Genomic DNA, 67543 nt, shown 5'->3' with positions numbered 1-67543 from the left:
AACCAAAACGACCGCTATTAATATTATTTATAGCTAGCTTTAATAGTATAATACCTGTTAAATAATTCGTTTTTAGTAAAACGTCAAAAAAATAAAGTTTAGAAAATATTCCTACCTCAAAAAGAACTATTTTCGGTAGGAGATCATCAGATTACCAAGCTCCCATGTGGGAACTACTTAAAAATTAAAATAAAAAAGGTTAGGGTTTTGATTCTTAAAAATGTAGAATTTTAAGATCATTCAAAATTCTGACGTAAAAAACATCAGGCTTCGACAACAATAATAAAATTCGCGGCTATTTAATATTGTTTACCCCTAATATCAGATTGGCTTACGGTAAAAGCTGTATTTCTTCTCGTAATTTTTTTAAATCCTATTTTAATTACTGTAAATAACAGTAAATTTTAAATTGGTGTTGGCATACTTTGTTAACATGTTATACATTTATTAAATAATAATAAGACAACTAGTAAATTTTTATGAGGAATTCTTTAAATACTAAATTGCAATGAGATAAAACTACTTCTTCTACCTAGTTGCAACAATTAAAAGAAATTTTTTTCTTTAAATTGCGTTTTTAAAGTTATTAATTCTAAACAGCCTGTGCTCAATATCACTGAGAGGTAATAGGTTTTAAAAATGCCCTACTCAAATTTTTCTAAATGTTCCAGAGCATTAAAAATATTGTAACAATATTGGAATAACGTAAACTGATATTACTGATAACGTAAGCTGATATTGGGAGACGGTTTACCATAAGAAAAGGCTAATCAGTTTCATGTAAGAGTTACAGAACATCGCTTATATTACGAGTAATACAAAATAATAATTTTTATTTATGAGTACATCAATTCATCCCGATGTAAAGATAGTAACATTAGATTTTCTTATTAGAATTATTAAAACAAGAACAGTCTTTACACTATAATTTTTAGAATTAATTAATGATTCCTAACTTAAATGGTTATAACTTGAAAAAATTGTTAATAAACAATAGTAGTTTGAAAAATACTCAATCTGAACCAGGAATAATTACAAACAAAATTAGTTACAAGAAAGATAATTAGGGTACTTTGGAGCCGGGTTTTAGATGTGGGCTTACATGGATATAAAAATAAGTGAGGTTGAAAAGTAAATAGAGAGATACACAGGCCAACGATGAAAAACTCTTAAATGAATTCGTCTAATTCTTATAATATTTAGTGTGTTGAACCCAAATATAACAATCAAAAAGCCGTATCATATATTTTAACATTCGACTATTTTTTAACATTTCTCACTCAATATTTAAAAAAATGAAATTTTTAGAGTCAAAGGTATTTTATTATAATTTTATTATTAGATATTTGAAACTGTAAAAATTGGTTTATATCCAGATGGTACTGGTCAGATTGATGTAAACCTCATGACGATTCTTTCTTTTCCTGTTTAACCTCCGGGAATTACCGTTCAGGTATTACTTCAGAGGATGAATGAGGATGATATGTATGAGTGTAAATGAAGTGTAGTCTTGTACAGTCTCAGTTCGACCATTCCTGAGATGTGTGGTTAATTGAAACCCAACCAATAAAGAACACCGGTATCCAGATCTATTATTCAAATCCGTATAAAAGTAACTGCCTTCACTAGGACTTGAACGCTGGAACTCTCGACTTACAAATCAGCTGATTTGGGAAGACGCGTTCACCTCTAGACCAACCCGGTGGGTTAATACTCATGGACTGCGAACTATTTACAGCTGTTTTTTTGTTACAGTCAACTTAATCTCGCCTTTCTACCTTTTAGTGCACGTATTTACTACAATGGCTATTCGGGATTGTAAGAACTTACCTAACAATTTTTGTTATATTTGTGGTGAATTTGAGATTAAAAAAAAATCAAAGGAACATTACAGAATTCATTAAAAAAACGTACTTCTCATACTTTGGAACTAAAATCTTGGGCACCACATAAGTTATGCTATGTGAATGTGTTAAAGATTTTAGAAAATGTTTGAAAACGGAGAAATAAGCCTTTAGATTTTCTTTTCCAGTGATATGTATAGAGCCAATAAACCATTCTAGACATTGTTACTTTTCTCGTGTTTATATTACTGGTTACAACTCAAAGGACAAAAAGTAATAAGATACCCTTACCCTCCGTCTGCCATCCGGCCAGTAGGCCATGATCCTGATCATCCTGTCCCTAAACCACCAGAGATTTTTGATGATGCTATCCTGGATATGGAACATCATTAGTGATACTCAGTGTGATGCAGATGATGAGATTCAAGGTACTACAGAAAATTTTGAACTTGAAGTTGTTTACTCAAACAGAGCAAAATGATTTGGATAGGGATTTGGACTTAACGAGGGAAAAAGGTGAACTTCTTGGCTCCAGACTCGAAGAAAAGAATTTGTTTGCAGCAGGAACAAACATTTACGTATGTAGGAGAAGAGAGCAAACATTTTCTGAATTTTTCAAACAAGAAGGTGATTTAGTATACTGCTCTGACATTGCCGGTTTGATGTATGAATTCGAAATTGAATACAGAAAGGAGGAATGGAAGCTGTTTGTAGATTTTTAAAAAATAGTTTGAAGGCTGTTCTATTACACAATGAAAACACTTTTAGGCATCTTTGCCTGTTGCTCATTATGTGCTTATGAAGGAAAGCTATGAAAATCTTGATATAGTTTTAAATAAACTAAACTATTCCGCTCTTGGTTGGATGATGTGTGGCTATTTGAAAGTGTCATGCATGCTCTTTGGCAAGCAAAGCAGTTTTACCAAATTCCCATGTTTCTTATGTGAATGGGACAATAACGCAAGGGATCAGTACTGGTCCAGAAAAACATGGCTTGCAAGAAAATCTTTAAAGCCTGGAGAGGAGAATATTCTGCGCAAGAACCTTTTGGATCCGGAAAACATTTTGGTGCCACTTCTACACATAAAATTAAGCCTAATGAAACAGTTTGTGAAGAAGGCCTTACCCAAAGATGGACAGTGTTTAGGGAGAAATTTCCTCATCTATCAGAAGTTAAATTAAAAGAAGGCGTGTTCGTTGGACTTGAAATTCGAAAAATGATGTTCGATACCAAATTTGAATTAAAAATGACTTTAAATGAAAGTCTTTTAAATGCTTGGGTATCATTCAAGCAGGTTGTTACCAATTTCTTGGACAAAAAAATAAAAACAAACATTATATTTCTATTGTAACCAACATGTTGGAAAAGTTCAAAGAGTTAGAATGTTTAATGAGCCTGAAGATTAACTTTTTGAACAGTCACCTTGATTTTTCCCAGACAATTTGGGTAATGTCAGTGAAGAGCAAGGTTAACGTTTTCAACAAGATATCAAAGTGATGGAAAGACAGTATTAGGGTCACTGGAATATCAATATGATGGGAGACTACTGTTGGTCACTTCATCGAGAGGTTCAGCAAGCGACGCACGGAAGAAAAAGCTATAGCAGAAACTTTAAAGAGGAGGGAAAGGAAATGTAAACCAATGGACACATAAAGCTTATCTAAAAAAGAATTATTTTCATTTTTATACTTTTTTTGTTTGTTTCTGATTTAAAACCCCCTAAGGCAACCAGTCCGTCATCAGGACACGCCGACTTCTGTGTAGCCAGCCCATCCCTCAGCTGGAGAGCTGCCCTTCCCATCCCTAGCCTACGAAGTACCAGGTGTGCGTTTCGCACATCTGGTGTTTATCCCATGAGTCCCATCCTCTCACACCTTGAGGATCCCCCATACTGTCATCGAGTAGCTCCGACCCCCCACTCATGCATGTGGGTGGATCAGAACACCCTAGGCATGACCTCTCTAGCCTAGACGTCGTCCCAGGCTTAATTATTTTAGTAGATCCCCTCACCATAAGACTACACAACAGTCAGCCTGCATCCCACACGTTGTACTCTGACTCCTTCATCCGCAGGATCACAGCAGCTATTCCCGCAACTCTTCTTTGGGTACGGGAATAGTTTTAAGTGTTGTTTATACTTAAATATAAGCTTTATTCATATTGCAACAGTAATTTTTTTTATTCCTATCCTATTTTCCCTTAAATAGTTTATAACAAAATCACGTGAAAAAACTGAGGTCAGAAATGGGTTCAGCACCAAAACAAAACAAGAATCAGCTATTAACGTTAAAACGTTAGCAAATAAACATTATAATACATTACATTTTTGAATGTAAGGATAGTTACATTATAATTTCTTATAAGTTATTAAAAAATAACATATCAGCTTTTACTTCATAGTTTTTAGAATTAATAACTCGTGACATAATAGTTATTTTTACTTGAAAAACGATTAAAAACAATAGTAATTTGAGAAATTCTCAAGCTGAGCTAAGAGAAATTTGAAACAAAAACCCCTTTCGGCACGCCGGAAGGCGGAGATAGATTTCACTGGTGCTAAAGGGATGAAGGGGATAAAAAAGATTTCCACCTTAAAATTAAGAAAAACTTCAAATTTACTCAGTACGACAATGGTTGCATGTGAAAAACGTTTAACATGTTTAGCATACGACAAGCCCCCATCTTCCTACAATTCCAGCAACATTTTGGTCATCCCTTGCCGTTAATGTTTAGAGGACTAACTATCACTTTAAACCGATTCGATACTGTGCCTATTAAGGGAGGTATGATTTTTTTGTCTTCGAAACCCCATTTTTTCCATCCCCTGGGCTAATGGTTTTATTTTGAGTTTTATTCAAAAATCTTTACTTAGATTCGTTGTAGGCCCTTATCCAAAGAATAGTAGGAACTTTAAACGAGTTAGATATTTTACTTAATAGGAAAGTTATAACTTTTTTTCCGATAAAGCCCTCCCATTTCCACCCCCGCGGTCCGATTTTTCCCATTAACGAAATCAACCGACATTTTGGGTCGTAGTATTTAATGTAAAAATTTTAAAGTGATTCGCAGAAAATTACGGCAGTTATCGTGTCCACAAGAAAGTAGAAAGTGAAAGAAAAAATATATATATATAAATTTATATGTGTAAACTTTTGAACTGATGGTGGTTTTAGGGTCTGGGGGATGTGAAACGCGATGTCGAAATTTTCAGGAAGTCGAATCATGGTACCCATTACAATAGATAACTTTCGTATGAAATCTACCTAAAATTAGTTATAAGGAAGATAATTAGAATATTGGAGCCGGATTTTAGATGTGGCACTTACATGGGTATAGAAGTAAGTTGGGTTGATAAGTAATTAGAAAGAATGTTTTTTTCTTATTTTATCTATGAATTTTTGAAAGTAAATTTCAGTTATGAAAAAAGTTGCATTGAACAGCAAAAACGGTAATTGGAAAATAGAATAGGACTGCCTTTAATTTTTTTTATGGTCATTATCAAACAACTTATTAAAATTTAAACTCACCATTAATTTAAATAAACTCACTAATATACGCTACTTATACATTACTAATATAAAATTATATCTGTTTTTATCCGATTACGGCAAGAAAAAGATAACGATAATTTGGCTAGATTTGTGTTCATTAGATCTATGATTTATGATTCTAAATTAGATCTATGAATATTTCTATAAATATTGTTATTCAATTATAATTTATGTTTTTATTATTATTATTATACATAATTACTACAAAATTGTATTATAAGTTAAATTTTTTTGCACATCATACTTGAAAACTGTTTTAATAATTTCCAATTTTAAAAAAGTAGTAAAAAAATCATTATTTTTTAAATTCAGTTATAATCCGTTATATTAATTTAACCCAAAGTTAGAATATTATTTTTTTAAATAAATTCAGTAAAACACGTTGAAATTTTAATTTAGAAAGTAGTAGACGGACTTGCACGAATGTAGATTGAACAAGCGTGTTGAGTTTATTAATACACATAGGTGTAAAAATAACAGTAACGTTTTAAAAAAATATACAAAATTAAAATAAAAGAGTAGTGACATGTATAAGAAAATAAAAGAAAAAAACCGTTTATTTTTTGTCGAGTTTTAAGTTATTGTATTTTAAAAACAATAAAACGGGGTTAAGTTATAAGAAAATGAACTACATAAATAATACAAATAGATAACAGTTTTACTCGTTTGCAACTTGTGCCTGATACAATATTTATTTTTTATTCAATTGTTTTATACGTTCCTAGGCTTCAGATTTACATATTTAATAATACGTATTTAATTAATCAACAATACATAAAGCATTCTACAACATTTTAATGAGTTAAACATAAGTGTAGATTATTGTAAGTAAATTCTTTACATTTACGTATATCATTATACAGTAATTTGTAAAAAAAAAATAATAAAATAAAGTAAAATGGTGATTCAAAAGTTAAAGAAGAGTAAAAAAAAAATCAAACGTTAAATTCATTACGAACTTAATCCATACGGTATGCGCACAGCTCCTGCGTGATCATCCAGGCACTCTTGTGGCCAAATTAGGATAGTCCAAGCGGCGTCCCCGAGAGGCTACTGACGAACAATGACTCCGAAGAGTCCCCGCCGCCCACCCATCGAGGCTGGCCACCCACTGCTACCCGGAAAAAGCTTCTAAACTTCAGTTATATTCATATATATCATTCTCATTCATCCTCTGAAGTAACACCTTACGGTGGTTCCGGAGGCTAAATAGAAAAAGAAAGAAAGAAAGTTCTTTAGATATCAAAACGTCAAGATTCGGTGAAAACCGCATATGCCCATATTGGACCTATTACAATACTTCTCTTCTAGAGCTATAGCTCTGTTATGAACGCTATCTAGACGTGAAAGTAATAATAATAATGAACAAATTATAACTATTTAAAATCAGTATACCACCTTAATGAAATTAAACATTATTATTTCTTATTTAATAAAAAGGTAAAATGAATAAAGATATAATAATATAAGATAAAAAATGAAGCTAGGATAAAAATTAACAAAAGTGAAACCAGGAAGAAAAAGAAGAAAATAAAAAATAAAAAAAGGAATAAAACAGAAATGCAATTTATCAATTGAACAATAGTTTATAGTTCGTCTACTAGGTTACAGTGAATACACCTCTCTTACATTTAAATCACGAAGATTTTTTACCACAACACTTAAAGATACATGCATGAGTGTGGTTTTTTAAATAGCTATTATTATATGTACTGTATTAAATAATAATTTATTACACTCTTGACAATACGAAATAAATATAACATAGCACGAGAAATAAAAAGCCGATCTCCGTAGAGGAGTGGTAGCATCTTGGTCTTTCATCTGGAGGTCCCAGGATCGAATCCCGGTCTGCCATGGCATTTTTCATACGCTGTAAATTTCCATTTGAGTTAAATGACCACATCAGCGATATCCGTACATCTCATGAAAAAAACATAAAAAACTTAGCTGTTCAAGAAACCCATCAAATTTATGGTATAGAACTTAACACTTTTATAAAAAATCCCCCGTCGCATCTTCGTCCGCGATGTATGCGTATAAAACTTCAAAAATTGGAAATGATTTTTTAGTATTTATGTGTGAGCTGTTGCTGTTAGAGTTATAACTATTCACAAATTACAGGATATCCGGCCTCCGAGGCGCAAGTGGTATCGTCACGACCTTTCATCTGGAGGTCCCGGGTTCGAATCCCGGTCAGGCATGGCATTTTCACACAAGCTACAAATTATTCGTCTCATCCTGTGAAGCAATACCTAACAGTGGTACCGGAGGTTAAACAAAAAAAAAAAAAAAATTACAGGATAAAATAAGATGTTTAGATAAAAAGGATGTGTTGCCAAAATCAAATTTTTAATGACATTAGAAGGAAATCGAAATTGATATGAATTACACTGCATCCAGCTAAGAAAAGTCGAGAAGTTTCATAACTGCTTTTTTTGGCTTTTTTTTTATATACATTAAAGAAGTTATATATTTTTCCAACCAGTTTTTCCAGCTACTGCCGAATCTGGGTATGTTTGTATAGGCAAAGGGAATTACTCTTATCGGGTTGCCAGGCCTGACGTAGCTGCAGACGTAGTGCGATGTTAAATGTACCGGTAAACATGTAGCCTGTAATAAACTCAAATCGACCATTCTTGAGAAGTCTGGTTAATTGAAACCCATCCACCGTCAAAGAACACCGATATCCAAAGTCTAGCATTCAAATCCTTATAAAATGCAAATGCCTTTACAAGGACTCGAACCTTAGAACTCTCGACTCCGAAAATCAGCTGATTGTACGATAAGAGTTTAACCTCTAGACTAACCCGCCAGGTTATTAATCATGTTATGTATTTAAATTTTTTTCAAATTCTGATAGTCAATTTCAGGGTGATAATCAAAAGCCGATTTGTAACCTTCTCAAAAGTTGAACTCGATTTTGAGCAGAGCGTATACGTTATTCTTCAAGTCTCTGAGACACTTGGCATAGTTCACGTTGTTTATACCATAAATTCTAGTACAGTACTACTTTATTCGCTTAAGTATGAGTTCTCGTGGTCATTAGACAATGAAATTAAATTTAATAAAACATAAAATAACAACTATCTAAAGTCGGTATAAATATCAAAATTGAATATTCTTCATATCGTAAAAAACTATTAAATACGTAAATAGTTGACGTTCCCTTTAATTTTATTTTCAAATTAATTTGTTTTTTATGTATATTACAATAATATTATAAATTGATCTTTTGTAGACGATAATAAATTTAGTAAATCATATCATAACTTTATATAGAAGTCGATATTTACATAGACAACAATCTATATAGATAACGACGTTAAATTTAGTAAAAGCAGTTTTAGGTTATTTATTTTTTACGTTTTTTATTTTCTTGTACGAAGTAAAGGAAGTATTGCGATCGTGAAAAATTTCAGTTTTAAAATTTCAACGGAAATATCTATTTTGACGATCCTTGAATCCATTTTGACTAGTTTCGGTGTGACGTCTGTACGTATCTCGCATACCTCAAAACACGATTAGCCGTAGGAAGTTGAAATTTTGGATTTAGAATTGTTGTAACATCTAATTGTGCACCTCGCTTTTTCATTGCAATCGACTGGACCGAAAGTGTCCCGAAAAACCTAAAATCCAATTTGAATTTTGGAATTTTTCTTAACAGCAGTAACAAGCTCTTGTTGAGAGCTTTTCAACGATATATAAAATGGTACTTATTTTCATTGGTTCCAGAGTTACAGCCAAATAAAATTTTAATTAATGAAATATTTTGATCTTGCAAGGGAAGGCCCATCGGTTCGAATCAGACTACATCTCTTTTTCTTGTGACTGAAAAAGACCCTCACAAAAATAACATATATACTGAGGCACACTGCCCGATCTTTAATAAATTGTAAAAAATTCTTATTTTAGTTCATTACTCCTCTGATATTGTCGGACAATATTCTCCCTAAGTCCGAATTTATCATAATTTCGTTTATTTGTTTTTTGTTGTCAGTCGTTTAATCGTTCTTTGGTTTGATATAATTCTTCTGATCTTAATTTGTGTACACGTTCTCTAGTTTTCAAGTTTTCTCTCTCTTTATATTCATCATCCTCTCTTAACTTTTTTATTCTTTCTTTGGTTTTAACATTTTCTTCCTCTTCATACTCATCCTGTCGTTTTTTTTTTAGATATATTCATTCATGTATTCTATTTTTTAGATTTTTTCTATTTCATTTTATTATTCACCAAATAATGCAGTAATAAAAACTGAATATTTTACACCGTAAGGTCGAAATTAACATTTGTAACCAGTATACAAGAGTACACCAAACGGAATAGTTTAATTATTATTAACTTTTATTTATACGACACACCAGAAATCTGAAACTGTTCTTAATCAGCGATTCACGAAGATAAGAATAATACTGATCTAGTAATACGAGTAATAAAGGGACTTTTACTCAATCCTAATATTTCATGTAAGATTGATGAATTAATAATTGTATAAATATTTCAGCTATTGTAAAACTAATATTTCAGCTATTGTGTAACTGTCCACTTTTATTAAAGAATTAGAGGATCGTATCTCACTTTCAATTAAGTTTAAATGAACTGCAGCAAAAAATGTGTATATGTAATTTAATACGCGTTCAAGGAAATCATGTGGTGTCCACATGAGATTTTTTCTATTAAGAAAACAGTTTGAATTTCGTTTTATCCAAATATTTATTGTTACATTGTCAAAAAATGATAAAAAATTAGCTGTGGAAAAAACAAAAAAACTTATTAATTAATTTTACTTTTAATTTTATTTTGGTGCACTACATTGACACCATAATTTTTCATATAACTGGTTGCTTGTTTACTATCTCGTAAAAAAAAAACGAAAAGAAATAATTATAACAACAGACGGTCTGTGGGTTATTTCTGGATATTAAGTTAAATAAAGTAACGTAATTTTTTTTTATTGTTGAATGTTATTATCGTAAGTATTATAAACGTTCTCGGTAATAACGTATTATAATTATTATATAACGGTAACATAATAGAAGATTTACTTTTACTAAAATTATTATTCTTTATTTTTATTTTTTTATTATAATACTACTAATACAAGAACAGTTTTGTTTCCCAAAATATTTTTGTGAATATTTATGTATTTTTTACTGGATTTTCCATAGTATTGTACTCAACTAAATAAGTGTAAGCCGAAATAAAAAAAATGTAATTAATAAGGAAACACTGCCGGCTTCTGTGGTACAAGTGGTACGTCTTGGCCTTTCATCCGAAAGTCCCGGGTTCGAATCCCTGTCAGGCATGGCATTTTTTACAGGCTAAAAAACTGTCATTTCATCTCATTCTCTGAAGTAATACCTAACGGTGGTCCCTGAACTACCTGATATCACTTCTTCAGAGTTTTACACCATCAATCTTTAAATTTAGCTCAAATATTTTAATGTATGTGGTATTGATCATTTTAATTTTTTTTTTAATTCGTTATGAGGGAGGTATATCGCGAAAAAAACCAATTTTGATTTTTTTAGTGGCATTTTAGAAAAAATCGAATATACGTTTTTTGTTGTTGTTGCTTTAAATATTTTTCAAAATTTTTTTCAAAGTTTATTCCAGATATGAGGCAAACTCTATTCAGAAATAAAATTGAATATATACAGGTAGAATTAAACTTTGGAATTTTAGATAGTTTTATACAGTTTCATCTTATTAAACCTCAACTTTCAACGACTAATATACAAAGTCAAAAATCAACAAGTTTTAAAACTGTTAGAAATTAAAAAACACGACACTAAAAAAAAAAATATGATGTTCGGCCAGTGCAGATGGTTCATTACACGATAGTTTAATGTAGAAGTGCAAAGCCCCTAAATTTTGGACCATTGCCATTAGATCCGTGAGGGCTTTATGCCAATATGACTGAGTCCCTCGAATATTCTGCAGTACAAGGTGAACTTTGAAAAAATAATGTTTAAGGTATTTAAATATATATATATATATATATATATAACCTATGACACTCCCGGTTACGTAAGGATTCCAACGCGGAGTATACATCTAAAGCGGTTCAGCCGTTGATCTGATACGGTGGAACAAACATACATACATACACCCTAGATTCTTTACACTTCACTTTGGGAAGTCGTGTATAAATAGCGAAAACTACCTGTCCTTCTTTTTTAATTCTGTCCATAATTACTCCCGTGAATGCTGTGTATATAAAAAATGTTAGAATTTTGACTTTTCTCTTTAATTACATTTTTAATACGGCATGATTTCTAAGATAAAAATGACCCTGGATCAAGGAAATTAAGATCGAACCCAAATTCTCTTTTAGTAATATTTTGATCTTTTTGCAATTGCATTCTAAATGTTGTATAATTAAATCATTAATATTTTATAAACGTATTGATTTGAAATAAAAATCTGTCAGATGAAAAGCCGGGAAATTTATGCAATCTTTTGATAGCGTTTTATATTTAACAGTACATATTATCTTTAAAACTTTAGTTAAATTAGATTGTTAATTTCGATTAGGCTTAAGATGAACATATAGTCATTAGTTGAACTCCTAACAACTGAAACACAACAGTCACTAAAGAATTTTTTTTTAATTAGAAATTCATTCAATATTATCCCGCTACAATAATATTCCACGGATTAGGACAAATTTTATTATTTATTTATTTGATAATGAAAAATTATAAAACAATAATCACTGATTTTCCTAAAATTTCTAATCCTTTTTTGAAAATTTACTAATTAATTTTTGGTAATATTAAAAGGAATATAATTCTTAAAAGGTTACTACTACTTAATTTAAACTTTTTTAATTGAACTAAATCTTGTTCAGTCATTTCATGAATTTCATTAAAAATTTTATCCTCATAAAATATCATTTATTATTATTTCTTTTCTTCAACAAAATAAATAAAATTAAATAGAACACTCTTTCATTGCCGGTGAGCTTGCATCATTTATCTAAAGTACAAGAAAGTCTATATCAGACAAAAAGGTAGGTTAGTCGGCGGATTCGTCAACACATTCCTTCTCTCATATCCCAAAACATCCTGCGCCACAATGTATGAACTAGCAACTATGTATACCTCTCTTGACAAAAGCTATTTTCTTTTTAAGTGAATGAAGTATATAAAATAAAATAAATGAAAAATTAATGGATAAAATTAAAGATGTGGATAACGAATCCTTAATTAATTAAGAATTACATAACATATAAAATTTTAATAAAGTTAATACTTATTAATTACACTAGCATTCTATTAATATAATCTTTTTTTTTTTTTAATTTTTGACGTGAAATCTTATGAGTTGTTTCAAGGGTATAATTGTATTCACTAAATTTCAATAAATAATGGTAAGATTTGATTAGGAAATCTATACATTAAATTTTACAGAAATAGTTTGTATATTATACGCAATTTAATTATGATTTGCAAACCTTTATAATAATCCTCTGACAAACTGCGATAATACAAACTGATAATACAAATTTTTGACAAACTTAGAACGCTCATAATTCACCGATTCAATTCCCATTTTAATCTAATTTATCTAATATTACATATTACGAGTCATACAAATACGTCGAATGTAATCGTTTAACATATTACGAGTTTAACGGGTGCAAAGTGAAATTTTTCTTTTTTTTCTTTCATGAACCACAAAATACTATTGGCATACGGATTTTTACAATTTTTGTAGTTTGCACTAAACAGCAGTTCTCTATTACAGGAGTCAAGGATTGCAATTTGATCAATGTACATCCGAAACTTCGGTGCATTTATCATCAGATAACTGGAATCCTTACGTTGTTTAAAAGCGGGAGATAGCTGCCGTAATATAAATTTATTAAAATCCTATGTTGTATAATATTATTATATAATTAGGTAAATATATATGAAACAAAGAGAAAAGAAAATTAAGTCCATATGCCACTGAGAATTCAAAACTCAATAAAGTTACATTAGAATCACATTACAGTCGATCGAAAGGAATAGTAATCACCTTTGTATTACATCATATAATATCTTATCAAATTTACTATTAAAAAAAATAATAAACACCAATAGATGGAGCACTAACAAAGTCTTCAGGCAGTAAGTTTCTCAGATTAACCACTCTTATAGAGGAGAAATTCTGCTTTACGAATATATTTTTATGATATCTTTCCATAGTAAGCTCAAAACTGTAGTCTGATTGTCAAAATTCCTTTTAAAGAATGGAATTAAAATTGAATAGTGTCCATTTAAAATCTTGAATGTTTCAATGAGATATCCACGACAAAGTTGAAATTTCAAAATTTACATAAATGTAAATTTATGTCGAGTTTATGTTATTTTCCAATAATTTTTGTATTTAAGCGAATGCAATTGCTCGCATAAAAGCGCTCAACACACACATACACACACACACACACACACACACACACACACACACACACACACACACACACACACACACACACACAAAGGATCGTAGGAATAGTAGTATGTCATTAGTATTTAAGTTTTATACTAGAGTGAAGTTGAAAGCAGTTAAGAAGTCTGCCAAGAAAAGTTGTAACTCTTTCCTGGCATTGATTATTTATTCTTAAATACTGGAAAAATAATTATATGTGGAAAAGGTTATCTAAGATTTATTTTTTGGGTTGTTGGGTTGGGGGTAATTTATGTTGAAGTTTTTTGTAAAGATATACGTTTAATTATATGTTATATTATATGTTTAAATAAACCAAAAGAAGTTTTAAAAATGCCGGTATTTTCTAGTTTTTTCTGCTCCCCTATCTCCAAAATCACTTTTCAAGAAAATTTTCTTAATTTTTCTACGTTTACTATGTAAAATGAAAGAGAAAAAAAATTTCACTAAAAAAAAGTACAACCAATAAAAAGTTACCTAAGATTTCTTTTTTGTGAGTAGCGAAGGGTGAAATATAATGAAATTTTATTGCAATATTATTATTATTAAAAGTTTATTATTTAAACTTTTAATAATATTAAAAATTTTATTAAACCAATAAAAGCCTTGAAAAATTCAAAAAGTCGATATTTTTAAACTTGGATCGGTTCCCTCCCATCAATATTGCCACCAAAATATCTTTTTGAGTCACTTGCATTACTGTTATATCTAGGAAGACTTTAAAAGAATTCATTTAAAAAATATGCAATTAATTAAAAGATAGCTTTTTTCAATTTTGGGAAAGGGGAGAATTTTGGGGAATTTTTTTTTTAAAATAATAAGATAATAACCTCAGTATATGCGTGCATATACTTGTGTTAATATAAAAAAGTGGGGTTATGTTTGCAAAATTTTTAGAAAATTGACTCCAAAATCCCCCCCCGGGCAGATATTGACCCCAAAATTTTCTCAAAAAATGTCCCCTTATATATGAGTCTCTGTACAAAATTTTTAACTCAGTCAAAACTAATTCAAACACGCCAACGAATGTACATAAGTACGTAGATACTTGTTTTTATTTTTGGAGAGTCCCTGACTCATGAAAAGTCGGGAAATGGAAAAAAGACCCATTCCTCATTTTTTGACTAATTACCATACTTTCCTTATTGCACAGCTCTAGAACTATAATGCTAGGAAAGTAAAAATCTATCTTTGGTTTCCCTTCATAATTTTAGAAAAAAACTGCAGAGGCGTACCGTAGGCACGCCCTCCGGGCGGGTGGGGTCTCGTAATGGCATTCAAAATATTGGAGGTGTCCAAAATTTATTACCTTTAGTGTGAAAATATATATTTTTTTTTGAATGGTGAAAGTTGACATAACAAGTAGTTAAATTAGAAATTTAACTCTAGAGATTAATAGTAACGAATCGGGATTTTCCGCTAGTGATCGGTACATTCCGGTGCCTACTTTTTGGTTATAGTTCATTATTTTATTAAGAAAAACAACCCCACACTAAATAAAATAATATATTAATAATATAAGAAGTATACACCTGACCACCACGAGACATGTACTAACGAATCAGGATTTTCCGCTTGCGATCAGTACATTCCGGTCCTAAGGTAAGAGGGAAGGACACACAGACAGACACACATACAAATGTCCTTTAGTAGGGTAGGATATTTGAATAATTAAATGAATGTAGATTATTAATTGAATTAATATAAAATCTATTAAGAAATAAAATATAAATAAACAAATTGTTTAACAACAATAATTATGCATATAGACAATTAATATAATCCTAAGAAATTTATTTAATTTTTGAATGACTAAAAATTAATTTTTGAAAAAAATTTTTAAATACTTATAAATGATGTACGTACACATATGGTGATCAAAACAAGAAAGTTAAAATTCAGTAGAGCATTAAATTTTATGGTTAACGAACCACAGTTTATTCTGACACATTAAAACAAAAGACGACAAAAAAGTAAAACAGTTTTAAAAATTAAAAGTTTAACTATCATGATATTTTGACACAGTTAAAGTAATATGAATCATCAAAATTTAATATAATATATTATAAGGTAGAAAGTAATTTGTTTTCAATCCAAATAAAGTAGTTTTTACTTTCTACTATAATTTGCACGGAATAAAAATTTCATTACGCGTTGTTATCATTAAGTAAATAACATTATGATAGATATTTTATGACAATATAAACTTCGATTTAATTATAAGTAATATCTGTTAATTATTTTCTTCTTTTTTTCTTTCAATCTGGCCTCTTAAGGATCACGTTTACATATGTCAGACTTATTTATTTTCCAAAAACTCGGGTGGGACTGTGTAGGGGCGCACGGCCGTTGGTTCAACGTGAAACGTTACAGACCTTGGATGAAGTTCCCCCGAGCTACAGACTGACCAACTTGGATTGACCAAATGGATTGTTTTCAAATACCGTTTTGAAGCGCTTGTCTGCTGTACACCAGTGGCCCTTTTTTTTTTTTTTTTTTTTTTTCTCCCAGCTCCCCTGGGCCGGACCGACTTGTTGGTATTACGCCGCCCAGGGGAGTGTCTTTAAACTCAAATAGGCCTCCCCACCTACCGGCTATATACCGGCAAGGCAGGTCGGCCTACCGGTTAGCTCTTTTTGAGAGTTCTTTATCAATATTGGCCCCTTGGGGACCCAAAAGGGCAATACTAATACACCACGCCAGACCCAGTTCGCCGCGACGCGGTACCGGGTCCCTTCAGTATTCAGTGTGCTCTTGCCTGACTGTTACCCGTGGAGTCCTTGGTGGCTCATCAGTGCCAACACACCGCAGCATGCTGGACCTCACCAGCAAGGCTGTCCACCCAGTCCTATTCTAGCCAACACCTTGTCTTCTCTCATCGGAGTATTTCTGTAGAACAACTTGTATAACAAAACTAGCAAAATTATTCCAGTTTGACTCGCTTCTTAGCATGTAGTCTATTGTTGTCTCTGGAGTTATACCTGTGAGTGCCTTACTATGTCTAAGTGTGTCCCACCTATTGCACTCAAAAAAGGTGTGCTCAGCATCATCTATCTCGTTGCAGTAGTTGCAAATTGGCTCTTCTCTCTTGCCTATTTTGTGCAGGTAGTTATTGAAGGAACCATGTCCTGTAAAAAACTGCGATAGCTGATGATCAACCTCACCAAATCTTCTCGACAACCATGGCTTGATGTTGGGGATGAGGGTTCTCGTCCATCGACCCACAGCTTCCTGCGACCATCTTTCCTGCCAGATATTATAAACGGCATCCCTGACCTCTTGTTCTGGCTTGCCTTGTGCCCTCTCCACCCTCTTTTTTGCGATTAGGTCAATTGGAGGTGTACCCGATAACACGCACAGGGCGGCATAGGACACTGTCCTGTATGCGGACACAACACCTAGGAGCACACACCTGTGCGACACCAGTGGTCCTGCGTCGCATCAATTCGACTGATGTTGATATCCATCAGCCCGGGACGTTTCGACATGGGTGTTATCTTCACTCGTTATATCCATTAGTACGGGTACAGCAGCAGTACTCACGCCGTCAGCGTCGTTCACTGAGCGCGCCGTGCCAGCTTTGCGACGCTCCCGAAACAGTGTTGCTCGCTCGGCACCGGACATTAGGGTATCTGTGCGTGGCCCAATAACCTCCCCTTTCTAACGATATGTAATTTATATTCCCGGCTGGTTTATGTACGGGCTGAGGCTGACATATTGAATTTTTATACTTTTTTACATGTTTATTTTAATTTTTTATACGTAAATATTGTCCAAAATACACTTATTATTATTTAAATCGATCTATCTCGACAAATTCTAAACACAAACACACGAATCACCGTGCTATCACGTGTAAGTCGTGAGCTACACTAATTGGAAATGAGCGAGAGCGCCAGTTTTGGCCGATCTTCGCTGTGCCCCTCCCCACAACCCGCTCGCCAGTGACGCAAAGTCCTATCGGCGAGCTGACCGTGTAAGTTATAAAATGTTACCGCATTTACGTTTCTGAGACTAATAGTTAGGGAGTTATTAAGGTAGGACGATATAGACCTTTTCGTTACGCTACAAATTCACGAAACCGTATGTTTCGGTGTGATTTTAAAGATATTTCACGTCAAAACTCTTCATCCTTTTACTCAGCTTTCTTTTCATCTCATCACTCCATTTACGATTTTGTTTTTTTCTTCTGTTTCCTGAAAAGTGATTCATCTCCTTTTTCTCAGAAAAGTTTGTCTTCAGAATTCTGCTTTTTGATATAATTGATTGATAATGATTTTGATTATCAAATCCTTTTCTGCTTCTCTAAACTATTTTTTTACATACTTTTCGTAAAAAGTACGGAAGTATTTTCGATCGCATGAGAAGTGAGGAGTGAAAATGAATTTTCGTTACATTTTGATATATGACGAGTATAAAAATATGATTCATGTATAAAATTCTGTGCTCGAAGATTTCTATAACTACTATATCCATTTCATAAAAATTTAGATAAACTGTAGAATTTTGTCTGAAGTTATGCATGTAAGAATTCGATGAAGATTGGTTGAGTTGTTCTTGAATTACGCTCAATTCAAGATAGAAAAGAATTTGAGGTTATGTTGATCGTGTAGAGATGTAGTTTTCATACGCGCTTATGCAGCGAATCACAGAGGTGGGTGAGAGAGTTGAAACTTGATGCTTGTATGTGTATGATCTACAAGTTAATCGAACATATAGTGTGTTGTACTCTGAAAAACAGCGCGTTTTTGACTGCGAAATAGTGAGAGCGTCGGAAACGAAAAGTCGGTCTTCCTGCGCAGTTCTGCGCAAGAGTATTTTTCTTTTTCTTTTTCAGAAAAAGATTAAAAACTTATTTATTTAATACGTTCCCACTCAGTATGTACTGATGTACATAAAAGATAATCTTCCTTCTTTCACTGTATGTTTTATATTTCAATTTTTTTTTTTAATTTCCTCTGTTTTTCTTAATTAAAAATATTGTTTTCATATTTTGGAACGTGTCTTTCTTAAAATTCGGTTTTTTTGTGATTTCTTTTTCTGAAATTTTTGTAAACTCTCTGACCCATATAGAACTTCTAGAGTGATTAATTTCTTTAATGTCTCAATTTTGCATTTTTGGAAAGGGATTTCTTGTTGTATATCATTTTCAGTTCTCTTTAATCCACGTTTCCTCGGGTTGGGCCTTCTACAAAATTTCTCCACCTGCCTCTATCCATGAACCATCTCTCTTTCAATACTCTCATCACATCTCCTCTTTTGCGCACTCCCTCCATCAGCCTGTTTATTCATTTCATTCTTGGTCTTCCACCTGTTTTCTCTGCATGCATCATCCTGTTTGGCATTCTTTCCTCATCTATCCTTTCAATACGTTCAAACAACCTGAGCTTTTATCTTCCAATTGATTTAGCAAACTTCCCAGTTTCAATTTCTAACCCCTTTCTCCTTAACCTATCCCTTCTTTTCTTTCCTAGCATGCTTCTCTTGAATTTTATTTTTGCTTCCTGTACTCGACTCTCCATCGTTCTTCCTGTCCAGGTATTTGCCGCACAGTTAAGAATTGGTACAAAGTATGCTTTGTACATTACTTTCTTACATTGCAAAGGTACCTTCTAGTTCCAGACCAGATATTTTACACTCTGATAAAATCCGCTTGCCTTCTGTACTCTTGTACATATTTCTTTAACCTTTCTTCCATCATCAGAAAAAACTGGTCCCGGATAAGTAAACTCTTTTACCCTTTTTATTTTACTACCATTCATAGTTATGAATGGTAGAATGTATATATCCTTTGTTTTATAAATTAAAATTTACATATCTATATATTTATTTACATAGTATTATATCCTTTTTTAAATGATATGCTATTTCCATCTTTGTACTCTAGCATTCATCCCTATTTTTTTAAAAGACATTTAACTTTAAAAGACAATGTAAAAAAGGATGGTGCGTTAGTGTTTTTGTTTGTTTGTTTGTTGTATGTGTTCACATTTTTACTCCCTTGAATGAAGTAAAGAAAGTATTGTGATCGCGAAAAATTTCGGTTATCAGATTTCTAGAAATATCCATTTTGACTAGTTTCGGCATGACATATGTATGTATGTACGTATGTATCTCGCATAACTAAAAAACGATTAGCTGTAGGATGTTGAAATTTTGGATTTAGGACTGTTGTAACATCTATTTTTGCACTTCCCCTTTTGATTGCAATAGACTGAATCAAAATTGTCCAAAACGCCCAAAATCCAAAAACAAATTGAATTTTGGACTTTTTCATAACTGCAATAATAAGCCCTCATTGAGAGCTTTTCAACGATTACCATAAGTGGTTTTTATTTTCATTGGTTCCAGAGTTATACGAATAAAATTTTAATTAACGAAATATTTTGATCTTACTAGGGAAGGCACATCGGTTCGAATCAGTCGTCATTTCTACGTTTTTTTTTTATTTTAATTTAAAATTGTTAAATTAAAATATATTATATTAACATGATTTTATTTGTAATTTTTGTTTAATTTTATTTACATTAAAGTTAACTACATGCGACTGAAAATAAACCTTCACAAGAGCAACATATACACTGAGGCATACATGCCCGATATTTAATAAATTGCAAAAAATTCTTCTCTTTTAGTATTGATTTATTAATAATTTAACCTCTGATTGTAAAAACAAATTTACGATAAATAATAATTCAATAATAATAATAATAATAATAATAAATGAAAAAATATCAGAAGTTATTAATGAAATAAAATTTTATGTACTTTTAAAAATGTGCATATGTAATTTAATAGGCGTACAAGGAAATTGTGTGGTGCCCACATCAAATTATTCTTGCTATAATTTTCAGGACGTATACTTAAATAGCAAATTTGATTTTAATCATATAGAAAAACCTTTTTATATATTTTTCTAAGTATATTTTCCTTCAGCTGAGAGTAAAAAAAAGGTTCTTAATTTTAAGCCATAAAATGAAATTACATTAGTCGCTTAATATAAAGAAAATATTTCATTTAATTCAATATTTAAATTAAAAAATTAAATTAATGTATTTTAAATTAAATAAATAAAAAGCAAGGATTTATTTTCATCTTGACGCAGTATTTCTAGAAACCAAAAAACAAGGAAAACCGAAGAAAGAGAATAAAGTACAAAAAAAAAAGAATGAATTCGATGAAAATTGTTACATCCTGTAACATAAGCCTACATTTGTATTAGAAACCTTGATAAGAAAACAGAAATAGTGCAAACAGATCAGAAAACCGTGAAACTAGCATGTATTATAAAATAAAACGTTTTAATAACAAAATTATTCTTGTACTTGAATAATTTATTAAATCAACAACCTCTGAACATTTCCTTTCATTCACAATTAAACAGCAGTTGTCTTTTACCTACTTTATTAAAACTCTGCATGATTACGTACCTGTCAACTTTGTTATAATGCACTTCTAGATGCAATTTATAAATATAAATGCACAGGAAGACAAACAAAATATTGTTAATTTATTAAACGGAACAACAATATCAAACAATATCTTTTATACGAATTTCTGTAATTTTTTTTTAAATTCTTTAACCAACTTTCTCGCAATTGCATACACACCAAGGTCTGTATATAATAGTAAAATAAACAGCTTTACAAAACAATAGATTTTTTACCTTAATTTTAGATACACAATTTAATACACTAACCTACTTTGTTTTTATAAACTTAAATTTTGTTTTTACATTATTCATGCGACAGGTACGTATTAAAAATTTCTAAATATTCAGGAGGAAATTTAATCAATTTATCAACAATATTAATAACTAATTACAACTACCCTTCTTTTGTTCCTTTTTTCTAATTAAAAGTTAAGCTTCATATGGTATGAAAAATTTCAAGCCTGACCAAAATTCGACTTCAGTATACCATCCAGTTGAAAAAAAATGTTTATTGTTGTTATTATTATACCTCGGACATGTTTCTGCAAAGGAAGGATTTAACAAAAAGGTAGGTTGCCAATCTCCGTGACGGAGTGGTAGCGTCTCAGTCTTTTATCCGGAGGTCGTGGGTTCGAATTTCGGTTAGGCATGGCATTTTTCATACGCTGCAGATTTCTATTCTCGCAGGGCAAAATGATCAAAGCAGTCGGTGCCCATCATCTCTAAAAAAAAATCTGATTGGACACACCATAACTTCCTTGTACGCCTATTAAATTACGTACGCACATTTTTAAAAGTACATAAAATTTTATTTCATTAATAACTTCTGATTTTTTTCATTTTATTTATTTTTTATTGTTATTATTGAATAATTACTTATTGTAATTTTTTTACAATCAGAGGTTAATAATTATTAAGAAATGGATATATTTAAATTAAAAAAAGTTAAAAAAAATGAGATGAAGTCGAATTCAAATCTATGTGCCTTCCCCTTGTAAGATCAAAATATTTCATTAATTAAATTTTTATTTGGCTGTAACTCTAGAACCATTGAAAATAAGTGCCATTTATGATATATCGTTGAAAAGCTCTCAACAAGAGTATACTACTGCAGTTAAGAAAAAGTTCAAAATCTGAATTCTTTGAATTTGGACATTTTTGGTCAAGCCGATTGCAATCAAAAGAGGAGGTACAAAACTAGATGTTACAACAGTCCTAAATCCAAAATTTCAACATCCTACGGCTAATCGTTTTTGAGTTACGTGAAATATATACGTGTAGGTACGTACATTAACTTTACATTTACATTTACGGTTTGTTAACTTTACATTAATTTAACTTACATTTACGTTCGTACAGACGTCACACCGAAACTGGTCCAAATGGATGGATGGGTCAAAATGGATATTTCCGTTGAAATCTGAAAACAGGAATTTTTCATACTTCCTTTATTTCGTACAAGGAAGTAGAATGTAGGATGAATGAAATGACGGATGAAAAAAGTCACCCTTTGCTGGAAATCGAACCCGAGAACAAATGATCTAGAAATCACTATGCTAACCAGTACACTAATCGTCCCGCCACTACGTAGGCAATGTTTAATAGTCCTCATAAAGTACAACAACTGATGAAAAAAAAAGAACTTAAAAATACAATAAAAGAAATCAAAACATTAAATATTAACAATTGGATTATAATTCTAGTATTTTTTTTTTTTTAATAAAGTGTATAATTTTTGAAAATTTCTTCATTAAAGGGGTGAAGAAATAGGTTTCCAGTATTCAAGACACTAACCCACCGGGTTGGTCTAGTGGTTAACGCGTCTTCCCAAATCAGCTGATTTGGAAGTCGAGAGTTACAGCGTTCAAGTCCTAGTAAAGCCAGTTATTTTTACACGGATTTGAATTTTTACACTACACATCTCAGGAATGGTCAAGCTGAAAATGTACAAGACTACACTTCATTTACACTCATACATAATCATCCTCATTCATCCTCTGAAGAATTATCTAAACACTAGTTACCGGAGGCTAAAACGAAAAAGAAAGAAAAGAAAGTATTCATGACACTATCCACCGGGTTGGTCTAGTGGTGAACGCGTCTTCCCAAATCAGCTGATTTGGAAGTGGAGAGTTCCAGCGTTCAAGTCCTTGTAAAGTCAGTTATTTTTACACGGATTTGAATACTAGATCGTGGATACCGGTGTTCTTTGGTGGTTGGGTTTCAATTAATCACATATCTCAGGAATAGTTGAACTAAGACTGTACAAGACTACACTTCATTTACACTTATACATATCATCCTCTGAAGTATTACCTGAACGGTAATTACCGGAGGCTAAACAGGAAAAAGAAAGAGTATTCAGGACACTAGTATATTAATTAGAACGAAGAAAATTAAAATAAAATGTTCAAAATTTATAATATGATCAAGGTTTTGTACTACTGTTGTAAATCAATTAGTAACATGAACTAATTGTTGTATCTATTAGTATCATGAACTAGACTCGGTGTAACAAACTTTAAATTAATTATATTTAGTTTAGTTTATATTTTCAGACTGGTTTATGTAATATTACCTTTGAAACTGGAGCTTTTACGTTATTTTATGTATTCCAGAGAATGGAACTTTGTATACCTATTTGTAAAATTATTATTTGAATAAATTTAAAACTGAAAATATCTTCTCTAATTTGAGAAGAAAAAAACTAAAAAATATTATTTTGTATTTGTGAAACAAGCTATTTCATTTTGCTGTCAAAATATTCTTCATCATTAATGATACGGTTCTCTTTTCCGTACAAAAATAATTTATTTTCGTTTTTATAATGATGATTTGAAATATACTACAGAAATATGTAACAAAAGAGATATAAATGTCATTGTTTTTTTAACGAGTGTTTTAAAGTTTAAATTTTAATAGGGATTCAAATTAGAATAGTAATCAGCTTTCCAAAAAAAACCCCTTCTTTTTAGAAAGCATGAGCTACCTTCTTGCTTAGTAAATTATACTTAATTTACTGAATACAAAAATTACATAAAACAGGTCAATTTATCCGATCCGTTGACTCATCACCTAGTCGTCTATTTTAACCACTTAACAGTTACCCAAAGTGAATTAGTCATTCGTCCGTGAGAATTCACGGGAAATAAGTATTTATTTATAAGTGGGGAAACATCCTAAATGTATCCACGTAATAGAAAAAAGGGAAGCAGGAATCAAATCATCCGGTTATTTAGTTGAAAATTTCAGCTTAAACCAATCATTCAAAAAATTTAAAAAACCTAGAATTTATATAATAAATAATCACCGAGTGCTCTTTCATTATTTAAGGAGATTATACAAATTTTACACAGTAATAGTTAGTAAATATGCACAACTACGGTAAGGTAAATGGTGTAAACAAGTATTTCTGAAAATGAAATTAAAATTTCCCATCAAATTAAACCTCATTTATAAGATTCTGCCGTCTGTTCTATTCGTCTTTAAGACCTCTCCATTTCTAGTTTATCGACCCATCTAATCTTTAAAATAACATACTTCGAAATTTTTATTTTTATTTTCTATCTGTTTTTCCTCTAATCGAGAGGAGAATGGAAGAAGTGTTAGGAGAAGACCAATTTGGTTTCAAGAAAAGTGACAATGGAAGCTATTTTAGCCCTCAGATTAATAGTAGAAGGAAGATTAAAGAAAAACAAACCATCATTCTTGGCATTTGTACACCTAGAAAAGGCATTCGATAACGTAGACTGGAATAAAATGTTCAGCATTTAAAAAAAAATTAGGGTTCAAATATAGAGATAGAAGAACAATTGCTAACATTTACAGGAACCAAACAGTAACAGTAATAATTGAAGAACATAAGAAAGAAGCCGTAATAAAAAAGGGAGTCCGACAAGGATGTTCCTTATCCCGGTTACATTTTAATCTTTACAAAGAACTAGCATTTAATTACGTTAAAGAACAATTTAGATCCGGAGTAACAGTACAAGGTGAAAAGATAAACATGCTACGTTTTTCTGATGATATGGTAATTCTAGCTAAGAGTAAAAAAGATTTAGAAGATACAATAAACGGCATGGATGAAGTCCTACGCAAGAACTGCCGTTTGAAAATAAACAAGAACAAAACTAAAGTAATGAAATGTAATAAAAATAATGAAGATGGACCATTAGATGTAAAAATAGGAAAAGATTATGGAGGTAGAAGAATTTTGTTATTTAGGAAGTAGAATTACTAAAGATGACGAAGCAGGAGCGATATAAAATGTCGAATAGCACAGGCAAAACGAGCCTTCAGTCAGAAATATAATTTTTTTACAAAAAAAATTAATTTAAACGTCAGGAAAAAATTTGTGAAAGTATATGTTTGGAGCGTAGATTTATATGGAAGTGAAACTTGGATGACCGGAGTACCTGAGAAGAAAAGATTAGAAGCTTTTGAAATGTGTTACTACAGGAGAATGTTAAAATCAGATGGGTGGATAAAGTGACAAATGAAGCGGTCTTGCGGCAAATTGATGAAGAAAGAAGCATTTGGAAAAATATAGTTAAAAGAAGAGACAGACTTATAGGCCACATATTAAGTCATTCTGGAATAATCGCTTTAATATTGAAGGGACAGGTAGAAAGAAAAAACTGTGCAGGTAGACAAAGTTTGGAATATGTAAGACAAATTGTTAGGGATGTAGGTTGTAAGGAGTATACCGAAACGAAACGACTAGCACTAGATAAAGAATCTTGGAGAGTTGCATCAAACCAGTCAAATGACTGAAAACAAAAAAAAATTTTTTTTTTACAACCCATGTTTCATTACCACACAATAAACAGTATTATATACTCCATACAAGTATTTTAAAGAATTTCTTTCTAATTCTTATACATATTACTTTTTTTTTTTATTACTCGTATGATTTAATTTTTAAATAAAAGCTTTTTTAATTGTTCCAATTTGCTTTTAATGTTTGCATGTGTATAAAATGTAAAACATAAAAACTTTGAATAAATGTATAGAGGTATGGAGAACATTAAAATAATTTTTTTCCCCCTACATTCCTGGGCCGGACATCCACTTAAGTATACTCGGCCCAGGAACGTGTCCATTTGACTCTAAGGGGGCGTCCCCCGCCCACCAGTTTTACACCCGGCACGGCAGGTTAGCTCCCCGGTTCCGGATCTTTTTTAGCGCCTCCTCAAATCCCCCACGGAAGAGACGAGGTCCGGCTATGCCGTCCCCCACCCCCCTGCAGGGAACCGAGTCTCGGTCTTTATGTCCTGCCTCAAACCGACGGTGCCAGCCCCAGAAAGCACCGAAGCGCCCCCGGGACCAACACCGCCGGCCGGGACGCGGTCTTTTCATTTTCTCATACAGTCTGCCCCAGGAGTCCCCACCCCATCACAGGAACCCGCATACCTGAGAATACGGGCCCTCCGGGGCAGGGCTGTCCTCCCTTCCCTACAATTGGGCCCCTGTAACCCCTGGCGTCTTGAGTCTTCTTCTTTTGTCCTGAGAATATTTCTTGCGAAATTCGCGAACAAGTTCCAGTTTGCTTCATTGACCAATAACCACCCGACCAGATTTTCAGCTGTTAAGTTGTTTGCTGCCATTTCGTTTCTGTACTGGGACCATTTGCGACAATCGAAGATTGTATGTTCAACATCGTCTACTTCGTTACAGTAGATACATATAGGCGATAACCTTTTGCCAAATGTATGCAAGTAATAGCCAAATTAGCCATGCCCAGATATTAGTTGTGTCATATAATAATCCAGATTGCCGTGTTTTCTTTCCAGCCAGACCTCCAGATCAGGGATCAATCGTCTTGTCCATACCCCGACCAATGAGACAGACCATTCGGTCTGCCAGTTATTCCTAGTCTCTGCTTCCGCTTCAGTTTTTGATATGCCCGTTGCTCTCAGCCTTCGATTTCTTACTTGTAGTTCGATTGGTGGTACCCCAGCAAAGACACACAGCGCATCATAAGATAGGGTGCGGTACCCCGCCACAACCCCCCAATAGCGCAGCCCGGTGTGCACTTCTTAATCTCTGTTTATTCCTTTGTATGCTCATTGCTTCACCCCATACCGGGGCTGCATATAGCGCTGACGATATCATGGCTGATGTGATCAGTCTCCTGACTGAAGCTCTAGGTATGCTATGGTTGTTGAACATTCCCCTTAACGCCCTTATAGTGGGGGCTACCCGTTTGCTTATCATCTCTATGTGCGCTCCAAATTTAAGACTCTTATCGAGCATTACACCAAGGTATTTGGTGCAACTCACCTTTAAGATATGCTCCCCTCGTATTGCGATGTTGATTCCCCGGACTCTTCTTCTACCGGAGAAAAAAATACATCTCGATTTGGCAGGGGACACTTGTAACTTGTTGCTTTCTAGCCATTCGTCGATTATTCCGAGAGACTGATTAGCTTTGACCTCTAAATTCTCTACTTCTCGATCCTCGACCAGAATTGCCACATCATCCGCATAAACTACGATAGTTACCCCTTCCGGGTAAGGCAGTCTAAAGATCTGGTCATAAAAAATATTCCAGAGCAGGGGTCCTAACACTGACTCCTGCGGAACACCTCCAAATATCTGAAATGTAACAGTTCCTTCAATCGTTCTGATTTCCGTATATCTTTCATGCAGGTAGTGATTAATTTGGTTGATTAAATACATACATTCATTCTTTTTAACGCATTTAAAATCGCAGGCCAAGGGACTGAGCCGAAGGCATTTTTTATATCTAATAGTATCATTAAAGGTAGTCTTCTTATCCGCCAGGTGCCCTCCCGAACTCCTGCCGCCCAATTTGTCATCCTATTAATTGCGTTTATCGTTGAGTATCCTTTACGAAAACCGTATTGATCTACATGTAGACTCTTCTTCTGTTCTAATTCTTCCTGCAGTCTACACGCAATTAACCTCTCCACCACTTTTCCCATGTTATTGATCAAGCTGATAGGGCGGTATTCACCTTGTCCCGCAGTAGCACCCGGTTTGGGCAAGAAGTCTGTTCTGGCTGCTTTCCAACAGTTAAAGAACACGCAATTCTGCAGTCCATAGCTAGCGACATCGACTAATTCCCACGGAATCACTTCATCGAGGCTCTTGATGATTGCCGCCGGGATCCCAACCGGCCCCGGGCTTTTCTTATTATTTAGATTTTAACCACATTAATCACCTCTTGCTGTGTAAATCTACCTCGAACACATGTGATTTCTTCACGATTTTCCGTTTCTTCCCTTGGGAACAGTATGCTCATTTGCTGAGCCTAACGCATATAAACATATGCGTTACATTAGTTGTCGCTAATGAACAGGTAAGGTTGATTTGACATTAAATTTAAAAAAATATAAACACTTGATTTAATTTAAAATATGAAATATTCTAAATAAAAAAGTATGATATGAAATTTTAATATTTGATTTTATTTCAGGGATTTTCATAAAAGATATAATGTAAGATTAAATTACTAAAAAAAAAAAATGAAACAATAGTAATGCATAGATAAAATTAAGTGAAAAGAAAAAAAATAATTAGTTACTCAAAGTTCTTTTAGAGAATATAGATGGTTTTCAGTAACAATAAAGTATTTTTAAATATATTTACAGAAAATAAATTTTTCATATAACTGTAAATAAATATTTAAACTCTAATTTCGCCCAAGGAATGTTTTTTTTTTTAGATAAATATAATTTATTGATCGGTATGATCAAACATATATATATATATATATATATATATATATATATATATAAATGTTAAGTTCGTTTGTGTACGCTTCAAAAACTCAAAATGTTCTGCACCGATTGAGCTCAAATTTTAGCACGATATATAACCCGCCTCGAAGATTGTTTTCATCTATTTTTAATAAATCTATCTATCTATTTTTAATTTGGAAATGTAAACAAAGGAAAACCAATCAGATCAATGCAAGATGGCCGCTGTCAAACACAACGATCAAATTTCTTTGAATTATATTTAACAGCTAAAACATCTGTATTTTATTAAAAAAAAACAAAAAAAACACCAAAACAAATGAAAAGCCACCAAGAAGGATGACTTACAGTAAATAAAAACAAAAAAATTAAAACACCCAACTTTCTTATAGCCCAGATAGACTTAATACTATGCAAACAAAAAAAGTCGAAATAACCAAATACACAGAAAATAATATCCCTACAAAATGAATAAAAAATCCTTTGTTAGGTTATTTTTTTACATATATATGACCACAATCGTTTTTTGGTCATTTAGCGTTCTTTGCTATGTAAAAGCAAAGAAAAAAATTTACAAATAGTAACACTGAAACCACACAACTAACTATTCGTTTTTTGGGGTTTTTTCTAACCTCCGAAACCACCGTTATGCATTGCTTCAGATGATGATATGAATGATTTATAGCGTATGAAAATCCCATGCCTGACCGGGATCCAACTCGGAACCACCGGATTAAAGTTGGAGACGTTACCACTCGCGCCACGGAGGCCGGGAAACATATTCGTTAGGAGCCGATTAAAAACACGACTTACCAATATGGCGTTGTGTGTCAAATCAATTTTATACGGACTATAATTACTTTTAATACGCGAAACCCTTTGCAATGATTGAACATTAACTTAAACCACTTCAAAAATTATTCCTTTTGAACTAAACCACATTTTGATATCATTGTTTTTTTTATAACACGGCTGGAATTCTTTTCGTTTAATGATAAGAAGTGTTGTCGAAGACAATAACCGAATTCCCTTCCAAAGGACGTAATACACCGCTAAACTATTATTTCTAAATAATTCAAATTCGTGTAATTTTTTTACGAATCGCGTTTTTATCAAAATCTCACCTTTTTCTAAATTGACCTGCGGGGTTTTGTTTTCTTTGGAGACCGTAATTCATTAGTAGATTCATACTCGAGAATCACGTTGTACACTGAAGCAGCACAACTTCTACTTATGTTAGCAGTTTATTAACATCTGAAATCAACGCCGTTTGATTATTCTGTAATTTGTAAGCATTACTCTGCTTTTGTAAGCATTTAAAATAATGCGTTTTTTCACACAACTTAAGGGCTTTTTTTCGCAGCCCACAAATCTTTATATATAAAAATGTTAAGTTCGTTTGTGTACGCTTCAAAAATTCAAAATGTTCTGCATCGATTGAGCTCAAATTTTAGCACGATATATAACCCGCATCAAAGACTGTTTTTATCTATTTTTCGCACCAGTCACATACCCGCGACCGCGAGAAAACAGTTTTTTAACGGTCAGCTGTGTACCAGTGACCGCGCCATCTGCCGGAAGCGAGGGGAACACTCGCCATAACGACAACCGCAGTCACATGTGAAAGAATACCTGTTCCCAATTACATTGTTTATTAACAAAAAAAAAGAACCAAGCTCTGAATTTATTAGAAAACGACCAACAGTTGGATATATCTATTAATGACGCGTGCAACACTGCACATCCAACCCAAATTCGCGCATTATTCGCAATTATATTGACCGCTTGCTTCCCTTCATCTCCCACAGAGTTATGGGAAAAATATCGATCGCATATGGCTGAGGATATTTTGCCTAGAGTACGCCTAGAAAATACCAATATGACCATGGAATTTACAGAAGGCATTTACAACGAAGCATTGATAAATATTGAAGACAAGTGCTTAGCTATTGCAAATAAAGTTCTTAGTCAATTGGGAATGCCAGCACCCCCACCCGAGCTGCGATTGCTTCATTTAATGTGGATTTACGCCGCGAACAGAGTTACAACATTGGTGATCTTCAGTCATATGTCCAATCAAACATTACCAAATTAACACGTGAACAGAAAGGCATTTATGATCGCATAATGCAAATGATAAATGACGTAGTTGGGGGGACCTTCTTCTTGGATGCGCCAGGAGGAACTGGGAAAACATTCCTCATTAGATTGATTCTAGCAACGGTTCGATCAAAAATGACAATTATGCTGTTGCGGAATATTAATCAGCCAAAACTCAGCAACGGCACGCGACTTGCAGTTAAGAAATTGATGAATAACGTAGTGGAAGCAACGATTTTAACGGGGCCTTTCAAAGGTGAAGATGTCCTCATTCCTCGAATACCCATGATCCCGACCGATACACCATTTTAATTTAAAAGATTGCAATTCCCAATTCGATTGGCATTTGCAATCACAATCAATAAAGCTCAAGGTCAATCTTTAGAATTGTGTAGTTTAGATTTAGATGCGGATTGCTTCTCACGTGGGCAACTGTATGTTGCGTATTCCCGAGTCGGCAAACCAGATAGCCTTTATATCTACGCAGACAGTGGAAAAACAAAAAAATATTGTATATCCACAAGTATTGCAAAATTAAACTTCTATGAAACGTATGCTTTGTTTTGTTTCTCATTTCTCATCCATGCAACCACAATGTTGAGTTCCACATTGAGTTCCAACGTTAAAATCCTACTAAAGGCAGTTACTTTTATACGGATTTGAGTACTAGATCGTGGATACCGGTGTTCTTTGGTGGTTAGGTTTCAACTAACCACACATCTCAGGAATGGTTGACCTGAGACTGTACAGGACTACACTTCATTTACATTCATACATATCATCCTCTGAAGTAATACCTTACGGTAGTTCCGGAGGCTGAACAGAAAAAGAGAGAGAGATGGCTGCAGTTGAAAGGTACACTATTGTTTCATTCTCATTAATGATAACGATACCAACATTAATTATATTGAAGGAAGTTGCATAATATGCTCAAAAGGTCCTTTAAAAGAACAATTTCCATACAACTTTAAAATGTCATTACGTATCGTCATGCTTTTTATATGGCTTAAAAATATTTATGGAATATGCCCTTTTTCATATATTTTTGTCTAAAACAAAATTTAGTAGTTTTAGTTATTAAAATAGGAATCTGAAATTTTTGAAAATATTTATTTACCCAAACTGGTATTTTTATCGAATACGGCGTCACCATTTGTTCCCTTCAAATCGGTGGCTTTTTCAAACGAATTTATTTATTTATTATTAATTTACTGTCTAGTGTATTATTTCAGCTTAAAGATAAGTTACGGAAAATTTCTTTACTGACTTTTACATGGAAACTTACGGGAGTCACTTATTGTGTCGAGTATTTTCTGGAACGGGTTCTCGCCCCCTATCATGCAACGCGACATGAATTTGGCGTATTATGTTTGTTGCAACTCCGTACAACATTGTCAGTTTTGAAAAGATCACAGCATGTCCGTTGCGAAATGTCCTGGTTCCGGTAATGCCATGCATTTCCAAAAACTCAATGTCATCGTGTTCATTGAACGGAAAATTCCAAACGTTCATATTAAACGTCGGAAGCAAAATTAAACTGAGTTCACGATAAAGGCACAACATCAACAGCATGTAGATACACATATGGAGTTGAATTTACGTCATTTTGATAAGGAAACTTACTCTTATCTTATCCTTTCTGTTTGAGGCATTTAATTTTTAAATAACATTCGTATATTGTTAAAAAGAAATGAATCGGGTATTTAAACAAATAATCAGTGATAATCTTTTATTCCATAAAATATTACCAAATTTTATTCAAAACAAAGGACTTCTTTTTATTTAAATTCTATTACCAACATTTACAATAAATTAATTTCACATTAATTTTTTGTTTCACATTTTATTTTAAGAAGCAGAGATTTATTAAATAGTTATTTGGACAAACTCAAAATAGGTTTATTCTTAAAGTTTATTACAATTTGAAACAACATTTTTTTCATAATTTTAATTACGAACGAAGTATTATTTCTTATATTTACTTATTTTTACTCCATTTTTAACTATTTATTTGCAGAGTTCATTCACTTTATCGATTATAAAACTACCACAAAAAAAATCCATATTTCTAAATGTATAAGTGTGCGCGTGCGTGTGAGCGTGAGGAAAAAGAAAACCATCTTTTGATAAAATAAGTGAAACAGTTCATAATCAAAAAAAAAATATGTCATACAGTGATATTAAATAGACCAATGGAGTTACGTTTGATATTTCCCCTACCATCACCTTTGTCCATACATCAGTGATTCAATCTCTTTCTTTCAACAATCTCAACTTACCCACACACACACGCGCATATGCGCCCACACAAACACTTTCTGTCTCACTTATACTTATAGTCTTTAGTATAAATTTGTAAAGAAATACATTCACACAAGCATAACCAACATTATGAATAAAAGTGTAAATGAATGCGTGTATACAAATGTACGCGTTCTTTTTAATGGTGAACATATATTTATAAAAGAGATGTCTATGCCATCATTCGCTCATTTATTAAATTAAAAGAGTCATCTAGGGTTGTGATTTAATGCTTGTTATATACTGTTTATTAAGGTTAAATTTTATATGAATACAGCTCAAAGTGATATTTTACTCGTATATTAAACAAAAATTAAAACTTTTAAGTGATGTTTTAAAATATTAATAAATTTTGGTGTATTTTTGTTTTGGTATATTTTTATTTTATAAAATAGTTTATATTAAACATTAAAAAAAAAGTAGTGCAGCCGTTATTAAGGATAAAAATAACTTAATTTTTATCACAAAAAAAAATCATAAAAAAAGGTAAGTACGTTTTTTTTAATACCTATCACTAGAGTTTATAAGTTAATTAAAAGATTTTTTAAGATAAAAATTAATTAAATTCAATTTAACAAAGGGGAAACATAGTCTGAAATATAATTTTTTACCGTTTTATAAAAAAAAATATATATATATATAAATTTAATCGGTTCAAAAAATATTTAATTTAAAAATAAAAAAAGAAGTTATTCCTAACAAGAAGAAATATTGTTTTATAATAATTTAACTATTAAAATTTAATAATATTTTGAACCCCAATCCAAATACAAATATTCTATATATAAATAAAAATAAAATTATTAAAATGAATTATTTTAAAACTAAACGAGAAAAATAATACTAACTTCAGGGTACATATTAAAGTTAGAAAAAATTCTGCTGCAGTAAGTCTGTCAAAAAGGTGGATTTTTTTTTTTGTTTTAGTTCCCTTGAAAACGTACCCAAAAACCCAGTTTTTTGCTTCTAACCCCATTTCCTGTGAACCAATTTGCTTGAAAATCATTCTACTTCTACTAGATTCACATCATCCTACCAATTTTCATCAAAATTGGTTAAAAATTGCTCCCAGTAGAACGAAAAAAAGCTGAAAATATAGCCCAAAATCCCGTTTTTTGACTCTAAATCCGATTCCTGCGAACTGATTCGATTGAAATTCAACAGAGTTCTATTCTTAATAAGTTTAAATCATCCTACCAAGTTTTTATAAAATCTGTTAAGATATGCGTCCTGTACATCGGACGAAAAGTCTTATGTATGTATACGAGTATAAACACAGCGACTTCCAAATTCTTTGGAAATCCGCCAAAAATACCCTAATACTTTAATTTTTCTTTAAATTTCGATTAAAAATTTAACAATAGTTGTAATTATTTTTAATTTATATTATTTTTAAATTTTTCCTTGATGAATTAATTTACCACAGAAGCTTATACGTGAGAATATGAAAACGAAAATTTTGAAGCGTATAAAAAGGTACGCTACAAAATTTTGTAGCATATGCCTGACCGGTATTCAAACCTGAAATCTACGGATGAATCGAAATGTTACCACTCCGCCATAGAAATCATTCAAATTTTTAAATTTTCATTAATTATATTTATCAATAACCATTTATTTAATTTCTGGAAGTAAAATATATATATATATATATATATTATATTTCTCGGTAGAATTAAATTTTAAAAAATTTTCAGATTTTTTAAATTAACGATTTTAGAAAAGGTAGATTTCTTTCTAGTCTTTTCATTGAGAAATAAATAGGTTTTATTCTTTTATTTACGTTCAGTGATACGAGTTATGTATGGATGGTTAATAAGTAAAATTTCTGTAATGAACTTTTTTTTGACTTCGGACAGTCGGCAATTAAAGAACAGGCAATTATGTATATGACTAACCGCTGTACTGGCTTCATCCAGGTGATAATCCAGGCGTATTACAATTAACTATTGTTAACTATTATTAACAATAATAAGTTAACTATTATAATATTAATAGTTATTGTTAACTATTGGATGTATTGTTGTAGAGATACTGAAAATACTATTCACCCATAAAATAATAAAAATATAACAAATTTAAAAAAAAGTATGAGAATACATGACTTCCTTGTAGGCCTATTAATAAATTACATACACACATTTTTTTAAAATGAAAAGTACATAAAATTTTATTTCATTAATAACTTCTGATATTTTTTTTTACTTTTTGTTGTTACTGAATTATTATTTATCATAAAAGTTTTTTACAATCACATGTTAATAATTATTAGTAAACCAATATATTTAAGTTAAAAAAAAATTAGATAAGTTAAAAAAAATTAGACTTCATCTAATTTTTTTTTAACTTAAATATATTGGTTTACTAATAATTATTAACATGTGATTGTAAAAAACTTTTATGATAAATAATAAAAGTCTGATTCGAACGGATGGGCCTTCCCTTGTGAGATTAAAATACTTTATTAATTAAAATTTTATTTGGCTATAACTCTGGAACCAATGAAAATAAGTACTACTTAGGATATGTCGTTGAAAATCTCTTAATGAGGGCTTAATACTGTAGTTAAGAAAAAGTCCAATATCCAAATTTTTTTTATTTTCGTCTTTTTTGGACACTTTTGGTCCAGTCGATTGCAATCAAAATGGGAGGCGCACAACTAGATTTTACAACAGTCCTAAATCCAAAATTTCAACATCCTACGGCTAATCATATGCACGTACAATAGTCACGCTGAAACTAGTTAAAATGGATTTAGGGATGGCTAAAATATATTTCCGTTGAAATCTGAAAACCGAAATTTTTTATGATCACCAATACTTCCTTTACTTCGTACAAGGAAGTAAAAACTATTACACTCAAGAATCCAATTGATGAACATTTACAAGAATTCAACAAAATTAACTTCAAATTTTTAATTCTTTTATTTACTTTACTCGATATTTTAGTAAAATGTGTTAATAATAGATCATGAACACCTTTTACATTAAACGAGGTAGTCCGTTTGAAATTTCAGAAAATACTTCTACGTCATAGTTAATGATACCACTTCTTTTTTTTGTTAACAATCGTTAGGTATTGCTTTACAGGATGAGATGAATGACAATTTTTGTAGCGAGTGAAAATCCCATGCCTGACCGGGGGATTCGAACCTCGGACCTCCGGATGATAGGTCGAGACGCTACCACTCGCGCAACGGAGGTCGGAAGTTAATGAGATCGGTGTTAAGTAATAAAACTGCGATTTTATTTCTTTTAAATGCTCCCAATTATTGGATTTCTCCAAAATTACTGGTTCAATTTCATTGAAATTTAAATATGTTGTATTAGTCTATCTGAAGTTTTGTATGTGAAAATTTGATGAATACTAGTAGAGTCGTTCTTGAGCTACGCTCAATTTAAGATAAAAAAATTGGATCGGGGCAAGTTAGAAGCGGTTCGTTAGGATGTGGCAAGTTGGAACGGGATTTCTGCAGGGAACGGCATAGCCGGGTTCCGCGAGGTCTCGGTAGGTGGCAAAGGCAATCTCTGAGGGTGCATTAGCTTGTTCACCCTCCTAGGTATGGAAAAAAAAGTTGGAACGGAAAAAACATAAAAACCAAAAGTCAGCCTTCTTGCACAGAACTGTGCAAAGTTTTTTTTTATTTTTCCACTGTTTTATTTTTTATTTCAATGGTTTTGAAATGTATTTTTCAAAATGCATATCTAGTTCTAGGTTTTAAATTTTTGTAGACCGGTCGTTGGGCGTTCTTCAAGTTAAACCGTAAATAATCATGCAATAATATCAGTAGAAAACAGTTGATCAATAAAAAAAATTTAAAAACTAATTTTTCTTCAGATAAGCTTCAAATAAATAACTAATATTTTTATTTTTAACTGTAATGACTGGAATCCTGAATTAAATATAAATTGTTCTAGTTAATAAATATTCTACAATGGGTAGGTTTTACGGAATATCGATTACATTTCTCAAGAATAATTTAAGAAAATTAATATATTAGTTCACTTAATAATTTAATACACTTTAATTATTGTTGTAGTTATATATTAGATATTAAATAAAACATGCATTTATTTTAATTTGAAATTTACTTCGAAAGATTCTATGTATTTTTAATTATTTTAATTTAATTTTAATTATTATGAAAAAGTAATTTAAAATTAAAAAAAAATCATATGACAAATAAAAGTTACAAAAATATATGTTTCTTGTTCTATAATCATCGTCAATTATATTAACTTAATAATAACAACAATAGTAATATATGCTAAAGAATATAGCTTTGTTGCAGTTACAAATAGGTGAATAACCTAGCACTCTCCTCGCATAACAGTTATTTCCTTTAGTAGGAGTAAAGTTTACAGAAAAAAAGTTTTTGATAGGTTGTAATGTTACAACCTATCAAAACTTTTTTTGTAAAATTTGTTTAATTTTATGTGCTTAACTTCCATCGGATAAAATCTTAACGAAAAATGCCATATAGTAAAATAAAGCATATAAACTGATTTCCGACACTGAAAACTATTTAAAAATATATTTGGGATAAATAAAATTCCCAAGAATATTCCATTCCCGTTTATCAAAACTTTATTTATTTTATTCATAACTCCTTAAAACGGGATTATCCCTTAATAATTATCCTTAATCCACAACCTAGTGATATGCCGATGGACATAATAATCAACCATATAAATCATGATAGCAGAATGAACTGGATTTTTCAGACTTCAGCAGTTTTATTTTGATTACTATTCAGGGTCGGGAAGATTATATTATAATATCCTCCCAAGAGATTAGTACGCGACGGAATAAAATATCTCTCACAGGTTTATAATCCTTACCACAGAGGGGCAGTTAAAAGATTTAAATGGCAGAAAGGCTCCTGGAATAGACGGAATACCTGTAGAATTACTGCGCAGTGCAGGTGAGGAAGCGATTGATAGATTATACAAACTGATGTGTAATATTTATGAAAAAGGGGAATTTCCGTCAGACTTCAAAAAAAGTGTTATAGTAATGATACCAAAGAAAGCAGGGGCAGATAAATGTGAAGAATACAGAACAATTAGTTTAACTAGTCATGCATCAAAAATCTTAACTAGAATTCTATACAGAAGAATTGAGAGGAGAGTGGAGGAAGTGTTAGGAGAAGACCAATTTGGTTTCAGGAAAAGTATAGGGACAAGGGAAGCAATTTTAGGCCTCAGATTAATAGTAGAAGGAAGATTAAAGAAAAACAAACCATCATTCTTGGCATTTGTACACCTAGAAAAGGCATTCGATAACGTAGACTGGAATAAAATGTTCAGCATTTAAAAAAAAATTAGGGTTCAAATATAGAGATAGAAGAACAATTGCTAACATTTACAGGAACCAAACAGTAACAGTAATAATTGAAGAACATAAGAAAGAAGCCGTAATAAAAAAGGGAGTCCGACAAGGATGTTCCTTATCCCGGTTACATTTTAATCTTTACAAAGAACTAGCAGTTAATTATGTTAAAGAACAATTTAGATCCGGAGTAACAGTTCAAGGTGAAAAGATAAACATGCTACGTTTTTCTGATGATATGGTAATTCTAGCTTAGAGTAAAAAAGATTTAGAAGAAACAATAAACGGCATGGATGAAGTCCTACGCAAGAACTACCGTTTGAAAATAAACAAGAACAAAACGAAAGTAATGAAATGTAATAAAAATAATGAAGATGGACCATTAGATGTAAAAATAGGAAAAGATTATGGAGGTAGAAGAATTTTGTTATTTAGGACGTAGAATTACTAAAGATGACGAAGTAGGAGCGATATAAAATGCCGAATAGCACAAGCTAAACGAGCCTTCAGTAAGAAATATAATTTGTTTACATCAAAAATTAATTTAAATGTCAGGAAAAGATTTTTGAAAGTGTATGTTTGGAGTGTCGCTTTATATGGAAGTGAAACTTGGACAATCGGAGTATCTGAGAAGAAAAGATTAGAAGCTTTTTGAAATGTGGTGCTATAGGAGAATGTTAAAAATCAGATAAAGTGGTGGATAAAGTGACAAATGAAGAGGTTTTGCGGCAAATAGATGAAGAAAGAAGCATTTGGAAAAATATAGTTAAAAGAAGAGACATACTTATAGGCCACATACTAAGGCATCCTGGAATAGTCGCTTTAATATTGGAAGGACAGATAGAAGGGAAAAATTGTGTAGGCAGGCCACGTTTGGAATATGTAAAACAAATTGTTAGGGATGTAGGATGTAGAGGGTATACTGAAATGAAACGACTAGCACTAGATAGGGAATCTTGAAGAGCTGCATCAAACCAGTCAAATGACTGAAGACAAAAAAAAAATATCCTTCCCAAGAGATTACTACGCGACGGAATAAAATATCTCTCACAGGTTTATAATCCTTACCACAGAGAGGCAGTTTGGGCTCAAGATTATTTTCTTTTCTAAATATCTTAATTTTAGTAGATTTAATTAATAGTGTTCCAGTATTTTTCCCATTATTGAATTATGGGAACAATGAACCAATGAAGTCACTTGCCAGTATGAAAATTCACTAGTCTCAGAAACTATATTGATTACTATCACAACTGTTTTTCCACCTTGTTTTACTATTCCATAATTATCCTTGCTGCGATTTTACAATAATAACAGTAATTCCTCAGCTATTCAGTTATGTAACTTAATCTTCAATTAGATATTTTTCAGTTATTAATATATATTTAAACTAGCATCCCAGTCGCGGGTTCGACCGCACAATACGGTTACTTGCGTTTCCCATAGTGATCAATTAAGGGTTTTTAGTTAAATAACTCCGAAGACAGGTCCAGTCGCGTCGCACATACAGTAACAGTGTCAGTGGCTGTGTTAGTTGGCCGGCGCCGCACACCGTCGTACTCTTAAAAAAATCGAAATTCAAATTACCCGAAAATGGTTTTTACATATTTATCTGAAGAGTATTTGCAAGCAAAAGTCTAGTCAATATCTCGTTTATTATAATTGAAAATGTAGAAAATTCGCAATTATTGTTCAAAGTTTGTTTACTTTTCTTCTTCCCTTTCAAGATCGAATTTTAAAAAATATAGAAATTGGTTTTTAGATATTCAAATGAAGATTAAACACATCAAAGATCAAATTGATATCTTCATTTGTTATCGAAAAATTAAAAAAAAAAAAAATAGTAAAACACATATTACTTCATTTTAAACTTCCTTTTAAATCGGAATTTCAAAAAGTACCGTCTTAGTGTGTATTTATACCATAAGAAAAATTTGTATACAAATGTTCAATTTATCTTCAGCAGGTTTTTCTGAGAGTTTGATTTTATCAGTCAGTCAGTTAGGACATGTTATTTTTACGCGACTGCCCAAAAAGGAATGTAATATGTATAGATGGTATATGTATGTATCTACGTTTGTTCCACGAGTGAAGTTTAAAATCTGTTAACAATTGAAAATCACAACTGACAAAAAAACTAAAAAAAAGGATGTCCGGCCAGTGCAGATCATTACAATACAGTGTAATGTAGAAGTACGTTATTAAATTTAATTTCATTATCTATAAAACAAAACAGATTATATTATTATCGTAATACATGTAAAAACAAATTAGTTTGATAATAAAATTAAAAGAAATAACTATCATTTTACACATTAAAATGTTTAGATAGTTTTAGGAATATTGAATTTGGATATCAATATCGACTTCTTCAAAAAGTTATTATGTATTACTAAATTTAATGTCAGTGTCCAAACTCGTCCTTAGGCGAGTAAAGTTGTACTCCGAAGATTTTTATATTCTGAACTACAAAGTTCCATCACGGTAATCCATTCACATAATTGGATAGATTCAATGTATTCGTTTTCACCCCAGATTTCTCAAAAGCTACTACAGATGAGGTTCTGGAACCTATTTCATTGGATTTTCAGATCAAAAATAATAAGAAATCACTCATTTTTCCCCTTAATTAACGGCCTAGAAGCTTCAATACAACCTCATTTCTCCGGTTAGCTAAAATCCAACGGAAATCTTTGATTCGTTAACTTGCAAACCAAACATTTTAGGACATACGTTTATGTGATTTTTTTCATTATTTTCACGCGCAGAATTTATGAAAGTTCCGGGAGAGAAATTCGTGATACACTGTATATATACAGAGTATTTCTAAAATGGTGGGCTGGCTATACTTTTTCGAATTTTACTTGTAAAACTAAACAAAAAATTTCCTTAGGAAAAATGGGAATTTCTCCTTCGTTCTTCCCCTGTCCGCTATTTTGTTATTTTTATAAAAAAATTATATGTCAAGTTCGGATTAACGAATCACATTAATATTTGGTAAATGTCTTAGTAAAAGTTTTAAAATTAGCAAAAAATCAGAAACTAAATACCTTCACAATTTACAAAATGACGGCCATGTTTATTTTTCAATCCGTTATATCTCCGTAAATATTAGTTTAATCAAAATTTATGTTATTAATGAAATATTAAGCCTTTTATTTTGAACAAAATGGCATTTTATTTTTTAAATCAGTTTACAAATAGCAGAGTTATGGGAGAAAATTGATGTTGTAATTTTGTGTCTGTTTTCATGTCCTCCACTTTACGTTCAATTCGATAAAATATTAATTGTTTTTATTTCTTGTTAATTCTAGTATTGTAAATTAGTATCAAATTAAGTAATGTTTTTTTCACAATAATAAACCTAATAATTTAAAAAAACAAAAAACAACTACTTGTGATTATTCAAGTGGATTCAGATTATTCAAGCTGGATATACGTTTTCGGATTCTACAAGTAGAATCCGAAAACGTATACAGCACACCATTTTAGAACTGGCGTGCCGGTTAGCGCGATATCTCCTTTATAGATTGAATAGACAAAACTAACCTTAAGAGTAGTAAAAGTAATATGAATATTAAATCAATCAAAGAAATATTCCCACACACGAACAAGATTTTGCGCAGGAGATAACAATTTAATATTCTTCTGATTGAAAACTTTCAGAAAAGAATTTTTTAAATTTAAAATTCTAACGGGCTATTGATTATTGGGCCCCTACTTTTGTTCAACAATGAAATCGACCCCGTTCAATATTCATGATGTAAGTTTCTAAACTATCTAATTTACATTTAATTTGTACTTATTTTGGGCATTTTATAAAACCATTATTAACTAATTCTGTAATCAGTTTCCAGCAATTATTCGTGTAGAGCCGATTACTTTTGTCTTCTTTATGTATAATGAGCCAACTGCTCCCTTAATCTAGTTTCTTTACAGATTCCCATTCGTAACTAAAATTAAAAATATTTTTGCCTTTACATATCAATTTATAAACCACTATTTTTCAACGGTCGATTTTTTCTACTTTCAAAAGTTTTGAGTATGTAGGCCAATTTCGTTGATTAAGACTCCCTACATTAATATTAAAGTTGTGATTTTTTAAAAATATTTCTTACCTTGTGGCTAAACTGAGAACAATATGCAATTTAACTATTTCAACAATATATAATATTTTATATTCGTGCTATAAATATAAAATAAATTTTGTATATATATATATATATAAATTTTTTTCCTTAAAAAAAAGAATTACTAAGTAAAAAATCGAGTTGTAATTTTAAGTGACAATTCAAAATGAAAAGGAAACTGTCAGGATGTACTCGTACATAACGAGTAGTAATTCATCAACTTAATGTTCCGGAGTAAGCTACAGTTAAAATCGTAAACCAGACAATGTATAAAAGAATAAAAATAAGAACAGACGGAGAAGAAGAAATAAAAAAAAAAAATAAAACCGCGGTCTTCAGACTGAAATCAATTCATTGTTACAAAACCACGTTTGATGAATCAATTTTTTACTGTATCCCTATTATTCCTCTTCTTGTAGACGTGAAAGAACTGCGTTAAAAGTAATGTGTGATACGTTTAACTCTCTAAAAACTGTCGGCTAGAAGATAATCGCTGGTGTTATTATAGTTTATGACCTTGTCAGAATTAAAGATATTTTTCATTTTACTTTTTTTTTAAATATATCGGCTTATTAGTGGACTAGAACATAGCATACAAATTATAGAACTATGTCATTATATTAAAATTTGAATAATATTACAGATATTTAACAGTAAAAAAACAGTCGGTTTTGGATAAATTCTAAATAACTTCCGTACTTCTACAAAATGTGTATGTGGAAAAACGTTCATGGTTTTTGCATTGAGCTTCAAATTTAGCTTTTACCCTGTGTGATTAAAAAAAATTGTTATTATGCTTTTAGACGAAGAAATTAGATATTTAAATTTTCATATAAAAATAAAACTTGTCTGTGATTTTATTACAGATTTTAAACACTAATTTAAAAACTTTTTAATTAAAATATCTTAGGATAAATTTTTTTTAAAATTTTTTAGGTTTATTATTTGCCTTTGAAATTTAAAGCTGAAAATTATTTTAATCCTAAAACCACCTTACTTAGAAAAAGTAAATTAATAATAAAAGTTTCAAGTTGATTATGATTAATAGAAAAAATTTTAGTTCTACTATTTTTTAAGGACGAAAGTTTAACTTTTTTATGACCGATAAACTTTGAAACTATTTTCCACCTTAATATCGTCTCAATAAGAAATACAATAATATTTCAAATAAAATAAATAAATAAAAGAGATAGTTTCAAGTAACAAAAAGTTTCAAGTTCCAATCTTAAGGGTAAATTTTTTTTATTATTTTTCTTTCTAGCTCTCCTTGAAAACTTTTACCAGACTGATAACCTTATTTGAAAAAAAATTACTTAAATTAAATATATATATATATATATATATATATATATATATATATATATATATAACGAACAAGAGTGTTTACCTAAAAAAAAAAACCATCAATTAATTATTTTTCTATGAGCTTTAAATCTTTGTTTTTCTGTTTTAGTCACCGGAACCACCTTAAGGTATTACTTCAGAGGATTCATGAGGATGATATGTATGTGTAAATGAAGTGTAGTCTTGTACAGTCTCAGGTCAACCATTCCTGAGATGTGCAGTTAATTGAAATTCAACCACCAAAGAACACTGGAATCCACGATCTAGGATACCGGTGTTCTTTGGTAGTTGGGTTTCAATAAACCACATATCTCAGGAATGGTTGACCTAAGACTGTACAAGACTACACTTCATTTACACGATACATATCATCCTCATGCATCCTCTGAATGAGCTTTATATCTACTCATGCCTGAAATTTTTCAAAGATCTAACTTCCTTTGAGGTATAGTACTTCCTCAATATCTACCACCATAATTTTTTTTTAATTAAATATAATTAATCCTTTGAATATTCAAGGTATTGCACAAAATTTATAACTTGAAAAATTATTTATTAGATTAGCCTGAAATTAATCAAGAAGTTTCTAGCCTTAAGCATTCCTAGACGTAAAGTCAAATAGAATCCGATATACTTGCAAACAAAAGCCCAGGTGGATCATTTTTTAATCGGCTAAAATTCCAATAAATGGCGTAAAACTAGAAAGTTTGTTGAAAATATAAAATGAAAAGTGAGATTCAGGGTTTATCTTTTTGCAGTAATATAAATCCGATGAATTACATTTCAAATAAAGCTGTTTTACGTCTCTTGTTTTTTGTGATTTTTTTTTTAACGATACACCTGGTCATATATTGTAATAAAAGTAAAATTACGTCAGTTTACTCAAAACTATTGGTGAACATACAGGTCGGCTGAATTGCTAAGAGACCTTGGTCAAACAGTGAGCAGTTATTAACAATTCCCTGCATTAATCTCGTACCGATGATCTTAAACAACTTTCAGCCTATTATTAAAAATAGACTATAAAAATACACGGTGTACGTGTGTATCTTATAAGGTAATCTTATAAGTAATGAATTATTACTTCATACATACATTACTAACATGTATTAATCATAAAAACATTATATTTTTATTTTAAGAACATTATATACCACTAGTTTCAGTGAATTCCTAATTAAATATAATAATAGTGTGTTTTAATATCAAAATTTTATATTGAATTAGGAAATTACTGCGGTCGATGGTAGCTCTGTTCTAGCCTATGATTACTTTCATTGGGGACATTATTAACTCGGCAACATTTAATAATCTCTGAATGTCGCAATACTAATTTTTTAAATGGGTATACATATATATTTTTCCCCGTGTATTCAATCTACTTTATTAAATTCAAGATTTACCTTAAAACTATGAACAAAATAATAACTCCTCTATTTACAACCTCTATTATTAATAATAATCTTTCTTTTCTTTTCCTGTTTAGCCTCCGGTAATAATTACCTTTATATGAGTGAAGTGTAGTCTTGTACAGTCTCAGTTCGACCATTCCTGAGATGTGCGGTTAATTGAAATCCAGCCACCAAAGAACACCCGTATCCACGATCTAGTATTCAGATCCGTGTAAAAATAACTGACTTTACTAGGACTTGAACGCTGGAACTCTCGACTTCCAAATCAGCTGATTTGGGAAGACGCGTTCACCACTACACCAACCCGGTAGGTTTACGATTAATAATACATCTGTCACGTCCAACTTCCATTATGAAGATTTTTAACGATTTTTTTTTTGTTTTATAATTTAAATTTGTATTGTTATTATCGAAACCTTTAATGCCAAATTTAAACAAAAAAACAAAATAATTTTTTAATGTCGATCAAAAAACTCATCTTATCTGAGGAGAGTTTGTTAATTATTTCACGCGTCTTCAGTCTTTTAATGGTCCAGCTAAATCACAGTCAGACTACTCTTCTCTAGAAATGGAACTTCTACCAAGATCGCCTTTTCCTTCCAGTACACCGCAAAATTATCTATTGCTTTTTTCATTAATTCATTTTTACTCCAATAATTCTCCTCCAAAGATAACATACGTCGGATAAGTCCTTGGCATTTTTCTATTATCATGTTTGCTCTAATAAGACAGACACAAGCATGGTTGATTTGATAGTCCAATCAAATCCAAAATGCTTAATTTGTGCAAATGCTGTCCAAATGCTTGATTTGAACAGCGGTAATCTCAACACTTCGTAGCAGCATGTTCTTACTTTTTATGGTAAATATACTTTCTTTATGTCATATTTCAACACATAAGATTGCTTTATTATACACAGATCCGGTGTGACTATCACGTCTACTCAGCTAATTAAGCATTTTCATTTTTACTCCCTAATTTTTAAGTAGTTTGTCTTCCGACTAATCATAGTAAGAAACTGTTATTCATCAGAATAAAATAATTCGATGTAAGAATTGGATGAATTTTGTCCATTAGCCATTTTTCAAAGTTATCGGGATTCATCTAACCATTACCTGAGTCAACAGAGACTCAAAAAAGACTTTAACCTCGAAAAAATTCATTACAGCAAATAAATCATTGGAATGGGTTCGGAAAAGTATGTAGAATAAAAGTGTGCCCTGATAGACATCAGCGAATAACTATTTAATTTGTTTATTAACAAATAAAGGGAAGATTTTTAGTTTTTCACAAATAATTGCTTTATTTTTAATCTCATGTAAAAATAAAACTCCCTTTCGGCACGCCAGAAGGCGGAGGTAGATTTCATCGATGCTAAGGTAGGTAGGTAAAAACGATTTCCACCTTAGAGTTAAGAAAAACTTAAGAAAAAGTTCAAATCTTCCACGAGCTAGAGTAAGGCAGGCTACTTTCGGATTCAGAAAACATATTGCTTATATTCAGCGTAACTAAATAAAAACATATTAAACTGCTAATACAAATTAAAATTGTAAGTTAATAAGTAATGATAGGAATTTAGATAAGAAATAATAACACGCAAAACATCTTCAGAGATTAATTTAAAACTACAACTAAAGAATAAAAAACAGGATCTTTAGGACAACCAGTAACCATTGCGCGATATGCATTTTCAATCAAAGAAAATAGGTTATACTTTATAGGACATGGGTGAAACATGATATATTAAGTACTTTAGCGCCCGTTGTATTTTTCCTTGAAACGGGCTTTATTGCTTGCTTATACAAAATTAATATCCATCAAGATCATTAGAAACATTAAAAAAATTTGTCACGCTCCGTTAAAAAATCCAGATAAGGAAAAGTATTTCTTTAGATCAAAAAATTAACTCACTCCCAATGTTTTGAGTTTGATATCCAGATTATAGAATTTATGGTTAAAATATATCTTATAAAATTGTGTATGTGTGCAGGTGTGTGTGTGTGTGTGTGTGTGTGTGTAAATGATATATTTCTTATTACTTTAATAAAATTAATTTTATTTATTTTTTCCAGGAGAAAATTATCCATTGAAATCTTCAATTAAATCTTAACTTTAAAAAAGAGATGGAAACAAAAAAATATAAAAAAATTAAAAGTTGTATATTACTGGTAATTTATATATTATTAACATTAAGTAATAAAACGGTGAAATCAAGCGAAATAACAACTGACGTAATAACAGAAGAAAAAATAACAAAATCAAAAGAAAATAATAATAATACACTGAATTTGGATAATAAAATCAAAGAAGAACTACCAACAGAAGATAAATTAATGAAAGAAAGATACTTATCACAACAAAGATCATTTCAATATCCATCACCATTTACGACTTCAAGTTACGAACAATATATCGATAGTAATAACAACAATAATTGGTCGTTAAATAAAGAAAATAATAATCAAGTAACAGCAAAATTAATGACTGACCAATCACAAGCTGAATTTCCTAGATTTCCTGGAAGTAGTAGCAATACTAATGGTATTAATGAATACGAGGCGTATGGAAGTGAAGAATACTACTCCCACCAACCACCGCACGACCATTTATATTTACCCCCACCGATAGTGATGAAACAACCAATGATGGTACCGCAAAAGTCAATGATTAGTAATCTATTTTCAACGGATTTTATAAAAATATTATTATTACTTATATTAAAACTATTATTAATTAAATTAAAAACAATCGGTTTTATTAAAATAGTTTTATTGATACTATTAAAATTACCCGTTATTTTTTTCGGAATAATATTTAAATTATTGCTTTTCGTAAAAATTACAAATTTATTTAAATTATTAACATTGCCGTTATTTTTACCATTAATATTAATAATACTCGCCCCTATACTATTACTATTATTACCTTTATTATTGATACCATTTGCACCTTTACTTCTGATTCCATTATTATTACCGTTATTATTATTTTTACCGATACCAGTTCTCACTGTAACTACTACTACAACCACTACGACTACAACAGCAGCACCTTCCGGAAAAAGAAGAAGACGAAGATTTATTTCCAATGAATATAATAATAATAATAATAATTTGCCTTACGAATATAGTGACAGTAGAAATAATGAATTGCTATTCTTTAGGAATTTAATTGAATCTGAAAAATGTCTAGAAAGAATCGCTTGTAAATTGGCTGCCGATAGAAGATCGACACTGTTCAACAGTTATATATTAAGGTACAAAATATTATTTAATTAATATAACAATGTTTTATTATTAATTTTAAAATTATTTCTTGCATCAAATAAATCGCTCTATTGCTTAAACGAATCTTATTTCCAAAGCGAAATACGCTTTACGCAATTTACGTTTCCTAAATTGATAAAAAAAAAATAAGGCTTACTTATACTTACTGTTGTGTATACTGTCGCCAAAAAAAGGTGATATCCTAGAAAATTTTATCGAATATATCCCTGTCGATGTTACGTTGGTACCACATAAATTCGCATAGATAGGAGTCTAGTAATATAGTATATATTATCATTTATTTAAATATTACCTATAATAACACAAATAAAAGTATTTTTTATACTTTTCCATTGCTACATAGGCTTTGTATAGAACAGTTGATAAGCATCAAACCAGTCTTATCTCTTAAAATAATTTTTTCTTAAGAAAATAAATGTAAAAAGGTTGCACCCAGTATAACGAAAAAAAACTGAAAATATTAAAAAAACATCATTTCTTGGCTATAACTCCGGTTCCTTAGAACTAATTCGCTTGAAAAATCAACAGGGCTCTACTCCCAATAGGTTACATCAACCCACCAAGTTTTATCAAAATCGATTAAGATTTACATCCGATAGAGGGGACGAAAACGACTTATATATAAACACATACATACAAATATATTTACGTAAACATGACCGGGTGTAGTAGCGATTTCAAAATTCTTCGGAAATTCGCTAAAAAGACATCTCTACTATTTTAAACATATAAATAAATAAGATTCTATATTTATTAATTACATTATCTCTGGTCAACTTCAAAAATTAAAATAGAAAATTACGTTATTTGTTTTCTGCTAGTTAATAAAGTAGTGATTACGGTTAAATCGATTTTTATTCAATTTTTCAGTTCAAAAATCATAAGAAATCACTAACTCTGCCCCTTAATTAACGTCCTAAAAATTTCAATACGACCTCATTTCATCGGGGTACCTGAAATCCGAGCGAAATCTTTCATTAGCCGAAACTCACAAAAGAAACATTTCAGAGCATATGTTTATCTGAATTTTTCCATTATTTTCACGAGTAGAATAGGCTATGAAAGTTCTGGGAGAACTTCGTGATATACTGTATATGTGTAAATAAAACAAAAGTTTGAAGCACGTTTGTATCTAAGGAGACAATTTCAGCTAATTCAATTCTGTATTTCACTAGAACCATTCATTATTAGCTGATTACCTTTAATATTATTTTAATTTTTACAAAATTAATTAAAATGGAATTAGCGAAGTGAATAAAATCATTCGTAAAAAGGAAACGGGAAAAAATTGTATACCGGTTAAAAGATAAACTGTAAAGAATTATCACTGATATTATGTGCATTCACCCGGTTTACATTAATTAAAAAATAAACCGGATAAGTGTAAAGTAAAATAAACAATTTTTTATTTGAAAACGTCAAGTTCCTTTGTCGGAAAGACGCGACAAATATCTTACATCGTGACAAACACAGCGCATATCGGCCCATTACTTATACTAATTAAACATACAGTTCTTAAATACATTAGATAATTTAAAGATAATTTAGAAATTATTATGTTAATTTTTAGAATTAACAACAATAAAAAAAATAATAAGATGGTAATTATATTTTTAATTAAATAAACAAAACATTTTCCAGTTTTAACAAAGAATTAAAATAAAACTAGAAAATAATACTTATATGCTAGTTATATAAACTGGTTTGTTTCGAAATTATGCGTTTTTTTATTTTTCTTTAATTCAAAAAAGAAAATTAATATGAATATTTAGCCTACGTCGTGAAGTTTTATACCGCGGTACGTAACGTTACAACAATAAAATTGTTTCATGCTTAAAAATTATAATCAAACATTCGCAGTGAAAAAAAAAAAAAACATACAGCAACACACTTACAAAATGACAACCAACATATTTACCTAAACAGATTTCTTCCCCCCATTACGCAGAGCCCGAGTTAACAAAAAAAATAATATATATATATATATATATATATATATAACTGGTGTAAATTATAATTTAAAAAGTTTAAATTAGTAAAATTTTGTTTGTTAAATTTTCGCCGACTCTTCATTAATTTCGTGTAAAATTAACCACATTGTTTATTTATTTATTCATTTATTGTCGGCAATAATTGTCGGCATTTTTCACTGTAGTGTCGGAGAACGTTGTTTCAAAATAACCGTCAATATTTTATTCAAATCAAAACAATTATACATTAAACAGATCACCAAGATTGATAAGTGTATTAATTCTTATCTAAGTTTTTGGTACAAAAACAAAATAAAAAGAAAAATTTGCTTTAGCATTTAACCTTGAATGAACGTTTTTAGAGAACTATTGATCAAAGCAGTATCACAAATAACAAAATTAATGAATACAGAACACACCTGGTTATAATACTTAAAAATAATAATTATATTAAATAATAGTGAGCAGCTATCTAAAAAAGTAATCTCATTATTAAATAGAAGGACATCTTTGTCGTTTTTCCAGATAACCGCGAAAACTATTTAATCAATCATTATAGAATTTTAACTGTAGCTTTCTTATGACCACCCGAATTTTTACCATAGTTCAAACTTTACCTCTCTCACTTCCACATAAATCATAAATAAAAAAACGTATTTCCCATAAAAAAGGATGATACGTGAATTTGTTTCTTTGTTTGATGCATGTGCTCCCATTTTTACTTCCTTGTATAAAATAAAGGAACTATTGGATCGCTAAAAATTTCGGTTTTCAGATTTCAACGGAAATATCCCTTTTGACCATCCCTGAATTCATTTTCACTAGTTCGGCGTGACGTCTGTACGTACGCCGAACGTATTTATCTCACACAACTCAAAAACAATTAGCCGTAGAATGTTGAAATTTTCTTCTATTTAGGACTGTTTTAACATCTAGTTGTGCACCTTCCCTTTTGATTACAATGGTACAAAAGTATCCAAAAAACCCCAAAATCCAAAAAAATTGGATTTTGATCTTTTTCTTAACTGTAGTAATAATCACACATTGAGAGCTTTTCAACGATATACCATAAGTGGTACTTACTTTCATTTGTTACTGAGTTATAGGCAAATAAATTTTTAATTAATGAAATATTTGGATCTTACAAGGTGGAAAGCACATCGGTTTGAATCCGACTTCATTTCATTTTTTTTTAACTTTTTTTAATTTAAATAATTATTAACCTCCGATTGAAAAATATCAGAAGTTATTAGTGAAATAAAATTTTAGGTACTTTTAATTTTAATTCAAACAGTTTTACAGAGGTTAATAATTATTAGTAAATATATATATAAATTTAAAAAAAATTTTTTTTTAATATATGTATGTGATATCAGTTTCGAACCGATGTATGCGTAGTTACGAATCCGACACGTTCTCACTCACACCACATAACTCCTTAAGCTACGTCAAATAAAATTAATATATAAACTAATATAAAATGCTGTTACAGACACCACAAAAAAATGTTATGAAGTGTGGTCCACCACAATGCAATTGTGTAACTGTCCACGTTATTAAAGAATTGGAAGATCGTATCTCACTTTCAAATGAAATAAGTTAATTGAAATGCAGCAAAAAATGTGTATATTTAATTTAGTAGGCGTACAAGGAAGTCATGTCGTGTGCACATCAGATTTTTATTTTAGCAGCTATTGTCGCAGAGCGGACCACGTGGTGTGCCAGGCAACTGCGCGCAGAGCACGAACGATTCATACGTTCGAAAGATTTATACTTCTTTATACGAACGATTTAACAAAAATCATATTTGTGTTTTGGAGATAAAAACATTGGGGTTAGAGCTGCATTAAAAATCGTAACTCAAGAAACGGCTAAAAAATGTTCAGGATTTTGAAGCTTTTCGTCGAAACATTTTTTGTTGTTAATTCGCTAAATTCATAAACGTTATTTAGTTACAGTTGGCAAAAACATTTAACAAAATCATATGTAATGAAACATAAACCATGTAACATTTTCGCGGCGGCCCATAACCTTTTTTCTAGTTTTCCATAAAAAAGGATGGTTCGTGGGTTTGTTTTTTCTTTGTATAAATAAATACGCATTTTTTCGAGTATAAATAAATAACCGACAACTTCTTTTACTCTATTTAATGTCGTTGTTATTCTATCAACGAAAATACCATTTATGTATGAACTTTTGTTAGTTGAAAAATCTCCATAACTACTGAATCAATTTCATTGAAATTTATATATGCTGTAGTAATGTATCTGGTGTTGAAGTTGTGAAAATTTTATGAAGATTGGTTGAGTCGTTCTTCAATCATACTAATTTAAGATCGACAACAGACAACATAACCTCAATTTGAGATTATGTCGATTTTGTGTTTGTGTATTATTTATTCACATTTACGCCGTGAGTCACAGTGGTGAGCGAGTTTAAACTTGATGCTTGTGTGTAGGGTTTACTCGTTATTTTTAATTATTTCAACCAATTACGGATATAATAGTTTAATTTTATTATAAACAGAAAATATATTTTAATATTACATAAGTAAAAAATTTATACTTCTTTTAATCTTCTCATTAAACTTATGTTTTGTATATTTCTTGTGCAAAATATACAATATAATTAAACAAAATGAGCATACAAAAACTCGATCTTCATGAATTGCACGAAAAGTTTTTATTTTTAATGTGATTTTTTTTTTAAGTCTATTATAATTTATTCTATTCTTAATATTTTACTTTATTTGATGTTTTTTCAATTTATTTAAAAATATCCCTAAAAATTGTACCATTACGAAGAATAAATAGAAGAAGAAACTTAGCATTTAATGTAATGTCGAAAAATTTGTGTTTTCATAAAAATAAGAATTGCATCATAAGTGACGTTATAAAACAGTTTCTACCGAACAAGTCATTTGAATGCGGGATTATTTATTATTTTTCTAACCTGGTTTTTACAATAGGACAACCAAGGAACTTCCTCTCCAAAATAATGAAACAATCATTGAGCAGAAGCTGAAACATCATGGTAAACACTTTGCCGGAAGTTGAAATAACATAAAAAACTTAACCCTTCCTCAGTGTTAAATTTCAACATTATTACTTCCCATAAACCTTACTTCCTTTTTAATCTATTACAGTTCTATACATTTTTTTAACTAACGAAAATCAATATAAATGCAAATTCTATAATGACTTGTTAGAGCAGGAAAAAATTACTAAACTCATATCCAATCTTTTCCTAAATTACTCAGTCGTAAGATATCTATACTACGTATTATATAAAGAGGAAGAGGGTTTTTGATTGTTCGAGATAAACAAAAAAATTATTCAATCAATCGCAACCAAATATTTACTCATGTTTCTTGACATAACTGAGAAGGTTTTTAGATATATTTCATCTCAAAAATATAGAGTCTTAAATTATATAGTTAAACATTGTTAGTTATAACTTTAATGAATTGAATTAATGAACTGTGAATTGTGAGTCTCTATCATTGTGTGAGCTAGGTTTGAACTGAATTTTTCAAATCAATAGAATAAAAAATATTGTAAAAATAATAGAATTAAATTTATGTTAAGTAAAATAATCTTACATATATAAAAATATGAATATCTGTTTGTTTGTTTATCACGGATGCGTTGCTATACCATTCATCCGATTGCGATGAAACTTTGGTGAGTTGTTGTGCACATCCCCGCGATTTCTGGTTGTGGCGCTGGGGTTGAGATAATTGGAAAAATTGCATTTATCGTCCGATTTGACTCAGGTTCAGAATATATATTAGTTACTTGAAAAGAAATATTTTTGCGAAAAATGGACCCGCTAGGTGGCGCCGGTGTCGAGATATTTACGAAATAAAGAAATATACAAACAGATTTTCTTCTTCTATATATAAAGCAATGTTCGTATGTGTGTCTACTATAGACTAAAACCTATTGGACCGATTTACGCGTGGGAAGTGGGAAATGAAAAAGGGAAAACGAGAAAAATTAAAAATGAAAAAAGGTGAAGGGGTGAAAGGAAAATAGAAGGGAAGAAAGGAGAAAAAGGAAATAATGAAAAAGGAAAAGTGAAAGGTTAAATTTTGTGAAATTCTGCAATGTTCAGGTTTTTAATATTTTATCAAACTTTCAATTGTGTTCATTTAATCTATCTACATTTATATATACTCAATCTAGGAAAAGTGAAGCACTGCCGGGTCTGCTAGTATTAAATAAATTAAAAAAATTTCTGCTTAACAATAATGTGGCTTCCCACTGTAAACTGCGTGTGAGGCTAGAGTGGTAAGGTATGCGACCAGCGTTCAAGTCCTAGTAAAGCCAGTTATTTTTACGCGGACTTGAATACTAGATCGTGGATATCGGTGTTCTTTGGTGGTTGGGTTTCAATTAACCACACATCTCAGAAATGGTCGAACTGAGAATGTACAAGACTACACTTCATTTACACTCATACATATCATCCTCATTCATCCTTTGAAGTATTATCTGAACGGTAGTTACCGGAGGCTAAACAGGAAAAGAAAAAAAAAAGAAGGTATGCGAGCACGACGTGAGAGGCTAGACCAATCATCACGCTCAACTCGTAACAAACGGGATGCGCCTGGAACGCTGTTTTGGAAGGTGCAATGGGGAGCTCTTATAATATCTCTGCAAACAATCATCTGATTTTCAAAATTCAAACGGGGTATTAGTAGGTTGAAGGCTAACTTATGCATTTATCAGGTACACTCTCTATCTAACAGATTTCGGTTATATCTTCGCAACCAATCTTCCGATTTTCAAAATTCAAACGGGATATTTTCAACCAACATAGCCACACTGCTATCGTTATTATATGTGCGACTGGCTGTACCTGCCTCCGGTTACTTGACAAAAAAACGTAAAATAAAAAAAATTGACCAGGACGGGAAATGCAAGTAACCAAATAGCACGGGCGAAGCTGCAATGGGAAGCTAACCATAAAATATAGTTAAAAACACTTCATATGAAAATAATTTGCTTCAACAATTAATTTTAAATATCCTTTATTCTGAATAAAGGTTGAAAACTATTTCCATCTGACGTATGATACAAAATACTATGAAATTGACACAGAAAAATATTCAAGAATATCAAGCATGCTACACGAGGTTTAATAGAAAAAATAAGTTGCAAAGTGGTGTCCCACTACATTCATTGAGCAAAATATATGGTTGTACATCTGCATCCCAAACTTACCGAAATTCATGTCTACAAGCGGACCTGTTTCCAATCCGGTGGCTACAAAATACACCTATAGCTGAAGTATCGGTATTTACGTATAACGCCACCGCAGCTACAGCTGTTGTTTAGGTTATGTTGACTTCGTGTACTGACAAATCGTACGTATATTAAAATAACGTAACTAAATATAACCTACGCTCGCTTCGCTCGCTAACCTCTTATAATTAACATTAAATATGCATAATATATACAAATTATTAATAATATAACCTTAATGTTATAGCACCGAAATCCAATTAATGTTAATCCACCGAAATCCGATTGACTACTTTGTTTTTAAATAAAGCTGTAGCTGCGGTGGCGTTAATACGTAAGAGGTTAGCGAGCGAGGCGAGCGAAGGTTATATTTAGTTGAGTTATTTTGATATATGTACGATTTGTCAGTACACAAAGTCAACATAACCTAAATAGCAGCTGTAGTTGCGGTGGCGTTAATACGTAAGTACCGAAGTATCTATTGGTAAATAGGAGACTCCTAATCCATTCTAAAATATAAAATTTCTTTAATTATTGTAATATAAATATATATATATATATATATATATATAAGATTGTAATATATATAAAGGATGTTGAAATATAAAATATATATGTAATTTTTCTCTACTCTGTTACAGGATTTTAGATTTTGCTAAAGAATACCTCATAAATCCACGTCTATATTCGTACGCCCATGCATACAGATCAGGAGTTTCATCAGATTCAACATTTGCTACATGTACGAATAAATATCCATGTTCCAGATTGAAAAGCTAGAACAGAATATTAAATATAAGTCATTATTATAAACATAAACTTATTATTAAGTTTTATTATTTACACGTATTTAAACTTTTATTAATTAGTAAAATGTACAAAATAAAAAATATTAATCAAAAGAAAAAGGTAAGAAAAAACTTGAGATATTTTTAATATCGGAAGATATTTCCATTTTGCAAATAAATAAATAAACAAGTACAGGAAGCGACCAGGTAAATAATATAACAGATTCAAAGCATACAATATATGTTTGTAAAAAGGCCCGCATTATACACCAGAAAAGAACTACGACGAACAGAAATTAGTGCTTCGTCCTACTATTAAATCAATCGATAAATGAAAAATCATGTTATTAATAATATATAAATATATTTAACTGCAGTGATTACTTGCCATTAAAAATTACAAATATCATCCAATGAAACTGTTGTATTTATAGTTGATAAAATTCAATGATATACAGGATTCCCGCTTGTTAAAGATGAATTCAACTATTGGCATTCCATCCTTCCTTCTGATATTTCAATTTTGAGGATATTACTTCTTAAGCCTTTTAGATGTTCAGAAACCACCGTGAAGTTGTATAGATTGCAGTTTATTTTTTATCAGAACCTATAAATAATTTTAATAATAAGGGAATAATAGAAAACTTATGCAAACCTGAAATAAAATTTTTTTACAAAATTAAGTTATGTTATTTATTTCATTGTATGTCTACTGCATTTAATAACTTTGAAGACGACTGAGTTTTTTTTTAAAGAACATAAAACTATAGAATATAGCAATTTATTTTTCTTACTAAATACATTTAAAAGCATTAAGTTACCCATAAACAATATTACTTCCAATACAGAATCTAATAGGTGTACAAACTACTTGGTAAGAATGAAATAATATTTTCATTTTTTTTTAGAATAGGTTGTTTCAGGTACAAAACTATACTATAGTATAGAAATTATATAAATATGATTAAATTTATTCATTCTTAACAAGTAATATTACAATAATAAAAATATTGATTTAATGAACTGTTCACGCGTTACAGAGCTAACAAGACGATAGATTATATTACAATAATATACTAATAAACTTGAGATAGAGTGGTTATTTTTAGAAAGCTATGATTTCAGTTCTGCAGTTGTTTGAAGGAGGACGTTGGATAAGTCCTTTCTGCTTGTTGTCGATTTGAAATATATACTTAACAATTACAACATAGTAATGTATTAATATTATTAAAAACTACATTAAATAAAACATCATATATTATAACTTTAATTATTTTAGAAATTTGGCAATAAAAAATATTTTTATTGTATATATTCGTAGTTAAAAGGTTTATTTCATTAATTTTTAATTTGTATATAACTAAAAAAAAAGAAAAAACAATATTTATTTATATTTTACTTTAATTAATTTTAACGAGTAATGAAATGTGTGGAATAATATGATAAAGTCATGAAGAATAAGAAAATTCGCATATATTAGAGTAGATAAAATGAAACAAACGAATAGAACTACATAAGCGCTTTGATTGGTTAATTTCTAACGAAATGATTGCATAGAATTACGTACGTATTTTTTATTGTTTAATCTATGAACAAATGACAAAAAAGTAAGTCATCACTACGCAATACAAAACAGAAATCGTTTTAGTTAAATAAATTAAAAACATATAATAAAAAAAGGAGTTATTTATTCATTGTAAATATATTGTAATATATGTAATAGTATAGGTACTTAAAGAATAATTATTCATTTATTTATTTACAAATCTTTATTTATTTATTTACTTTTTTCACTAATTAAGTTATATTTGTTATTAAATGAAATTGAACAATTATAATAATATCTTAAGAGTTAAGATATTATTTTGTGAAAATTTGTAATTTTTTATTGATTTACAAAAATAAAAACTTGTGAAAAAAAATTCTCGACAGTCTCATAATTATTTTACTTTTAAAACCTAATTAAAAATATTTCATTTAATTATAATGTACCGCGTGTTTCAAAATGAATAGCAGGGTTTTAAAATAATGTACGAGAGGTTATCTCTAAAGTAAAGACCGTTTCATTATAAAAAAAAATTATTCTGAAAACTTTATACATATTTTTTATTTTGGTCTTAAACTTCATGCCTAATACTACTTCTCTATATAATCGCCACACGAATTAAAACATTTATCGTAGCGATACATCAGATTTTCAGTTTACCCTCGTCGTATTCTTCTGCCGCCAGTCCATTTATCCATTGACTAACAGCATTCTTAAGTTCATCGTCATCCACGAATTGCTTGCCACACAAAAATTCTTTCAATTACCTAAAGAAATGGTAATCAGAAGGTGCTAAGTCCGGATTATATGGTAGCTGATCGTAAATTTCCCATCCAAATGTTTTCAGTAAATCATGTGACGGATCTGCAAAATGTGGACGTGCATTCTCGTGCAGAAGGACGATGTCGTCGGTCAGCCGCCCACGTCGCCGATTTTGAATGACGTGCCGTAACTTACTTAGAGTTTCGCAGTAGGCTTCTGCATTTATAGTCGTTCCACGTGGCATTAAATCAATTAGCAGTATGCCAAACTGATCCCAAAATTCTGTGGCCATCAGTCTGCATCCAAACAACTGTGCCTTGACCTTTGTCGGTCTGGTTGGTGATTGATGATGACGCCATTCACTTGATTGCCGTTTTCTGTCCAGTGTGTAATACGAAATCCACGTTTCAACGCCGGTAACGATTTAATTAAGGAATTCATCACCTTTTTCTGTGTAGGGTATCAAAAATCCCAAAGCAGATCCCATTCGGATTTTTTTGTGACATTCCGTTAAGACGTACGGCACCGACGTGCCCAAAACATTCTGAAGCCTGAATGGTCATGAACAATGAAACCGATAACAGCTCTTGAAACATCAGGAAAAAGAAGGGCAAGGTCGGAAATTGCTGAGCGACGATCTTTTCTGATTTCATCAAAGACGCGTTTCAAGAAGTCCTCGGTGATTATCGAGAGCCTCCCCAAACGTTCTTCACCATGCACATTAATTCTGTTTTTCTAAACCTTTCACACCACTTTCCGACGTTTCTTTCATTCATTACATTATCACCGTACACAGCAACTAACTGCTTATGAATTTCAGCCGGCTTAACGTTTTGATGGTTTAAAAAACGTATGACTCCGCGTATTTCACAGTCGGCGGCAACATCGATTTTCCTATTCATTTTATAACGTAATAACTCACACGTAATCAAAGATACTACAACGTGACAACTTACAGACAATGTAGTGTGTACATTACTGTCGTGACCATGAACGACACAGGTTTGCCAACCTTTAGGAGAGAAATTTCCCACTTTAGAGATATCCCTCGTAATATTTATTAAGTTTTACTTGCATTGATAAATTATATATGAAATGAAAGAGCAACTCAAAAGTTTTACGTTTTCAATGTGAGCATCACTCGACAAACGGCATGCATTCACCCGATAGGAGAGTTCATCCCATACTTTAATCAAAAATTCTGGAGTAATTTATACGACAGCTGCTTCAATCCTGTATCTCAAGTTGGATATGTCAACTGGTAACAATAGCACATATAAACTCCCAAAGAAAAAAATTGCACTGGGTCAGATCGGGCAAACGTGGAGGCCCGGCAATCAAGCCCTGTCATCTGGCCCTCGGCGAACAATCTAGGGGTCGGGGAGAATTTCATTCAATCAATCACGTACAGCGTTATGCCAGTGAGGAGACGGACATCTTGTTGGCATATAAACTTCTGTGGTTCGTATTACAGTTAAGAAGAAAGGCATAGTTATAGCATATCAAGATAGTTCGTTCCAGACACACTTGCTTCCGAGAAAATGAACGCCCGTAAACTTGCAGTCGGGATACGACACAGAAAACATTCAGTTTTTGGGAGTCTCATTCCCGCTGCAATTTTTCGTGAGCATTTTCTGATCCACAGATACGCAAATTATGAGTGTTTACCTTTCCATTAACATGAAATGTTAATTCGTTCCTGAAAACGACACGATAAAAAAGTCTTCATCGTCAAGGTACATCATTTCATTTCCGAAGCTAGCAAGCAAACCACAATCTTTAGTGCTTGTAACAGTTGTAAACGATATGGACGCAGTTGTAAGCGTTTCCTTAAAATCCTCCACACAGACGGCATTAGAATTGCTAATTTGTGACTAGCCTTCCTAACGGATTTCCTGGGACTACGCACAAAAGACTCTCTTACATGCTCAATATTGCCTTCGGACACACTCAATTGTCCTGCATTCTTCCCTTTACGAATACAGCCAGTGGTTTCAAATTGTTTATACTATCTACGAATGTTATTGTCACTCGGGGATCACAACGGATCGCACTTTTAACGGTAATTACAGATTCACACTTTGCAAACTGCAAAACACAGAAAGCTTTCTGTTGGAGGTCGCCATTTTTACTGCTAGCGCTTTCAAGCGGAAGGTACAGGAACAGTTTATGAGCTTTATTTCCGGAACCACCGTCAGGATTACTTCGAAGGATGAATGACGTATATGAGTGTAAACGTAGTCTTGTACAGTCTCAGGTCGACCATTTCTAAGAGGTATGGTTAATTGAAACCCAACCACCAAAAAACACTGATAACCACGATCTAGTATTCAAATCCGTATAAAAGTAACTGCCTTATCTAGGATCTGAACCTTAGAACTCTCGACTTTGAAATTAGCTGATTTGCGAAGATGCGTTCACTACTAAACCAACGTGGTAGGTTAGTTTATGAGCTTGCACACAGCTGAACTGTTTTGAGTTGCTCATTCATTTCATGTATATTTAAATTTACGTGAAACTTGAGAAATATTACAAGGCTTTAAAACACCGATATTCATTTTGAAACATACGTATTCACCTTTCATTATTTCCTTAAGATATAGCTCAGTTATACATTTCACAGTTCACTGAAACGAAATTAAAAAAAACCAAACCATATATGTATTATAACTTGAAATACTTATAGCATTAAATGAGTAAACAATTAGAATATATTATTCAATTTTTTACAGATTTCTTAACCTTTTCAGGGCACTGTTTCCAGATAATAAACTAAAAATGCTGTTAATTAACCCCAGTAAACCTTTGGAACAACCATTTCCATATTATTAAAAAGATTCCTTTTTAATTTTCAATAATTTTACTAATTCTCTCCCCCTCTCTTTTTCTTTATTTCTCTCTCTTTCTAGCTGTGATGAAATAGAATGTCTTTTCTACACTTACCTACATTTTGCCTAATCAATTTTTCAAATTGCTTATAATTCAGTAGTTTTTCTTGATTAAGTAAAAAAATGATCGTCAAATGCCATTATTTGCTCAAATGTTATGTTAAAATTTAAACGTTTTCTAATAAATCTAAAAATAGATTATTAAATACAAATGAACCAATTGAGAAAAAAATGATTATTTAACGTAATTCTGTATATAGCTACGAATCATTTTAGATAAGATGCAAAATTTCAGCTTTCTAGGTTCTATATTATTTTAATTATAGGGTGCAAAAAAATTCAGTGTAAAATATATGTATTTTTTATGAAGTTAAGAAATTAATCCTATCATTCAGTATCTGAAATTAAAAATAATGATTTAGAAATTATTCTCCGTAGTTTAGATTAGATAACCTAACCACAACTTACATTGGTTCTTTTTCAAGTTAACACTTTTAGGTTGAATTAAAAATGTACACTGGTTGTATAAAACAGTCTATATTTATTATAAAAAAGTCACGCCTTAAAAACGTAAAAAAATTTTTTTTTAAATTTTAATGTAATAAAAATTAAATTGAAATAGAATAGCAAGTAAAGTAAAATTAGATAACCAAATAAAAAAATTAAAAACGAAATTACGAATAGTAAAATGGGGTAAATACATTTTTAATGTTATTACTTACATTAAAAGTAGCTTACACCCTAAATTATAACAAACCGCTTTTATTAAATTTAATTTAACTTATAAAATATAATGAATAATAATTAAATAAATTTCGTGACAATTATTTTAATTAACATGTTTTTTATATTATTATTTTTAATATTACTACAATTATGAAGCCGTTACATGAAAATTATACTTAGTAATTTTTTTATGGTTCCATCGACATTTCTATTGGGTTCTTTATAGGTTACCGTCAAAGAAGAACTAGAAGACAAAAGAAGGGTGTACTCTAACGTAAACGAACAACGAAATTAAAACACAGGTCTGTGTTTATAGAGTAAACCACTACACTTCATATCAGTCACAAATTTAACGTATCATTAAAGTAAATCTATCTTTTATCTTACTATTTTAAAAAATATATATAAAAATACATATATAGTGATTTAGTGTTAATATGTGTTATTTATGATATGTTAACAAAATAACAAAGTTAGTATTAATCAGTTTTCAATAGTAAGTTATTATGTGGAAGTAAATCATTGTTATTTGGGATTAACGAAGAATTTCAATCAAATAATAGGAGTTCTGCATCACAGGTAAATATTATTACATTCCATTATTGATTACTATCTTATAAGAGGACCAAAACGTTATGGCAAAGCCCTAAGGTGACGTTTATTCATATTTCATATCCGACATCATATGAGTGCCCTAGCACTGTCACTTCTGAAAATAATTAAGTTTACTTAACATGCTGCATAATATTCTAATTATTCTATATTTCACCAAATAGGTTCAAATATTTGCATGAGAAAGATATAGTATTGAAATTTGTAAGAAAAATTCCAATTCTAACCGAGATTCGAACCCAGGACCTCCTGGTTAAAAGTCATATATGTTCTACGAATTCACGGTGAATATTCAACGAATATTCATATGTATGAATGTATCACGTTTCCCGGAACTATCATATCCTATTTTACCCGTGAAAATAATGGAAAAGGTTCATATAAACATAAATTCTAAAATGCTTCGTTTGCGAGTTACGGCTAGTGAAAGATTTCGCTCGGATTTTACCACTGTGAAATGAAGTCTTACTGAAATTTTTATAACATTAATTAAGGGTCAGAATTAGTGAATTCTTATGATTTTTGAACTGAAAATTGAATAAAATAGGTCTCAGAACCATATCTACAGTATTTTTTGAGAAATCTGGGGTGAAAACCAAACATTTGGGTAAAAAACCCTGTTTTTTTATGTTTTACATACAATGACTTGGTTAAATGGGTAATAAATAAATAAAACTTTAAAAAACTTAAAGAGAATTTAATTTTGTTTGGAATGGTGTTAAGATAAGTTAAATAGAACAAAGAAAAGTTAGTAAAATTTGAATTTTATTACACTAGAGCAAAGTGCATCATTATACGTACCAGATTGTGTTCAAAAATGAGCCCGCTATTTTCAATATATTTCTCGGCACGCTTCTGTACTGCTTTTGTTGCTCTTTTTAGTTGTTCAGGGCTGTCTTTAAATTGTTCAACCGCATCCACAATGCGAACAATTAATTTCTTACGAGAATGTATTTTTGTTTTTTATACAGTATTTTTCATCTATCCCCGACGCAAAAATCTAAAGCTGTTGACACCGTCTCGAGTGGAATTTGCTTCGTCGGTAACAGCACATACTTGTAGAGTTGACGATTTGTATTTCACCAGTTGCAGAATCTTTCTTTACATATGTACTTAATGTAAATAAAATGTTTATAATAATTTTTTTCTCATAAAATGATTTCATTCTGTTTACGTGTAAAGTTGTAGGCTAATTTTGTGATCCCCTATCACAGTGGTAGCTCGTAGCTAAATTTAGTGGAAGTGATGCTCCAAAAAATTTTTTCTTGGGCCTTTTCAAGACCATGGTTAAAGTTTTCTGTAAAATAAAACAACCGAAAAAAATGAATCAAATATAACAACTGGAAGCAGGATAATAATCTAATTCTACACTTTTATCACATTCAAGAATATGGAACACGATTTTTAAGCACATTGTGCTTAAAAACCGTACTCGGTTTAACCAGATAAATAATAAAATGTCAATACAGATAATATCTTTTAGTATTATGAGATAATAATTTAATAAAATGTCCGCTTAAAAACACTACAGTCCAATGGTGCTTAATTTAAATTTAAATGTACACAGCCAAATACATAGTTTTTGTTAATTACCTTCTCTTTCACCCATCCGGCGTGTTTTTGGGCAGATTTGGCAATCGAAGAGCCCTTGCTTTCCGCCATATTGTGATCACTACTGAAAAAACAACTAAACCACTTTCATGTTCATTCCACTGAATAAACTAGAAAAGGGAACGAACAAGGAACGTTCCAAACACATGCGAAGTAAAAAAAAACTACCTTCTACCAGCACGCCAAGGTCGGCACTGCGGGAGCGACAGTGCTCTCTCTCCCTCGCGTGCAGTTTCCTATGTGCGCATACGTACAATAGCCAAACATCACCCCCGCTGGAACTGTAAATCGCACAGTTCCATACGAAGATTTTTGTAGCTTTTTCATAAACTATTGACATTAAGCTTAATATATTGTGCAAGTATAAAGAAAAAATTAAAAAAAAAAGAACTTATATTAAATTTTATCGATAATATCTAGTGGAAATGGGTGCTGCAGTTCCACAATGCCTATACGCGAGCCGCCACTGCCCTTTCATATCACCGCGATCTCCAGGTTGAGAAAGTCTGTTCTAGATGAACTAACCTTGAGTTCAAATGTTTAGCATTTTTCAACTGTCATCTAATATTGTTTAAAATACTTTCAAAAACATGTCTGAAGAAGTAAAAATAAGTAGATTAAACAAAACAAACTAAAACAAAGGTTTTGTTTCTCTTTTCTAATAAATTGGTATTTCATTTTACTTTATACTATAATAAAATTAAAATTTTTCAGCATTACATTTTTTGTTTTGGTAAATATGAATGCGACTAATTTCAGAGGAATGGTCAAGCTTATTGAACTTAAAAGAGTCTTATATTAAGTGACATATCCATAACAGTTGTAGACAAACACAATAATCTTGAAAACAAAACAGTCAAAATCCTCAAGAAAAAAATTCATCTTAAACCAGGCTTACCAGGGGGAAGTGATTATAAAATGGTTTCTCATGGTCTTCTGTACTGAAGAGACTGTAATGTTGTGTATTAATGTGTCAAACCCACAGAAATTTGCAATAAATGTCACAGGACAAATCAGGAGTAGATGTCATTTCAAAAAAATTATCTAATAGCGATAAACCAGCTGAACAGTATACTCAGACTCAAAAAAATAAAAAATAAATCTTGAAATTTACAATAGCTTATATTATAATCTATTAAATTTACTCAATTAGAGCAAGATATACTGCTTTTGAAAAATTAGTTTGGTCTCTTTTCATTGAAATCGAAACTAGAGATGACAGAAAATAAAATTCCATCATACTGGTAGTTTACTATCACTTAATTGCATAATATGCTTAATACTAATACTATCATCAAATAAAATTTCATATATATATGTTTACTAACAAAATCTGGTAATGCTTAAACAACTTTTCAGTCATTAAACATCCAAAAAATTGATTACTTGATCCAACCACACAAGTGATCAAACCATCACAAATTGAAGATGGCAAACATAAGATGAGGTATATCATTTTAAAAGGCATGAAAAATAAAGATTTTTACGTAGAAACCATTAGGCTACAATAACCCTAACAAAAATGGCAGTCTTTTAATTTTTTACATAACTGCCCAAAAAGGAGTGTGATGTATTACAGCTATACTTTAGACTGTATAAATGTATATATGTTCCACCATAGCAGCTCAACAGCTGATTGATTTAGATGTTAACCCTACGTTATAATTCTATATAAATAAGGCTATATAAATATGTATATATATGTAATAGTGGAGATTTGCCAGTTGAAACACAAACTTAAATGAATCAAATTAATGAACTATGAACTGTTAGTCTCTATTACTGTGTGAGCTGGGTTTGAACTAAATAATTCGAATCAATCGAATTAATGAATATTACAAACATAATAGAATTAAATTTACATTAAATAAAATAATATTAAATAAATTAAAAAAATTTCTGTTTATTAACAATGGGTTTCCCATAGGGATTACGCATGTGAGGCTAGAGTGGTGAGGTGATGCGAGCACCTTGTCTGAGGCTATACCAATTATCTCCATCAACTGGTAACAAGCAGGGGTGCCCCTGTGGCACTGTTTTCAGAGGTGCTCTTATGATATCTGCAAATAATCATATGATTTTCAAATTTCAAACGAGGTATTTTTTAGTAGGTTGAAGGCTAACTTTTGTATGCATCAGTGCATCAGTTACACTCTTGATCCAACAGATTTCAGTTATTACACGACTATCCAAAAAAGAATGTAATATATTTGGGTCCATTAACCCAAATATATGTATGTAGGTATGCTTGTTTCACCGTAGCAGTTCAACAGCTGAACTGATTTAGATGTATGACCCCATGTTGGAATCCTTACATTACTAGGAGTATCATAGGCTACATAAATGTTTTAATAAATTTAAAAAAATTTATATTGTGTGCAAATACTATACACAAAATTGTCACCCACATGCTCTTTAATTATCCTATTTTAGTAATTACCTTATATTAAAGAGCAATGTTTTTTGACAGTCATGATTTTTTAATATTTATCTTTGTTTC

The 67543-nt window shown here is 31.0% G+C and overlaps 1 protein-coding gene across 1 annotated transcript; it reads left to right on the top strand.

Moving 5' to 3' along the window:
• Positions 1-48084: 48084 nt before the first annotated feature.
• On the top strand, positions 48085-56890 carry LOC142330452 (uncharacterized). Its single transcript, XM_075375693.1, has 2 exons — positions 48085-48860; positions 56752-56890. The coding sequence occupies exons 1-2, from the start codon at positions 48085-48087 to the stop codon at positions 56888-56890; spliced, it is 915 nt and encodes a 304-aa protein (XP_075231808.1).
• Positions 56891-67543: the final 10653 nt, after the last annotated feature.

This window comes from Lycorma delicatula, chromosome 9 (genome assembly GCF_047948215.1).
Source record: "Lycorma delicatula isolate Av1 chromosome 9, ASM4794821v1, whole genome shotgun sequence".
Lineage (NCBI taxonomy): Eukaryota > Metazoa > Arthropoda > Insecta > Hemiptera > Fulgoridae > Lycorma > Lycorma delicatula.
The sequence above is the reverse complement of the archived record's forward strand: the minus strand, read 5'-3'. Positions and strand labels throughout refer to the sequence as shown.

Excerpts from the sequence above, each read along its gene's own strand:
- LOC142330452 (XM_075375693.1), top strand. The coding sequence starts at position 48,085 with ATGACTGACCAATCACAAGCTGAATTTCCTAGATTTCCTGGAAGTAGT. Across the intron at positions 48,861-56,751 it reads TTCAACAGTTATATATTAAG|GATTTTAGATTTTGCTAAAG; the intron begins GTACAAAATATT and ends ACTCTGTTACAG.